This window comes from Canis lupus, chromosome 6 (genome assembly GCF_003254725.2).
Source record: "Canis lupus dingo isolate Sandy chromosome 6, ASM325472v2, whole genome shotgun sequence".
Taxonomy (NCBI): Eukaryota; Metazoa; Chordata; class Mammalia; order Carnivora; family Canidae; genus Canis; species Canis lupus.
Window position 1 is genome coordinate 68,051,659 of NC_064248.1, and position 72,089 is coordinate 68,123,747.

The 72,089-nt window shown below is 36.0% G+C and overlaps 1 long non-coding RNA gene, 1 other non-coding gene and 1 pseudogene across 3 annotated transcripts; 1 reads left to right on the top strand and 2 right to left on the bottom strand.

Annotated features, from left to right (window-relative positions):
* Window positions 1-4,460: 4,460 nt before the first annotated feature.
* Window positions 4,461-12,546, bottom strand: LOC112679183 (tigger transposable element-derived protein 1-like; annotated as a pseudogene).
* A 14,975-nt stretch (window positions 12,547-27,521) lies between these two features.
* LOC112641010 (uncharacterized) lies at window positions 27,522-58,370 on the top strand. 2 transcript variants are annotated; one of them, XR_003124422.2, is made up of 8 exons: window positions 27,522-27,691; window positions 28,628-28,662; window positions 29,253-29,392; window positions 33,706-33,843; window positions 51,966-52,075; window positions 53,701-53,762; window positions 55,286-55,322; window positions 55,943-58,369. It is a non-coding gene; the product is annotated as an uncharacterized LOC112641010 (long non-coding RNA). The 2 variants fall into 2 exon arrangements; XR_004816603.2 differs by lacking the exon at window positions 28,628-28,662 and having other exon boundaries at window positions 55,943-58,370.
* Window positions 53,103-53,209, bottom strand: LOC112641129 (U6 spliceosomal RNA). Its single transcript, XR_003124517.1, has one exon. It is a non-coding gene; the product is annotated as a U6 spliceosomal RNA (small nuclear RNA).
* Window positions 58,371-72,089: the final 13,719 nt, after the last annotated feature.

Below are 72,089 nucleotides of genomic sequence, written 5' to 3' on the forward strand. Positions count from 1 at the left end.
AAGTCCACACTCTTTGTCTCTTAAGATGGGGCCCTCTTAGAGCCTTCTTTTAGTCTTTCCAATATTCTGACATTGTCTGGATTATCCCTACTAGATAAGACTCTTTTCTTTTTATGCTAAACTTCAGTAGAGCTAAAGAAGTCAGGGTTCTAATCATTTCCTGTGCTCCATTGCAGAAGACTTCTTTGGTCTTTCATGTAAATTCCCAGTTCTGTACAGCAGGAAGTGCTTCCCAGGTTTAGTAGACAAGTTGTTCAAAGAAGGCTCTTGCCTATCATCATCTATGAACAGACCAATGGCATTGGCCCCATCCATTCACAGCAGCTTACCACATTTTGCTTTAAGATTTTCTTGGTCTGCCACTGTGACTTTTGTCCATCCTCACCATATTCCAAAATTCAAGATCTCAAACAACACAGGTATTTTGAGGTATTATGTTCAAATCTGTAATCAATGTTCATAAATTAGAGACCTTTTCCCTCCGGCTCTAAGCCTCCTGTATTTTCTTAAAATCTTTTTAAGTTCTTAATTGTTCTCAATTCATCTTCTTACATTCTGTTCTTCTTTATATCTGGGAACTAACAATATAAATAAATGTGCAAATTATCTTTCATAGCATTGTATGTTTATTCCAACCCAATAATGAAAAAAATGTAGATGACAACACTTTCAGGATGATTTTCAAAAAAATAACACCTATAGTTTTAAATATTTATCAGGAAGATAAATACGCCCCCAATAAATCTCAATATTATGGTTTCCTAAAGCTCAATCAGTGTTTCCAACACAATATTTGCTTAAGAGAAGGTTGGGATTCATATGTACCAGAGTGATCCTAATTCTAAATTAATTCTGAAATTTGTTCTCTGAAATTAGTTCTCTTCCAGCACATACATAGCTCTAAATCCTACAACCCTCTCTTCAAAACACAGGAAATTTGAAAGAAGTTAGTTTCTTGTTTGCTCTGGAAAAGAGGATAGAATCCAGCCTAATCCTTCTGAGCAGCAAATTCAGAAAAAAGTCGGAAGAAAGGGAGATGGCTCATTTAAAATTATCCCTTTCCTGGTTTCTTGGAGGGGAAAGTAGTTCTAAATTCTTTACCTGGGCTTCCTCACGATGATGTGGCAGGTTGACTAGTGTCCTGCCCAATTCAAGTCCAACTAAATATGAGAATGGGACCTCATCTGAAATAGTATCTTTGCAGATATAATGAAGTTAAAATGAAGTCATACTGGATTAGGGTCAGCCCTACATCCAATGACTGGTGTCTTTGTAAGAAGAGAAGGGGGTGCCCAGAAAGGCATACAAGGAAGACCGTGTGAAGACAGAGGCTGAGACTGGATTTATGCTGCCACAAATTTAAGAACACCTGAGGTCACCAGAAGCTGAAAGACAAGGAAATACTCTTTCCTAGAGCCTTCAGAGGAAACATGGTTCTCCTAACACGTTGAGTCCAGACTTCTAGTCTCCATAAATGTGAGAGAATAAATTCCTGTTGTTTAAGCCACCGAGTTGGTGCTATTTTGTTACAGCAGCATTAGGAAACACGACCGTATGAGAATGCCCATTTGCTCATTTCACTCTGCTGACTTGGGCCCTCCAGAATACAAGTTTGAAGAGACTTGGATGAGTCATTGCTGTACCTGGAGTTTTTACTGGTAAGAGGCAAAGACTCTGGTGCCAAGTTGCCTGGTAGATTATTTTTTGCTCAGGCTGACATAACAAAGTACGATAGCCTGGGTGGCTGAACAGAAATATCTTTCTCTTTTTTCTGGAGGTGAGAAGTCTAAGATAGAGGTGCAAGCCAATTGGCTCTTGGAGAGAGCTCTTTTGCTGGATTTCAGATACCTACCTCCTAGCTATACCTTCACCTGGCAGAGAGACAGAGGACACAAGTAATCTCTGGTATCTCCCCCTCCTCTTATAAGGACATCATAAATCCCATCAGATTAGGGCACCACCCTATCACCTCATTCAACCTTAATTACTTCCTAAAGTCCCTATCTCCAAATACAGTCACACTGGGGATTAGGGCTCTAACGTTATGTTAAAATTCTAATCCCCTGTGTGGATACAATTCAATCCATAGCACGGAGGTTTAGCACATATTTTCCACATTTTAGCCATGTAATCCAATGCATGTTATTTAACTTCTCTGGCTGTCAGTTTCCTCCTCTGTCAATAGGAATACCAATACCACCTACCTCATAGGGTTGTCCTTAAGAATGACATGTACTGGGACACCTGGGTGGCTCAGTCAGGTAAGTGTCTGCCTTTGGCTCAGGTCATGATCTTGGGATCAGGGACCAAGCCCTGTGTCAGGCTTCCTGCTCAGTGAGAAGCCTGCTTCTCTGTCTCCCTCTGTCACTTCCCTTGCTAATGCTCATTGTCTCTTTCTGTCTCTATCAAATAAATAAAAAATCCTTTAAAAAAAAGAATGATGTGTATTAATATATCTAAATTATTTTCAACAGTGCCTGACACACACTAAACAGCATAAAAGGATTAGCTATAATTATAGTTATCAGGATGTTCATAAATCATGATCTGACTTATTTTTCACTATCAGTTCTGCGGAAGAAAATAGTCCTTTTCATAATTATGGCATTATAGGAGAATATGATATTCAATGATAGTCATACTTTCAGATCCTTAGAATTAAGTTTCTTTGGCGTTATTCATAGACTTGTCCTATATCCCAAACTCTCACATTGGCAAATATTTGTAACATCTGTACAGTGACGCTGCTTTTATTGCTGTATATCAACATTGGCCATCTTCCAGGGGGCTTATAAAGATATCACTGACCACATGGAACCAGGAAGAAAAATCTGCTGGAGATTTCTCTAAAAAGCTACTGTCTACTTTACACATTAGTGTTTTTCTTTTCTTAAGAAGACTACATACAAGATAATGATTTAGTGCTGGTAATCACAAAATGCTCATTTACATGTCACTCTGTTAAGTGTGGCTTTTCTTTTAAATCACAAGTTCCTTGTAAATTATTTACTTCTCTTGTGTATGTATGAAGAGCAGAATGATGGCTGCAAAAGAATTTTACCAACAGGTAAAAGATTCTATTTTCATATCTGTGCTGTCTGAGGCTTCAGAAAAGTTTAGCTCTAATAATGATTTGAACTTTTCATATAATTTATGGGTAAAAATAAACTTCTTCAAAGTCAATTCTTTCAAATGTCAAATAACTAGCATTCCTGCAGAAATATTTTGTTAATTCAGTTAGAAAGTCTGGCATTGCAGTGATGAAACAAATACAAATGTTGAGGGACAGCATTATTATACTAATGTTCTTACTAAGTTGAAAATATAAAAAGATATTCTTAAGTACAGTGCACACATAATTTTCATTGCAAACAGCAGTGTTCTGAAAATAAAAATAAGAGCTCTAATTATCAAATTTATAAACACATACATATATGCATATGTTAATTTCCCACACAACTTTCCTGATTAAGTTAATGTTAAATACTTCATATACAAAGAGATATAGATAGATATTTCTACATGAGAGCATGTAACTTCTTCTTTTGCTGCCCATATCAGTAATATTTTGGAAATGTTTGACTCTTTGAACAACTGCTTTGTCAATAAAGCTAAAGGTCCTACAATGATATTGAACATTTAAAAAAAATCCTCTAGATGTTGATATTTTCTTTTCAAAATAAGAAATTAAAAATATTTAAAGAATTCAACAAATGGAGCGCCTTCCAAAATTTTAGGTCTAAAAATTTTGGCAGCTCAAAATTATTGACAGTTTGCAAACAAGAACACATTGAAAGTATCATCACTTTCAAATTAATCATACAATGCATCTTCAAGGAATATTTGAAAAAATATTTAAAAAATAAAATTAATTAAGCCATGGTAAATTTTTGTACTTAAAAATACCAGTGACCTAGTATTAGACATAGTTACAGCTAAGCCATGATAAAATATGTGAAAGTGTATAAGAATAATTATGGGCTATGATAATTTTTAATAAGATATTTTGTTTTTAAATGTTGCTTTAACAACCACTGATTGGGGAGAAAATTTTAGTTGTGAAAATATTTCTTTAATATAATTCTTTGACATCTACAAATATAGTTAATCCAATTTGCCCATTCATAAGGGTGGATTTCAAAATCCTATGCTCTAAATCATTTTTATTGTCTTCCACTCTTCAAAGTGTTCTGGCTTAGAGGATAAATGTATGCTCACCTTATAAGCTTGAAAGACTTTGGCTTTTATAGGCATACCTTGGTATTGCAGGTTTCTTTCCAGAACATCTCAATAAAGTGAATCAAATTAATTTTTTTGGTTTCCAAGTACATAGAAAAACTATGTTTCCAGTATACTATAGCCCATTAAATGTGCAATAGCATTACGTCTAAAACAACAGTGTACATCTCCTAATTAGAAAAAGCTTTATTGCTAAAAATTGCTAACCATCATCTGAGCTCTCAGCAAGTCAATAATCTGGTGGAGTCTTGCCTAGATGTTGACAGCTGCTGACTGATCAGGGTAGTGGCTACTGCAAGTTGGGGTGACTGCAGCAATTTCTTAAAATAAGACAACAATGAAGTTTGCCACATAGATTGGCTTTTCCTTTCACAAGTGATTTCTCTGTAGCATGCACTGTTATTTGATAGCACTTTACCCGCAGTAGAACTTCTTTCAGAATTGGAGTTAATCCTCTGAAACCCTACCGCTGCTTTATCAACTAAGTTTATGTAATATTCTAAATCCTCTGCTGTCATTTCAACAATCTTCACAGGATCTGTACCCGGAGTAGTTTCCATCTCAGGAAATCACTTTCTTTGCTCATCCATAAGAAGCAACTTCTCGTCCACTTAAGCCTAAAATGAGATTGCAGCAGTTCAGTCACATCTTCAGGCTTTACTTCTAATTCTAGTAGTCTTGATATTTTTACCACATCTTCAATTAGTTCCTACACAAAGTCTTGCACCCCTGAAAGTCATCTCTGAGGGTTAGAATCAACTTCTTCCAAACTCCTGTTAATGTTCGTATTTTGTCCTCTTCTCATGAATCATGTTCTTAATGGCATCTAGAATGGTAATTCCTTTCCAGAAGGTTTTTGACTTGCTTTGCCTAGATCCATCAGAGCAATCACTATGTATGGAGGCAAGAGCTTTCTGAAACCTATTTCTTAAATAAGAAGACTCAAAAGTCAAAATTACTCCTTGATCCAGAGGCTACAGAATAGATGTGTTAGTAGGCATGAAAACAATGTTAATCTTGTTGTATATCTCCATCAGAGCTCCATACATGCAGTAACATTTTAAAAAGAAACTTTTCCCTTGACCAATAGGTCTCAAAAGCAGGCTTAAATAATTCAGTAAACCATATTACAAACAGATGTGCTGTCATCCAGGCTTTATTGGTAAATTTGTAGAGCACAAGCACAGTAAATTCAGCCTATTTCTTAAGGGCCCTAGGATTTTTTTATAATGGTAATGAGCATTGGCTTTGACCTCAAGTCATCAGCTGTAGTAACCCCTAACAAGAGAGAGTCAGGAGTCCTATGAAGTTTTGAAGCCAGGCATTGACTTCTCCTCTCTAGCTATGTAAGCCCTGGATGGCAATCTTCTTCTAATAAGAAGAATTAATAGAGTGTAGCCATCTCTATTAATTATATTAGCTGGATCTTCTGGATAACTTTCTGTGGCTTCTCTATTAGCACTTGCTGCTTCATCTTGCAATTCTGTGTTATGGAAATAGCTTCTTTCCTTAAAATCCATGAACCCACCTCTGATATCTTCAAACTTTTCTTCTGCAGCTTCCTCACCTCCTTCAGCCTTCATGAAACTTAAGAGAGTTAAAGCCTTTTTCTGAATTAAACTTTGGCTTAAGGGAATGTTGTGGCTGGTTTGATCTTCTATCTGGATCGTTAAAGCTTTCTCCATATCAGCAATAAAACTGTTTCACTTTCTTGTCACTAGTGTGTTCACTAAAGTAGCACTTATAATTTCCTTTAAGAACTTTTCCTTTGCATTTACAACTAACTTAACTATTTGGTGCAAGAGGACCAGTTTTCAACTTGTCACAACTTTTGACATGGTTTCTTATTAGGCTTAATCATTTCTAGCTTTTGATTTAAAAAGAGAAACATGCAATTCTTTCTTTCACTTGAATACCTAGAGGCCCTTGTAGAGGTATCAACTGACCTAACTGCATTCGATAAGATTGTGTTTCAGTGAATAAAGAAGCCTGAGGAGAGAGAGTGAAATGAGGGAATGGCTGGTCAGTGGAGCAGTCAGCAAACATACAACGTGTGAGTTTACCATCATACATAGGCCTCTTTTGTGGCTTCCCAAAACAATCACAATAGTAGCATCAAAGATTGCTGATCACGAATCATTATAACAACTATAATAACATTTAAAAAGTTTGAAATATTTCCACTATTACCAAATGTGACCCAAAGCCACAATGTGAGCAACTGGTGTTTGAAAAATCTGCCTATACACTTGCTTAACACAGGGCTGCCATAAACCTTCAATTTGGAAAACGAAAAACAAAAACAACAAAACAAAGAAAAGCACTATCTATGAAGCAAAATAAAGCAAAGTACAGTAAAATAAGTTATGCCTATACTCTGATGAAAATAAAAATCATTTAGAGCTAAAAAAATGACATGATGTGGCTTATAGACTATATATACATAGGACATACATATTCTTCTATATTCTAGGATTACTTTATCTCTATAGAGGAACATGATAAGCCAAATATGGAGACCAGACCAGGTAAATGGCTATTATAATAATGCCATTAGAAATGATAATGTGGTAACAATGTAGCTGAGTATTGTTCGGATTTGAGATCTAACTCAAAAGTAGAACCAAAAGCATTAGGTGACAGATTGGATGTTGGATATGGAAGAAAAACAATAATTTTGATGGCCTGAGAAACTATGCAAGTGAAGATGCTATTTTCAAAGATTAGGAAGTATTAAAGGATGATATTGCTGACAAGAGGTGAAAAGATTGTAAATATAATTTGGGACAAAGTTGGGATGACTATTAGACATCTTAGGGATACTGACAAGAAAAATAGTTGAACATATGAGTCAGATTTAGAACAGAACCAGTCTGGAGATATAACAGGAAAATCATTAGATATTTAAGCAGCACTTAAATTCAGACTGGACTAGATTACTCAGGAAGAAATCAAGGCAAAGAACAAAAGAGGTCCAGAAACTAAATTTCAAGGCCTTCATTTAGAGAGAGGCCAGAAAGTGAAACTGCAGAGGAGTGTCCAGTGTAACAGGAGGAAAGCCAGAGAAACAGAATACACTGGAAGGCATGTGAAGGAAATGGTTCCAACAAGACAAGTGATCAGCGTTATAAAATGGTGATAAGCCAAGTATGAGGAGAACTGAGAACTGACCACTGGACTTAGCAAAGTAGAGGTCATAGTTGACCTTGACAAAAGTCATTATGGTGAAGTGAGTAGAGAAGTTAAACATGCTTTTATATATTTAAGCTAAAAGAGAGAGAGAGAAAAGGGGTGGATATGTAGATAGTAGGGCAAATAATTATCAAATCTGGGTGACAGGAATATAAGATTTCATTATCCATTATCTAATTTTGTGTATGTTTGAGTTTTTCTAAACAAAAACTTTAAAACGGGAGAGTCAAAGCAGAAAACTGGAGAAGCAATTACACGTAACTTTTCTTGGTAGCTTAGTTATAAAAGGGAGATGAGAAATGAGGCTGAGGGATGCTAGTTGGAGAGGAAGTAGGATCCAGAGAGACCTGTTTTCAAGTGTATGAAAAAGCATTATTTATTTGTACAATGATAGTAATAAAGAGGTAAAATTGATGATGCATAAAAGAGAAAGGGAAGACATGCTCAAAAGATAATTGAGCAAATAAAATGGAGGGGTTATCCAACAAAGGTTTCACTTTAGCTAAGAGCATGACATGGGTGTAGGAGTGATGTAGGGACTGTACACACAGTTGGAAGTTTCCTGGGTGTTGTGATGGAGAAAGTATGTGGCATTTTATTCCTATTGTTTCTCTGTCTTTAGTGAAATAAGCAAGGTCATAAGCTGAGAGTAAAGATGGATAAGAGAGTTTTAAATGTAAGAAGAAAGCAGGAAATAGTTACCTATGAGAGCAGTAGAGTGGGGGGATTCTGAGTTCTAGTGGGCCAGCCATCATGGTTGTGAGCTTTCCTTATCCAATGCAGGCAAGAGTACCAGTGTAAATGATGAGTACAAAGAGTTGGATTCATTTAGGGTACAGATTTTTCAGACTTTTACAAAAAAAGCAAGACAATGAAGGTTATAGGCAAGGTAAAAAGAGGAGAGAAAGAGGTTATAGATTGAAGTCTGTAGGTCTCAGTGGGTCATACAGAATTTAATAGGGATAAGAATCTAGGTGATGAGTTTATTTGTATGTTGACTGAATTAAAATATAAAATTATTTTCATTAAGATACACTACAAAAGTGGAAAGAGAGCCTAAAAAATATTTAATTTTTATATTTGTGTATATTTATGTATAGTATACTATACAGATAGCTATAATATGTTTTTAACTGCTAAACACGTAAAAAGCAAGATGCATAGGCAATTCAAAAAAGAGGCAAATAAACATATGAAATGATGATGCTCTATTTTATTAGTAATTAAGAAAAAATATATTAAGGTCACAATGAAATCCCATTTCATAATAATCGAGTTGGCAAACATTTTAAGAGTTGCTTGATATCAAATGTTGGCAAAGCAGAGAAACATCAGGAATATTTATACATAGCTGGTGGGACTGGGCATTGGTACAATCACTTGGGAGAATGTATAAAAATAACATCATAAAAAAATGGAGAAAGAAAGAAAAAACATTTAAATGTTTATAGCAGGAGAATGAATAAATAAATGCTGGTATATTCATACCATAGGCAAAAAGAATGAATATAAATAAATCTCACAAACACCATGTTGGATGAAAAAAATTGAAGTTACACATTGAAACCAATTATATAAAGATTTAAATATTCAAGACAAAATTATGTATTACTTAGGAATTTTTGCATATATAGAAAACTATAAAGAAATTCATGACAGTGCTAAATAAGAATGTCGGGCTACTTCTAGAGGAGACATTGGCTGTGCCAAGGAAAGATTTGTGAAGATTTAGCTGAATCAAGCTATTTTCTTGAGCCAGTTGGTAAGTATGTAGGTACTTGATACAATATTTCTTACATCTTTTTGGAAGTCTTAAGTACTAATAAACTTTAAACCTAAAAACCAGTAATATATTAACTAGCAACTTCAGAACTACTATAATGATGTCTCCCGTTTTTCTTTCTCTTTCCATTTTTTTTTTTGTTATCTTCATACCCCTTCATCTTTTTGTTTTTCTTGCTGCCTCAGTACACCATGTATTTACTTCCTCCCCCTTGGGTTCCAACAATGTACTTAAGAAAATATACACATTTCCTTGAGTGTACAGTCTTTTACTGGAGGTCTAAATTTTTTAAAAGGACTACACTGAGAAACATGTATATATGGATAGGTAATTTTCTTGATCCTAACCATTAAGAAGGGTAAAAATATTAGAGCAATTATTCTTTTCTTGAATTCATCTATTTCCATGAAATCTCATTAGTTAAAACCAATAGCCCTCTCACTCCCTGAGGCGAGGAAAACTCTTACCTAATTCATATTATGAAGTTTGACAGACAGACTAATTTTCCCAAAGTTTAAGATTTCCCATTAAAGTTTCTCTTCAGGTGTTTTTTTGTTTGTTTGTTTCTGGATGAGAAAATGTACCACTCCAGCTCACACATATTTGTTATATGGACCTTAAACTTTCCTTTTCTAATCTCATTTTACATCCTTCTGAATTATTAGCCAACACTTGGGCACTCTTTCTGCCCCTTCTCTGAGAACCTGGAGGTAATTTTAGCAACTATAATGGACAGTAACACCTAGTTTCTACAAATTTCATTTTCTCTACTCTCCTTTTGCTTAAATCATATGTAGGGATTTCTCTTCTCCACAGATCAAGTTCATGAATGAATATGCAGTTGTCATTTTGATTGCCGCTAGAAGCAGTGTTAAGGTTATAAATCACCCAAAATAAACCACCGAAAATACAATAGATTTCAGATTTTCAGAACTCCGTTTACTGTATATCCATAAAAAAATAAAAAAATAAAAAAATAAAGAAATTTACATAGCACATGCAGCACATTTCCTTACTGCTTTATATGCCTTTGTGGAAATTTAAAATGAAGAGTAATCATATTTACCAACTAATAAATATGCCTTTTTTGTCCATTTAGTCAGGGCAAGATATGAATGTAGCATCCGTGTAATGTCTACACATAAGTTTAAATGAATTAGCAAGTGAATACTCAGTGAGAGAAAGTGCTGAAGTTAAAATTGGATCTAATTTAAGCAAGGGAGATAGAAACATTTATTGAAGAAATACAAGTTTTTTTACAAAACGACAAAATTAGGCATGAGCTCTGTGCACAGTAGTCAGCTACAAAGTAATTTAAAACTTGATGCCATTGTGCTTCTGCACTGTATATCCCCCAGGAGTATCTTTTGGGAATATGATAGTAAATACTAATGACAGGGACATAAAGCTTCAAAATATTTTTAAATTTAAAATCCCCTTAGTAAAATGGAATGAGTAAAAGACTAGAAGTCTAGTTTCTAATTTCATATTTATTTATTTACGTATTCATCAATCATTAACTACACCAACTATATGCCAGGAGCTTGCGAGGCACTGAGGTGATCAAGATAAACAAAATATACTTGTGCTTAGAAATTGCTGACATTCAGGTTGAATAAATAAGGTTGTATGACTGCCCAAATCAATCTTTCAATGCCTTCTTTTGTAAAATGAAGAAAATGCAAATCCTAACCAATCTCACTGATGCCAAGGATCAAATGTGCATGTGAAAGTTCTACTTAAACTGCTAACCACAAACAGAAATATGCTGGAGAAGAGACTATGAGTTTTTGGAGGCCTCCCATATCCACAACTGCTAAGCAAAATGGCCTCGTGTATGTTAAGGAACAAAAGTAATTCTATGAGAAGGGTCACATGCTTTCCATGAGGATCAAGTCCCACTAGTTAAACCCAGATTAAAGACAACCAAGCCAAGTCTTTGGGTTTCCAGTGAAGCACATAAGAGGCTTGAAAGTTACCACTCCATCCTAATAACATGAAAAAGCGGACGGGCTATAAAATCAACAGTGCTTCTCAGATGTGTAAGAGAACTGAGAACACAGGGCAATTTGCTATCCATAAAGTTGGAGACATCAATAGACAAATACTGAAAATCACAACTTACCTCGGCAGAAATCCATAAACTGAAACCTCCATGAAAACAAGTGCGGGGGGCGGGGGGCGGGGGGGGACCATTTTGAAACACCCAAGAGCACTCTTTCCTTAACAAGGTCTGCCCATAGCAGAAACTATTTAACCAAATTGTAATCAGCTGGATTTTATCAGAGCCTAACTGACTTGGGAGAAGAGAAATACTCAACTCCAGCTAGATCTACTCTTCCACATGGATAAAAGGAAACATCCAAATCCAGTACCTCTGTCCATTCTGTCCCACATAAGGGAGTGAGGAGGAATGAGAAGCTTGTGTGATGTTCATGGTCCAGAGATACACAATCACTTAAAGACTGAGACCTAATCAGGGCACTACAGAATGCTTCATCTCCTCCCCCACCTCACCACCACATTACTAAAGGCCTATTCATGGCTGTTCCTTTTACCCAGTGCACCATATTCAGCTATCAAGAAAAACTTACAAGACATATTAAAAGGCAAAAACATAGTTTGTAGAGACAGAGAAAGCATGAAAAACAGACCCAGAAGTGACATGGATTTTGGAATTATCAGACTAGGAATTTAAAACATCTGGATTAATATTCTAAGGGCTCTAATGAATAAACAGCATGCAAAAACAGATATCCTAAGAATTAAAAAGAAATGCTAGAGAGCCCCCCCTCCAAAAAAAAACCTAACAGAAATGAAGAATGCTTTTGATGGTCTTATTAGTAGATTGGATACAGCTGGAGACAGAATCTTGAGGCTATCTCAAGAGAAACCACCAAAACTGAAAAGTAAAGAGAAAGAAGAGTGAAAAAATAAACAAGTGGAACAGAATTTCTAATAACTGGCACAACTACCAAAGGTGTAACATATGCATAATGGGAATAATACCAGAAGAAGACAGAAAAGCACTGTTGAACAGAATGCTGTGCACCAGTTACTAGTCCCAGGGAGGACTCCAACTATGTGAGGGATAGCAAAGATCATCCCTATGCCAACCACCAGCAGTAGAAGTTAAAGCACTTCTGCCCACTGCATCTTCATATCAGAGTCACCAAGAAAAACACACTTGACTTAGCACTGGATGGAACAATGCTTGGCTTACATAGAAACAAGCCAGAGAACAACCAGGCTCAATAGTGGATGCCCGCTTTCCACTGCCAGCCGGCCTCTCCTGTCAGCTGCTGTAGGGCCATTTGCTGATAAACACCCATCTTGTGTCTTGGTAGAAGGACCTCATCCACTCTCCACAAGGGACAGATATAGCAATGGAGTTGTCCAAGATCCATATGACTTACACACTTAAACAGGACAAAAGGGCATACACTGAACATGAAACAGGAAAATATATTACCACAGAAGATAATAAGTCCAGCACAGGCTGTGTGGGCTCTTTAACTATTGCAAAGTATTCCAGGAACAAGACACTGTCTTATGCAGCTAACTGGAATTTGAAAGATGGTGCACAGAACTGCCTTTCCCAACAGAAACAGAAGAAATATTTAAAACAATGACTGAGGGACACCCCGGTGGCTCAGCAGTTGAGCTTCTGCTTCAGCCCAGGGCATGCTCCTGGGGTCCTGGGATCAAGTCCCGTATTGGGCTCCCTGCATGGAGCCTGCTTTTCTCTCTGCCTGTGTCTCTGCCTCTCTCTGTGTGTCTCTCATGAATAAATAAATAAAATCTAAAAAAAAAAAAAGACTGAGAACTTCTCCAAGTTAGCATCAAACATGAAACCACAGATCCAGGAAACTCAGAGAACATCAAACAGCATGAATCCCAGAAACACTAAGCCAAGACGTGTCATTTTCAAACAACAGAAGGCCAACGATAAAGAAAAATGTTTTTAAATGTCAGAGGATTAAACCTTGACTATAGCAAAGCAAAGATAAAAATTATATCTTCTCAGAAACCATGCAAGCAAGAAGACAGTGGAAATACTTGAGGTGTTATAAGAAAAAAAAAAAACACTAACCTAGAATTCTATATGTTGTGAAGTTAGCTTTCAAAAATGAAGGGTGCCTTGGTGGCTCAGTTGATTAAGCATCTGCCTTTGGCTCAGGTTATGATCCAGGATCCTGTGATGGAGTCCCGCATCAGTCCCTGCTGAGTACGGAGCCTACTTCTCTCTCTGCTCTTCCCCAATGCTCATGATCTCACCCCCTCCTCTCCCAAATAAACAAATAAAATCTTAAAAAGAAAAAAGAAGAAAAGAAAATGAAAGAGAAATAATGGTGTTCTCAAATAAAAAAATAGGGAATTTATTGTTATTAGTTCTCGTAAAGAATGTTAAAAGTTCTTTAGAGAAAAGGAAAATTATATAGTTAAAAAACTCAGATCTGCCTAAAGATAAGAAGGAACAGATGAAGATAAAATAAAAACTTGTATTTTTCTTACTCTTAATTGATCTAACAGATAGATTTATTCAAAATAGTGGTAGCAGTGGTGTATCTGATTACGTTTGTGTGTGTGTGTATGTGTATGCTTATGCATGCTTATGAATAAGCAAAGTGAATGACAGCAAAAGGACAGAAGTGAATAATTAGGATTAGTTTTATTATAAAGTACTCACACTACCTGTGAAGCAGTAGAGTGTCATTTGAAAGTAGATGTGGGTCAGTTGTAAATATACATTGCAAATTCTAGGACAACCACTAAATGCATATATAAAAAGAAGTATAACTTACATGCTAAGAAAGTAGAGAAAATGAAATCCTATAAAATTGCAAAAAGCAGAAAAAGGTGAACAACAAAAATAGAAACAAGAAACAAGGACAAGTAGAAAACTGGAACTAATATGGTAGACAGTAATCCAACTGTATCAATAATGGTCTACATGCACCAATTAAAAAACTTAAATTCTCAGAGTGGATAAAAAAAAAACCACTATCTAACCATATGTTGCCTGTGAGAAACCCACTTTATATAAAGGCACAGATAGATTAAAAGTAACTGGGTGAGGAAAGATAGCATGCTGACACCTAAAAAACAACAAAAAAAGTAGGATTGGCTATATTACTTTCAGGCAAAGTAGACCTCAGAATGAAGAAAGCTACCAAGGATAAAGAGGGACATTACATGATGATAGAGGAGTCAATTCTCCACAAAGATGAAACAAACCTTACTGTGTATATACCTAACAACAGAGCATCAAAATAGGTGCGGCAAAAAAAATGATACATGTGCAAGGAGAAATAGATTAATCCACTGTTATAGTTGGAGACTTCAACATCCCTTTCCAAAATAGACAAATCCGGTGGGCAGAAAATCATTGTAAAGACATAGCTGAATTTAACAACACCGTTAATCAATTGGATAAAATGGACATCTATACATTACATCATCCAATAACAGCAGAATACACATTCTTCTCAAGCTCATGTGGAACATTCACCAAGGTAAAACACAACCTGGGACATAAAACATACCTTGATAAATTTAAAAGAATGTAAATCATACAATATCTGCTCTCAGACCACAATGGGATTGAACTAGAAATCAATAACAGAAAATAGCTGGAAAATCCTAACATATATGAAGATTAAACAACGCTCCTCTGAATAACACATGGGCTAAGAAAGAAATATGAATTAAAATAAAGGTGTTTTGAACTAAATGAAAATACAACTATCAGAATTTGTGAAATGCAGAGAAAAAAATCCAGCTCGACAACAAGTGTATGAAATGATGTTCGTCATTACCAGTCATCAGGAAATTGGAAATCACAACTCAATCAATATCTCCTCACACTACGATAACTATTATGAAGAAGAGGAAGAAGAAGAAGGAAGAGGAGGAGGAGGAGGAGGAGGAGGAGAAGAAAAAGAAGAAGAAGAAGAAGAAGAAGAAGAAGAAGAAGAAGAAGAAGAAGAAGAAGAAGAAGAAGAAGAAAGAAGAAGAAGAAGAAGAAGAAGAAGAAGAAAAAGAAGAAGAAGAGGAAGAAGAGGAAGAAGGAGGATGAAGATGAGGAAGAGAAGTGTTGCCTAGGGTGTAGAGAAATTAGACCCCTTATACACTGTTGATGGGAATGTAAAATGGTGCAGCCTCTATTGAAAACACACGGTTCCGCAACAAATTAAAAATAAAATTACCACGTGATCCAGCAATCCCCACTTATAAGTAGGATATATCCAAAAGAATTGAAATAAGATCTTGAAGATTCCTTGCAGCATTAGCCAGAATAGTCGAGGTAGGGTAATAATCTAATTGTCCATTGGTGGATAAATTGATAAAGAAAATATGGTATATACATAAAATGGAATATTATCTCATCTTTAGAAACAAGAAAATACTATCATCTGCAACCACCTGGATGAACCTGGAGGACATTATGCTAAGTGAAATAAACCAGTCACGGAAGGACAAATACTGCATGATTCCACTTATATGAGGACCCTAAAATAGTTAAACTTGGAAGCATTGAGTAGCATGGTGATTTCCAGGGACTGCAATAAGGGGGAAAAGGGGAGTTGTTCAACAGGTGTTAGGTTTCAGTTATGCAAAATGGCTAAGTTCTAGAGATGCGGTGTACCATGTAGTGCTTAGCTAGAGTTAACGATACTGTATTGCGCACCTAAAAACTGGTAAGAAGAAAGGTATTCAAAGTGCTCTTGCCACACACACACACACAAAAAGAAAAGAAAAAAGTTGAACAAAAAAATATAGATATGCAAGTCACTACAATGGTGGAAATATATCCAGTATTATTTTTCATAAGTAAAATAGATTAATAAACCCTGATATCTAGGATGATAGAAGCCAGACGTCAGGATAGTGATTATACTGGGAATGGATAGGAGTCCAAGTAGAGATAAGGGATTGAATGAAATAAGGGATTGAATTGAGTGGTGTTCAGATATTCTTTATCTTATTCAGGTGGTGGTCACTGCATGGCTTTTAAGAAATGTATCAAACTCTATACCTGTTTTTTTTTTTTTTCTTTTTTCTTTTTTTTTTTTCAGATAGGGAGAAGGGGTGGGGGCAGAGGGAGAGAGAGGATCTCAGCACAGAGCCTGATGCAAAACTGATCTCACAACCCCGAGATCAGAACCTAAGCCCAAACCAAGAGCTGTGCGCTTAACTGACTGAGTCACCTAGGAGCTTCTATACCTAAGATTTTACCTATAAAATTTTCAACTTTCCCGAATACATGTTGCGCTTCAAGAAAAAAAAAATGTTTTTTTTTTTAAAGTCATCTTATATATATACTGGTGACTACCACTGCACATGCTAAAATATGCCAGAAAATAGGAGTATCCCAAATGCCCTTTCTGAGGGAGGACATGCAATTCCCATACCTCCAACCAAATACAATAAATACAGAGCCTCAACTTCTGGATGGTTCACCCGATTGGCCCTACTTTGTTAGGATTATTTTATCATAAATGGATGCTGAATTTTGTTTTACACTATAGATTGTAGGATTTTTATCTGCAATCTGTTAACGAGAAAATTACATAGAATGCATAAAATTAAATCAGACACACTTTTCAGGTCATGACGTAATATGTTTTATATACTGCTATTTGATTATTTTTTAATGATTTCACCTGTTTTGTGAATATGATTTTCTTACTTCTTAATTTTGAATCAAGATTACAGTTGCTTCATGAATTAAGCTGGGGTGAATTCCTTCTATTTTTATTCTGTAAATAATTTGTTCAAGCTGAAACAGATTTCTTCCATATAAATGATAAGATTTGCTTGTAAAACCATCTGCGAGTAGCATTTAGTGGTATTATCTTTATGGAGATTGTTAATTGATGCAGTGTATTTAATGCCTGTAGGATTATTCCATGTTCCTATTTCTTTCTGAATTGGTTTGGTAAGTCACTTTCCTAGGAAGTTTTCCCACTCCATATGTTTCAGATATATTGGCATAGATTTGTTTATGATATTCTATTACTCTCTTTTAAATCTCAGCTATATCCTTAGTTCTGCCATTTTATTTTATTTTATTTTATTTTATTTTTTTTTTAAATTAAAAAAAAATTTTTTTTTTAAACTTTTATTTATCTATGATAGGCACACAGTGAGAGAGAGAGGCAGAGACACAGGCAGAGGGAGAAGCAGGCTCCATGCACCGGGAGCCCGACGTGGGATTCGATCCCGGGTCTCCAGGACCGCGCCCTGGGCCAAAGGCAGGCGCCAAACCGCTGCGCCACGCAGGGATCCCTCTGCTGCCATTTTAATTCTTGATGTTATTTGTATTTTCATTCTTGTTTTTCTATCCTTGTCAACCTGTAAAAGGTATGATGGTTTATCATCACTTTAATAATCCTTGTTTTAGCTTAGTGGTTCTTTTATTTTGCATATTTGCTTTATATCTCATTAATTTCTATTCATGTCTTTATGAGATTTGTCTTTCTAATGTATTTCGGTCTTTTCTCTTTGTTGTTTTTCCAACTAAAGTTGGATGCTGAACCCTTTTATTTTCAGTCTTCTTTATTTCTAATATGAGTGGTAAAGCCTGTACATTTTGATGTAATCAACTTGGTTGCATCTACCTAGTATTGATATGCCATATTTTGCTATCATACAGGAAATGTTTTTTACGTAATGTCCATTTTGATATTTTCATCCTGTAAATAATTAATTTTTTTAACTTCCTAATATAGAAATAAATTGTATTAAATATCATTTTATGACTGATTTCTAACTTATATTTGGATTTTTGGGGCATTTTTCCCCAGCTTTATTGATATATAATTGGCAAATAAAAAATTGTATATATTTAAGGATATAACATGATGGTTTGATATATATATATATATATATAATATGAAGTAATTACCACAATCCAACTAATTCTCACTTATTTCTAGGGTCATAGAATTGTGGTCAGTAAACTATCTGCATGATATCAATTTATTAAAAACTGTTGAGATTTTTTAATATGCTAGCATTCATTAAGACAAATTATATAAATATTTAATGAGTATTTGAGAAGGATTTATATTTTTTGAGTGTTGGCTTCAGGAAAAGATCTCTTATTAAATAAAGTTTGTTAAGCATACTTTTCAAATTCTACTTGTTTTAAATCAAAGTTTGCTGTATCTATTAGCTACATACAACTTCGAATTAGTATATCTTCCTGGTGAACTAAGCCTCTTACCATAATGTGGCGATTCCTTTGGTCTCAAATAACTTTTTTGTCTTTAAATCTATTTTTTCCTCTCTTAATAGCATATGTGCTATCTCTGGTATTCACCTTATATGACTTCTTCCATCCGTTTGTATGCAGCATTTTGGCATCCTCATATTTTTGGCTTATTGCTTATAAAGAACCTATAACTACAACTGGACCTTGCAAACTGCACTTGACAGTTTCTGTCTTATGAAGGAAACATTCAGTTTGCATAGAGTAGATCACTGATATATCAAATCTTCCTTACATCATTTTATTTGAAGCTTTCTATTATTCTTCTCTTATATGTTATTTTTCTTTGTTGCTTTTTATTTTGGAGGAATTTTCCAAGGATTTGCACCTGTTAATTTTTCATATTATTCCTTAAATCTACACATTTGAGTGCTATCATATCATTTCTATTCTTTTATGAGTTACACTTAAAATTGTATCATCAGTGCCTAATATAAACTCTCAATATAATCATCATGTTAATTCTCCTTTCAAATACCAAGAACTTTGAATGTTTTATATGCCCCAATGTATGTGATATTTTGTCTTTTTTACTTCCCCCAAATTATACATGAATATTATTTTATACAATTGACATACATGTGTTTTTATACTCATGTTTACAAGTTTATTTTCTCACCATTTTTTCTTACATCTCAAACGTTCTTCTAGGGTCATTTTCTTTCTTCCTAACATGCAAATGTAACTTGCAAGTTCTTTAGATAAGGATCTATTGATAGTAAACTCCATTCGGTTAAGTTGCCAATTTCTTTTTTTTTCACTTTATTTTTTTTTATTTTTTTTAATAAATTTATTTTTTATTGGTGTTCAACTTACCAACATACAGAATAACATCTAGTGCTCATCCCGTCAAGTGCCCCCCTCAGTGCCCGTCACCCATTCACCCCCACCCCCCGCCCTCCTCCCCTTCCACCACCCCTAGTTCGTTTCCCAGAGTTAGGAGTCTTTATGTTCTATCTTCCTTTCTGATATTTCCCACACATTTCTTCTCCCTTCCCTTATATTCCCTTTCACTAAATAGTTGCCAATTTCTTTTCTTTTCCCTCACTTGTAAAAAACAGTTTTGTGGGGTGTAGAAATCCTCTTTCCACTTTGAAGATATTTTCCATTATTGTCTAAATTACAGTATTACTCTTGAAACATCAGTTGTCAATATGACTATGGGTCATAAGAAGAGAATTTATGCCTTTTAAAAAACATTTGATGTAGGGATGCCTGGGTGCCTCAGCGGTTGAACGTCTGCCTTTGGCTTGGGGCGTGATCCCAGAGTCCTGGCATCCAGTCTCGCATTGGGCTCCCTACCAGCAGCCTGCTTCTCCTTCTTCCTATGTCTCTGCCTCTCTGTGTCTCTCATGAATAAATAAATAAAATCTTTAAAATATATATGCATATATATTTGGTGTAGCTTTTGTTTGTTTTTGTTTGGGCATGGTATAGCTATTTCACTACAAAGTATCAAGTATCAAAGTATTTCACTTCTTTCCATTTATACTATTAGTATTCATAATGGCTTTTGTGTCATATAAAATTATGTAAATTTTGAAAAACTTATCAACCATTCTCTTCTAACATTAATTTTTTTCTCATTATCTTATTCATTATTTCTGGAACTCTAATCATATCAATGTTGGAGCATATCCATCTATCCTATATATCTTTCACTTCTCATTCATGTTATACATCTCCTTTCCTCTCTACTAGAGATTAAATAATTTCTTAATAGCTCTTCTAGTTCATTAAGATTCTCTACAGATTTATTTAACCTGTTCGATTTTCTATTCACTTTAAATTTCTTTTCCTTAATTTTCAACTCTCTTTAATTAAAATCAAATCTTTCTGGTGTTTATAACTTCTTGTACATTGCTATTTTTATGCCATTGTTCTTTTAAAAATAGTTAATATATAATTATTTTATATTCTAAATCTGTTAATTCCGATATATGAAGTCCTTGGATATCTTTATCTATTGTGTTATTTCTGCTGGATCTCACACATAATGGCTCCTTTTCTGGTGTACTCAGAAATTTTAATCTGAATTAATGTTGTATAAAATTTAATCTGTTGGAATCCTGAGATTTTCCTGGGTCTGTTTTCTTCCTGAGAGGATTTATATGTCATCAGAAGAACTGCCTACTTGAGACCAATTTAAATTAATTTCTTGCCTTAACACTCTCAGTTGACATCGGTTGTAGAAATTTGAAATCCAGAGTCACCTGAGAGAAGCACAATGTTTCTAAATTATGAAATAAGACTATCATTTTGATGATTATAATTATTTTATATCAAAACTTTCACTTTTTTGAGATGCAATATTTTTGTATGTTCCTTCTGCTGAAAATTTTTGGTAACCTGCCCTTTCACTAATGTGTAGCTTTTTTATATTACCTCATATTATTGTAGTAGTGTGCTATTCATTGCTTTCTAATTTGGTGGCCTAATAAGAATGTCAAATTTCCTGCATACTATATCATTTACATTTAAAGTCTAGTAACTAATACATGCATTTGCCCTAAGGGACATCTCCTAGATTTTGCTTACTTAATGCATTGATTTGGTTTCAGCAAACTAGTCCTATTTTGGAACCCGTGGTAATGTTTCCTACTTCTTTATAAGCTCAGTCACTCATTTAAATATAAATAGATATTAAAATTTACCCAGGATCTAGTTGTGTTGGAGAAGAAAGGGGTTTTGTGCTTGTTTCTTTGTTTGTTTTTAGAATATCCAATCAATCATAAAATTGGAAGCACTGTTTCTGATGTGTAATGTGGCTCTTTCTTAGATTCTTTGATTTCAAATGATTTAAGAGAGGACAGCCTGAGGCCCAAAGCCAAGATTAGGGATGATCAGGATATGAAACCAAGTATTTTCTCAATATGATGTTATCTGTAACATCAACTTGTTTTTTTTCTTTTTTTTTTTTTAAGATGTATTTATTTATTTGAGAGAGAGAGAAAGAGGGGAGGGAGAGGGAAAGAAAATCTTAAACAGACTCCACCCCGTGTGGAACTCCATCTTACAACCCTGAAATCACAAACTGAGCCCAAACCAAGAGTCAGATGCTTAATTAACTGTACCACCAAGGCACCCCAACAGTAACATTTTTTATTCTTTTTTATCTCAAATCTTCATTTACAATTAAGAGGCATGTGATTTACTAAATTGTTATTCTAATATAATCTGATTTCAAAGGTCATTAGAATAAGTTAATTTTGGCTTTTCAAATGCATTTCTTCTGAGGCTCATTAATTAGAAATTGCTTCCAATCTTAAAATGATTAATAGTCATCAAAAATATGATTTAAAGATTTCTGAAAAACATTTAGACTTACTCTTGAGATAAGCCCATTAAACTTAACCCTGAGTGTGTAGTATATTTGGCAATGACACACTAGAATGCTGTGTTAGGGGATCACATAGGTTTCTTCACAGTCACTAAAGCCCCCTGTCTTGGACTGTACATATGCAGATATAATCTCTCATAGATCCAAAGAGAAACTATCCTGACTCTAATTCAATGTCGATAAAGGCAGAAGCAAATTGCTCTGCTATATAGAGAGTTGAGGTCATTGAAATCATTGCTCCATTGAATGATGTTTGAAACAAAAATGTGAACAGGGATCCCTGGGTGGCGCAGCGATTTGGGCTCCCGGTGCATGGAGCCTGCTTCTCCTTCTGCCTATGTCTCTGTCTCTCTCTCTCTCTCTGTGTGACTATCATAAATAAATAAAAATTAAAAAAAAATGTGAACAAAATTGAACAAAAATAGCAAAATATACAGACTCCATATTACATGAGCCAAAGAATACTTGAAAGTGTATAGAGTAACCAGTAAGTGGCATTTTTGTAATTATCAGATTAAAGAATATGTTTACTTCTAAGGACATTTTACTTTTAGATGATTGGGCGATTTTACATTTCCTAGAATAAAATCAAGTTCTCTATTTGAGTTGGCACAAAGGGGTCTGATTTAGCACAAAGATTCCTTTGGGTGTTAAATTACCTACCTCTCTTCTGACCTAGTGTCATTCTGACTATGTGTTACAATGACCCACAGATGACAAAAATAGGCATTGTATTCTACACAATCAAATCTAATAACTCATTTAACTGCTGACTTATGTATTGTCCTTATTTCCAGATGTTAAGTTTTACAAAATACTAATTCTAGATAGAAAAATAAAACACACCATCCAAAAACCAAATCTTTGTAACATAGCAAGTCCTTAAAAAAAAAACAAATTATGTATTTCTTATTAAAATATACTTCTATAGAAAAAATAATACTTTATTATTCTTGTTTTTTTTTAATTTTTTATTTATTTATGATAGTCACACAGGGAGAGAGAGAGAGGCAGAGACATAGGCAGAGGGAGAAGCAGGCTCCATGCACCAGGAGCCCGACGTGGGATTCGATCCCGGGTCTCCAGGATCCCACCCTAGGCTAAAGGCAGGCGCCAAACCGCTGCGCCACCCAGGGATCCCAATACTTTATTATTCTTTAACAAAAATATAACTTATAGGGTTATTGTAACTAAGCTTTAAGAAAGTAGCTTTGATTTCACTACATCAACAAAATTTTTATAAGATATCACTTTAAAATCACATGACAGGTAATACCAAATTTTGTGGTACAGTTTTTTTTAAGAAATTTCCTACATAAGCAAGTTCCTTGTTATAAAACTACAACATTTGAGAATTAACTAAATCTTATTGATGATCTTATCCAACTCCTTCACACTATAATTAGGAAAACTAAGGTCTGGAAGCGTTACTATGATTTGGGCATGGTAACAAACTTACAAAGTGGCAAAATCAGAACTAACATCTCAATCTTCTGGTTTCTCATGTCAAAATTTTTATGCAAAATTACTGGGAGAGAACTAAAAACTCACATATTCCCATAATAGTAAAAAAATATTGTGCAATATTACAATATTGCAAGAAAAAATTCTTTGGAATGTATGGTTCATTTTATTCGAGACTATATTTTGGCCTTTGACATTAAAACCTTGGCCTCAAGTTAAAATTATCTTTACCATGAGGGTGAAGTTCAATTATTCAGCAGTGCCCTCTAAAAGAAGCAACTAAGAGAACAGCCTGAGTTGATGAATTTCACAGGAGATTACAATTAGAAACATTCACTGTAGACAAGACATTTAAGCTAAAATACAAATTCCAAGTCAGCTGATTACTGTTACATTGGGTTCTGACCTGATGTTCAGCAATATGCTTTTCCTAAAAGCATATTTCCTCAAAAGTTAAATGGGGGGCACCTGGGTAGCTAATCAGTTAAGCGTCTGCCTTGTGCTCAGGTCATGATCTCAAGATCCTGGAACTGAGGCCCACATCAGGCTCCCTACTAAGCAGGAAATCTGCTTCTCCCTCTCCCTCTGCTCCTCCTCCCTGTTCATACTCTCTCTCTCTCTATCTCTCTCTCTTTCTCTCACAAATAATAAATAAATAAATAAATAAATATCTTTTTTAAAAGTTAAAACTGATAAAATGCATTCAAAGAATTAGTGCTACATTTTACCCTGAGTTGAAATTATTTTTCTACAATGAAATTATTTTCAGTCATGAAATTATTTTTTTACAATGTCAGCTGTCACTTTTAACTACAATTTCTGTTGCTGTGTGGTTTGGGAGATTTGAAAAAAATACGGAATCTGCAGAGAAAATGCTAAGTATAGAGATTAAAAATTTTGTTAACTTTTATCCGTATATAATGACACTTGAAATACTAGTCACTTCATGAATAAGTCTTTGACAGTGTGCCAATGTCATCAAATTACAAAATAGAAAATATCAAAAGTATTGATTTTGCTTAAGCTGTGGTATACTAACACAGAATATACTAATCTTAGGAAACATATCTCAGCAACAAAGGGTACTAAACAGAACATATATTTGGAGATATGACATAAAGTCATTTCCATTCTAATTATGTATTCGGAAGTTGAAGTAAATGCCAATGTCATCTACCATAGCTGGTTATTTGTTCCGGTAAAAATTTACTATGGTGGCTGAGAGCAATTTTCCTAATCCTGTTTTTATCCCTAAACAACATATGAAAGTGGTATCACTAAACCATAATTCAGTGTCATGAATATAGTAAGAGGAGTACCTACGAATATCAGCTGAATTTCAACAGTCATTAACATAACTCTGTTACCTAAAGAGAATATGTTTGTAACAACACCAACGTGAAAGGAGTATTTCTAAAGTGATAATTAAAATGCATTTTTAGGGCATTTTGCAATTCAAAACATCCTACATTCATTCTTCTACACTTATGCTCTGCTCACTCTTATTTTTACTCCCATCAACACTGCCAAGTACCAGATGCACATAAAAGTATTAAAATGGGCAATTCACAAATGTCAGTTTTCCTTACCGCTAAGGAGAAGAATCATATTTTCCCTCACAAGTGTTAAAATAACATTTTCCTCTAAATATCTCTCCTCGAGATCTTTTGTGTTTCTATAGAACATTATTCTTGGTTTTCTAGTGAGTTGCCTACTAAGGAACATTCTATTGGAAGGGATTAACTGATAGTCCATTTTTGTTTTTCTGGATATCACATATTGAAAAAAAAAAAAGAAAATATTTACAAAGGCATGCTTAATTTCTCAGAGTTTAAGGTGGAGAGAGCAGCATGTATAGTGTCAAAGATGAAAAAGCCACCTTTTTTTGTAGTCTGGAGTTTTATCCTGACACATATCAACAGGAGTCATGTGCTGGCTTTTCAAATACTGAAGTAGAATGTTAGATCAAATAGGTCCCTAATTAATCCTAGAGTCATTTACATAATGTTACACATACTACTCAATCAAAGATGTTTCAAATCAGCTCCCTGTAATCACCCTTAAGGTTTTATAAAACTGAAGAAATTAACGAGTCATTGTTTTCCTGGATATATAGAAAAGGAGAATAAAATGTGGCTCTGGTCTGGGAGTCTCCTATAACCCATCAATATATGGCAGGTGCAGTATTTGTTGCAAGCAAATCGTGGATTGCTGATATATTTTAGGGATATACCTTGTTAATCAAGAGAAATAAGGTAAGATTGAAGTATTCCAAATGAACCCAACATTGCTCTGCTTTTCTACTCAGCTTCCTACTTGCTGCCATATTTTGTGCTGAGGGTTAATAAGAACTAAATATTTTTAATGCCTAAAATTTGACATGTGTATCTAGCCTCAAAAATATGAGAATATATTAAATTCCACTAGAATTTACACTGTAAGAGTGTCAAGATATGAGTTGGCAGAGGTAGTGCAGGGGCAAATTGTGGAAGCCCTTCTAAGCCACATGTTATGGACTAGAAGTGCCCCCCCAAAACTCACATGTTGTGATCCTCATGTCCAATATAATTATATTAACAGGTATGGCCTTTGGGGGATGATTAAGTCATGAAGGTGAAGCCATCATGAGTGAGATCAGTGCCCTTACAACTATGACCCCAAAGAGCTCTCCTACTCCTTCTGCCAGCAGAAGACATAGAAAGACAACTGTGAACCAGGAAGTGGGCTCTCACAGACAGCAATTTTGCTGTATTCTTAATCTTGAACTTCGCGGCTTCCAAAACTGTAAGAAATAAATTTCTGTTGTTTGTATGCCACCTCGTCTAAGGTATTCTGTGGTAGCAGCCCAACCTGGCTGAGACACATGGTAACATGTTACACTTAGTTAGATTTAAAGATGGGGAATAATACTAGTTTGGCATTTAGGAAATCTACTCTAGTTTCGATGTAAGATAGAGATCTGCAGAAAGCAAAATTATTGGCATGGAGATCAGTTTAGCAAATATAATTAGAGGTAAGAGAGAGAGTGTTTGGGTAGAAGGTTAATGAATATTGTCAAGTGGTCAAGCAGTTCCTGAGCAGCAGGGTGATGGTGGTAGCTACTAGGTTGGCTTGCCACATTTCTATAGATTCGGTCAGCAAAAGACAATGAATCTGAATGGATTTAGATAGTTTATTATTTACCTAAAGGAAAGCAAAAGCAATTATCAGCATGGTTTCAGCTCCCTGTGACCCTAATCCCATAGAATGACACAGGACTTGACCTGAGGGACCAAATGGCAGCACAATTTGTACATTGCTCTGCTATGGATGAGCCATCTCTGGACTGCAGTTAACTGGTGTTTTAGAGCTTACACCTCCACCCTCCGTGGAGGACTCGGTGGGAAGTCCCATAGCTCACCACACCCAGGGAGGTGAATGAGAAACCGCCTCATGGCAGCCCCCTCTAGGGGTGGATGAGAAACAGTCCTGCGACAGTTCCTCAGGACACTGCCTTTCTTGCTATATTACAGGGAGAATCACAAGACATTCACTAATACTTGGGTTAGACTAAAAACAAACAGTCCAACTAGAAAACGTGCAAAAAATATGACAGACATGTCACCAGAAACGACATACAGACACATGAGAAGATGGTCAACATGATTAGTCGTTAGAAAAATAGAAATTAAAGCCACAATGTGATATGACTACACACATCACACGTGATACCTATCGGAATCGCTAATTTTTTTTAAAAAACTGATTTGTTATAAAGGTATATCAATTATAAATGTACATGTACCTAACAATGGTTTTATAATAGATAAAGCAGAATTGTATAGAAATGGAAAAATAAAAAAAAATTAAAAAAAAGAAATGGAAAAATAAATGTAACCACGTTTAATAGATATGAGAGTTATTCTGATTGAGCCTTATTTTCTATCTCTGTAAGCTTGAAAGTTTATTTCTCTCCTGCATACAGTAGACACCCCCTTATTGCAGGGGCTATTTGAAAGCTCCCAGTGGGGTCACTTCAGGTGTTCCATTTATAGAATTTGTGTTTACTCTTTTGCCATATTAGAGATCCTGATTTCCCGGGAGGGAATACATTTATTTCAAGACCAGATTGGTGTGGTATAATCAAAATTGTATAGGAGTTGGAGTTGGAAATCTCTGCACTGTGTCCTAATTGTGACCTAATGCCTGCCATTATGATCTGATGCCTCCTTGCTGAGAGAATTTGCCCAAGTAACACTTCATCTTTCAAGTGGACACAGTAATCGTGCCTTTCATTTTTATTGCTTTGCCTGCAAACTTAATCATATTTGTTAACTTCTATGTGCCTCAGTCTCAACATCTGTGAGTTGGGGATAATAATCACCACGTTGTTGAAAGAATTGATGAGAAAAAGCAGGTGAACTCTTGGCATAGAGCCTGGAAGAAAGCAAGTGTTGATATGTGCTGCTGTGTTTGTTTTATTACCTATTACCCCCCCCCCCCCAGGATTTCTGGAAGAATCAAATTAGTCAGTGGGCTAGAAATCATCTAAACAAATTTTGTTACTATTTCAATGGCCCCTCGATTTCCACAATTTTTTGCTAGGTTATTATACAACCTTAATTTATGTAAAACCACTATTGGAATAAAAGTATAATTTTCTTGTTTTTTTAGTCTCTAAGATATACTAATAATTGCAGAATCAGATCACTGAGACTGGAAATTTGTTCAAAAATACAAATATTATAGATATATTTACTATTCAGATAATAATGGAAGTAATTTGGCTAAAGCCAAGCAACATCTGCTTTCCCTGCAATTGTAGATCTATATTGACTCTAAAAATATCTATATTGACTCTAAAAATTTATTACAGTTAAGTTCCAAAATGGTTTTGGCTAAATATTCCTTTTTAAGGTGAATTTAGAGTATTTACAGTGAACTTCACATTAAAATAAGGTAGTCTGTTTTTTTTCTTTTTTTTCTTCTCTAGGGTTTGTAAGTAAATTTTAATTTGTTATCATCAGTTTCTTGAGAAGTACATGATGGATAATACATTAGACAGACTATTGGTTTGGGGAACATTCATAAACATAAAAGCTTCAGAACCTTAGCATGAAAAACTAATAGATCTTTAGGAAATTCTTCATAGTATTAATAATCATGAAATAAGAAGCTAGTTTGATTTGCTCCTGAAAATGGAGAGTATCAATTAAAGGAAGACAGAATTGACAAAATAGATGTATTACAAAAAAAAAAAAAAAAAAAAAAAAAAAAAAACACCTGATATTGCCACGTAGTGGAAGGTCATTCTTTTAAATCTTACCTAACTGCAATATTTTCTACTTTTCAGGGGTGTTTGTGGAAACAAAAACTGCATTAGAGGAGGTACTATTTTACCTCATTAATTATTGGATCTCATTATATTAGCATATGTGATACATAGTGTTTTCATAATTGAATCTACAATATAGAGTATTTAGGCATTTTAATGTAAGTATGGCTTTCACATTTGCATGTGTTCTTCAGGGAAACAAAAGCACATCCATTATTTAGACCTATTCTTCATATTTCATTAAGTAGAATTGAACATGCTTATAATTGTGGAGTCGTATTTTATTTTTTAGAACTTAACTTCAGAAAGGGACGATTTATAGTTCTAAATAAGAAAGGATATTTCTGATGGACAGCCACAATCATGCTTGGAAAAACTGGGATGTGGGTGAAAAGTAAAGTAGAAATCACTGGCCCTGATCTAAAACCCAGTCTCATTAGGTTAAGAAAATATATCCAATTTGAAAGCTGAAATTACCTTCTTTCTACAACTTTTTCAAGTTTTGGAGAAATAAGTGAGTTTCATCATATGTTTTCTTACTCATTCAGAATGTAACTAAGACCGGTTTTTGTGGGGGGGAGGGGGTTTGTTGTTGTTGTTTTACGTAGTAGCCTACCTAAATTCCATTTCATACTTTTGCCAGATAATTCTCAGCTCAAGCCAGGCTTGGACTGGAGGGATCTCTTCAGCTCTGCACTCAAGGGAGATAAAAGAGCATAATTTTAAATGCACAGCAGTTCATCTCAAGATCTATTCAACTGTATGAAAACCATATAACCTCAGGTTAGTTAATCAACTCATTTCATATGCAGAAAACAAACAGATACAAAAGCAAACACTTCACTGCTACTTGATATTTAACATAATTAGTACCATTTCCTGGTTTTGCATTTCAAGAATTCATACTACATTTATGTTGAATGGAGAATTATATTCTAATTACGCGGTGATATTAATGTTTCCCATCTTACATAAGAAAATATCTTCACTCTAAATCTGTGGACAAGTGTATAAAAATAACCCCCTCAATTTCTTCATCATAAAAGCATTAGTTGACTTGGGTAAATATGGAGGATCACAGATTAATAATGCTTTATGAAAAGAATATGTTTTGTATCTCTGTCTGTACCTATATCTATATACAGATATATCTCTACCAGGATAGATCCTTCAAAAGATATTTGAAGGTTAAGTGTTCAGAGTTTAAAGGTTCAATATTTCTATATCAGCCATAAGTCCTCCTCATGAAATGGGTCAGACCAAGTGTGGTTCTTTGAAAAGTACCTCTCGGGTTAATATTCTCCTTCAGGGACACCTGGGTGGCTCAGTGATTGAGCGTCTGCCTTTGGCCCAGGGCGTGATCCTGGAGACCAGGGATCAAGTCCCACATCAGGCTCCCTGCATGGAACCTGCTTCTCCCTCTGCCTGTGTCTCTGCCTCTCTCTCTCTGTATCTTTCATGAATAAAAAAAAAAAAAAAAAATCTCCTTCATTGGATCGCTTTTACTTCTCTTACATCATCACTATAAGATGTACTGAAATTGTTCAATGAGTTCATAGTCAAACTGCTCAGTTAGAACCTCAAAGGCCACTTAAAATGGACATTTGGGCCTTTTTCATAATTTGACTACTGGTGATAATGCTGCTATAAACATCAGAGTGCATGTATCCCTTGAATAAGTATTTTTGCATCCTTTGGATAAATACATAGTAGTGCAACTGCTGGGTGGCGGGGTAGCTCTATTTTTAACTTTTTGAGGAACCTCCATACTGTTTTCCAAAGCAGCTGCACCAGTTTGCATTCCCACCAACAGTGTAATAAGGTTCTCCTTCTTCCGTATCCTCACCAACACCTGTTGTTTCCTGAGTTAATTTTAATTTTAGCCATTTTGACAGGCGTCAGAGGTGATATCTCATTGTAGTTTTGATTTCTGCTTCCCTGATGGTGAGTGATGGTGAGCATTGTTTCATGTGTCTGTTAGCCATCTGGATGTCTTTGGAGAAATATCTGTTCATGGCTTCTGCACCTTTTTTAACTGGATTTTTTTTGGTTTTGGCGTGTTGAGTTTGATAAGTTCCTTATACATTTTAGGCACTAGCTCTTTATCAGATATGCCATTTGCAAATATCTTCTCCCATTCCAAAGGTAGCCTTTTGGTTTTTTTGTTCATTGTTTCCTTTGCTGTGCAGAAGTTCTTTATCTTGATGGAGTCCTAATAGTTCATTTTTGCTTTTGTCTCCTTTGCCTCTGGAGATGTAGAAGTTGCTATAGATGATGTCAAAGAGATTGCTGCCTATGTTCTCCTTTGGGATTTTGATTGATTCCTGTCTCATACTTAGGTCTTTCATCCATTTTGAGTCTATTTTTGTGAATGGTGTGAGGAAATGGCCGTTTCATTCTTCCTCATGTGGCTGTCGAATTTTCCTAACACAATTTGTTGAAGAAACTGTCATTTTCCATTGGATATTCTTTCCTGCTCTGTCAAAGATTGGTTGACCATAGCGTTGCGGGTTTATTTCTAGGTTCTCTATTCGGTTCCATTGATCTATGTGTCTGTTTCCGTGCCAGTACCACACTGTCTTGATCACTACAGCTTTATAATACAGCTTGAAGTCCAGAATTGTGATGTCTCCAGCAAAGCTGCTTTAGCTGTTCAGAATCTTTTGTGGTTCCATATAAATTTTAGGATTGTTTGTTCCAGCTCTGTGAAAAATGTTGGTGTTATTTTGATAGGGATTGCACTGAATGTATAGATTGTTCTGGGTAGTATATACATTTTAACAATGTTTGTTCTAATCCATGAGCATGGAATTTCTATTTTCAATTGTCTCAATTCTATTCAATTCAATTTCTATCTTTAATTTTTTTCATCTGTGTTTTATAGTTTTCATAGTAAAGATCTTTTACCTTTGGGTCAGGTTTATTCCTAGGTATCTTATGGTTTTTGGTGCAATTGTAAGTGGGATCAATTCCTTGATTTCTCTTTCTGCTGCTTCATTATTGGTGTACAGAAATGCCATAGACTTCTGTGAGTTGGTTTTATATCCTATAACATTACTGAATTCCTGTATCAATTGTAGCATTTTTTTGTGGAGTCTTTCAGGCAGTCACAATTTATTTTACTTTTTCAAAGGACTATTTCTGGAATACATTTAGCACTCTCCTCTTTTTTCTGTTTTCTAATTTATTAATTTTTGTTTTTTTCCTTTTGTGATTTCCTTTGCTCTCTCTGGACTAATTTCAGCTTTCTTTGTCTTGAGTTGATAATTTATTTTTAGTCAAGTTAGGTATTTAAACCTGTGAAATATCTCTGAAAATAGATTTAGCCATTAAAGAGAAATGGGGGGTAGAGATAAGAAATAGAGGCAGAGATAGAAATAGAAACAGAGATAGATGTATATATTTCAAGATGCTTATTATTTCTCATGCACTTAAATGTCAACTTGAATGTATATAAGATTTTTTTTAAGATCTTATTTATTCATGAGAGACACAGAGAGAGAGGCAGAGGGAGAAGTAGGCTCCCTGCTGGGAGCCCAATGTGGGACTTGATCCCAGGACCCCAGGATCACACCCTGAGCCAAAGGCCGGCGCTCAACCACTGAGCCACCCAGGTGCCCCTGTGTATAAGATTTTTGAGTCACTTTTTCCTTTCTCTATATTTTATTTTAACTTTTTCATTGAAGCATAATATTCACACTACATAAAGTATGCAAACATTAAGTGTACAGATCAATAAACGTTTATTAGTTGAATACAACTTCCTAGCCACCACCCAGACCAAGACACACATATCACCATGTCGCGTTATTCAAAGCTCCTTCTTGCTGTTGCATAAAACTATAAAATGGGTGGGACAGAAATGTGTTTGGGAAATCTCACATCCCCCAACTCCCTGTTGATTACCTACCCAAATTCCTATCATGGTATACTTGTCACTGTTCTCAAAGTCTATCTGAATGATATTTCACAATAGGTAGCCTGTCGTGTCTGACTTTTTTCATTTTGACCGTGAGAAACAACCCAATTGTAGCATGTAGTATTAATTCAATTTTTATCAATGCTGTATTCAATTATGTAAATATAACAGGATTCATTTATCTCTTCTACTAATGATAAACATTTGGGTATTACAAATAATTTGGTTTTTTTTAGTTACTATCTGAAAGATGTGAAAAAGCAGCTACACTTGTGAATTCATGAGATGATGACTTATTTTTTTTTAAGTGTGAAAAAGAGCATCTTTGTGGGACTGAAAGGCAAAGAAATTTATGGCTACCCAGAGTCAGAAAAATTTTTAAACACTTCTCATCTAGTGTTTTAGTATAAATAAATACCATATATTAAACATGTCTTTTTTAAAAGATTTTATTTATGTATTTGACAGAAAGAGCATAAGCAGGGGGAGGGGTAGAGGGAGAGAGAGAAGTAGTCTCCCTGCTGAGCAAGGAGCCTGATAAAACAAAATTATGTATTGATCAAAACGTTGACAAAAAATGTTGGGATCAGAGGCTGTCAAAGACATAACCCTGTAACTCCTCAGTTAACAATGACTCAGTATTCACTAATTCATGTTCACAATAACTTTACGGAACATAACTACCCTGAATCAACTGTATACCTACTACATATCAAGTACTTCTCTGATTCTAGGGATTCAGCAATGAATAAATTAGACTTAGTCCTTTCTTCAAAATGTTTGCATTTCAGTGGTTGGGAGTAGGGGAGAGCAAAAACCAAATAAGTATATAACATGTTGGGAGGTAAAAATACTACTAAAAAAATCTGGGTGGGGCAATAGTGTTATGAATGGGTTGTATTTTTATACAGACTAGTCAGGGAAATTTTCTCTGATGGAATGACCTTAAAACAGGAAGTGGAAAAAAGTGCCAAGCAGAGGAGGGAACAGAAGCAGAAGGTTCAAAAAAGAAGTATACTTTTTTAGTGGGGAAAAAAGGATGCAGGATGCAGGCCAGTGTTCACAAGGAAAATATTGTTAGGTAGAATAAGTAGAAAAATAGGTAGAAAGGAGTAGGGCAACTCCAGGACAGCTTTATAAGGCCTCATAAATTGGATACTTTATATTTGTTCCTCAGATATATTCCCCAATCTTCTACACCCTTATCTGTGCCCTTTTATGGACCACATCAATGGGCTGCCTTGCCCTTTGGCTTCTGGTAGGATTTAGCCAATAAAAGGTATGAAGAGGAAATTAGAGGAGAAAAGAAATAAAGGTAAGGTTTTTAATCCTCCAGCTCTCTCTGTGTTTCACTGCCTTGGTCTGGCTTTGCCCCTGAAGCCATGGCTCCTGACGGGTCACCCTCTGTCTCCGAGTTCTGGTAATGGCTTTGTAAACAGACCCTTGATTATTTCCAAAAATTGTGAATTTGAATATGCCATTTGTTTCCTGTTGTGACTACATTGAACAAGGGAAGGATTTGATGTTAATATGGGTGGGCGCCCATGGAGTCCCTGGAGAGTTTTGAGTATTTAAATAGTATCACTTTGGTTGCTGTGTGAATAAAATAACCAAGGTTAGTAGCAGAGAGATCATCTCAGAGGGTATTTTAACAATCCAGGTAAGATAATGTTGGCCTACATAAAGTGATAGAACTAGAGGTATCAGGAAGCAGGTTGAATTGTACATACATTTCAAACAAATCTGTTAGGATATGCTAATGAATTGAGTTTAGTAAACAAGGGAAAGAGAGAACCCCCCTGCCCAAAAAATTAGAGCTTTTAGTCCAAACAGAAGATTGGAGGGAAGTGCCTTTCACCAAAATAAGGAACAGTAGATTTTATGAGGAAATTAAAAATCTGTATTTGGAAAAATTTAATTTATAATATCAACCAGGCAGTCTGGCAGAGAAATAGAAATCTGGAATTCAAAGATGTGTATTAATGTAAGAATCATCAATATAGAGATGGCACTTCCTGTAAGAGAGTGGGTAAGAGCACTAATATTGTGTGTATATAGAGGGGGAGGAGAGAGCACTAAGTCTTGGGGCAATGATGTCTAGAAGATAGGAAGGGGGCGCCCGGGGTGGCTCAGTCGGTTAAGCATCTTCCTTCAGCTCAGGTCATGATCCCAGGGTCCTGGAATCAAGCCTCTTGTCTGGCTCCCTGCTCAGTGGAGAGTTGGCTTCTTCCTCTCCCTCTCCCTCTGCCCCTCCCCCTGAATCATTCCCTCTCCTCACTCTTGTTCTCTCTCTCTCTCTCATAAATAAATAAAATCTTAAAAAAAAAATAAGATGGGAAGAGAAATAAATTCTGGAAAAGGACAAAGAAGATCAGAAGTCAGTGAAGTAAGAGAATAATCAACAGGTTTCAAGACAGTAAGAAAGGTCTTCAAGAGAGAGGAAATGACTAATTCTTACAAGTGCTTTTTACAAGGCAAGTTAGAATTGACCAATAAATTGGGTGAGAAACGGGTTTGACTGTCCTTAACAAGAACATTCTTATTAAAACACCTAGTTACAGAATGGAAGAAGTAGAAGCACAGATAGTAAATGTAGATAACTCCTTCAGATACTCATCAGGGTCAACAAGATGGAAGGAAAACAGAGAACGGGGAAACTGGATGGTGGCTGAAAGAAGATACATATTTGGTGTTGGAAGAATGTGACATTTTTCCTATGCATTTCTGTATCCTCATTTTGAAACAAAAAGGAAGGTTTTCAACTGAGGGGAAAGAGGGTTAAACTTTGGAGACAGAGACGAATGTATGTCATAGCCCCCTAAAACAGAGATCAGCAAAGTTTTGTTAACAAAGAATCAGATATTAAGTACTGTGGGTTCTGTGGATGATTCAGTCTCCGTACAGCTACTCAACTCAACGTCTGTGTTGTAGTGTAAAGACAGCCACGGACAATACATAACCAAATACGCATGGCTGTGTTTCAGGAAAATCTTATTTTCAAAATCACACAGAGCTGGGCTTTGCTCACAGGAGATAGTTTGCAGATCCCTGATCCAGGAGAGTGAAAAACTGATGCCCAGAGAAATGCAGTTGAGTTTGCAGGAAGCTAAAGGCTGACTTGAGGTTATAGCCATAAATATAAAGTTGGACCAGTCAGGATGGGGTGGTTTGTCTCTAGCCATGTTTTAGGTGCTTGGGGGCCGAAGTTGCAGCTGGTCCAACGACAATACTGAACAAGACAGGCATCTTTTATCCTCAGCTTCCGCCAAGAGCTGAGCTGCTCTGGTCATTTACCCTGCCCTCCGCTTTCATTCCTATAATCCTGTGCTTGCTTTTGCGTGTTTGGACATGATTCTCCATGTAGCAGCCTGAATGGTTTTCTGAATTCCTCCGTTAGACAGGCAGGTTCCTGCTTTCTACCCTTCACTGTCTCCCAGTGTATTGTGCATCACATTGGAAACATGACTGCCTAGGCCTTGCAGGGTCTGGCTCCCCACCTCCTTCCAGACTCATCTCCCAGCTCTTTGCTCTCTTGTTGTCACATGCTCCACACACACTTTCTGTCTCTGTTTCTCAAATGTATCAAGGTTTATTCTGTCCTCAGACTTGAAATACTCTTTCTCTGAAACTTCCCTGAATTCCCACTCTTTTTTCAGACTCTATTTTTTTTTAAGATTTTATTTATTTATTTGAGAGAGAGCACAGAGGGAGAGGGAGAAGCAGACTCCCCACACTGAGCAGAGAGCCCGATGTGGGTCTCCATCCCAGGACCCTGGGATCGTGATCCGAGCCGAAGGCAGACACTTAACCAACTGAGCCACCCAGCTGCCCCTTCAAGCTCTATTTTAAATGCCCCTTCTTCTTTAAGATGTCCCCTCAGCCCTGCGAATACTCCTCATCACCACCCCCCATGCGCCCACCCTTTCCCATCCACACAGCTACCCATTATTTCTGTCCTAGGACTCTCCCCTTCCCCTTCACTGGATTCAGTGTATTCTATAATGATGAATTTATAGCTGATACCATGGGCTTAAGGTCTACATGGCCCATCAGATAATACATCTCACGAGGGCAGGATGTTTGTATGTTCCACCAACACACACCCTAGCCTAACCCTTGGTATAGTAGATTCATAATCAGTATTGTTGATGAATGAATTAAGGAATTCAACTCACTTCGGGGTTGAAGGTAAGAAAAGACTTCGTTTGCTGCTTTCTAACCGTTAATTCCTTGTATTAGTCTATCCGGGTTGGTATACTAAAACATCACACACTGGGTGGCTTAGACAACAGAAATTTTGTTTTCTCACAGTTCTGGAATGTGGAGTTCCAAGAACAAGGTGCCAGCAGAGTTTGCTTTTAGGGAGCAATCTCCCCTCAGTATGTAGACGGTATCTTCTTGCTGTGTCCTCACATGACCTTTTCTCTGCACACACTCCCAGAGGGAGAGCTAGCTCTGGTATCTCTTCCTCTTCTTGTAGGAAAATCAGTCCTATAGATTAGGGCCCCAGCCTTAGACCTTACTTCATCTTACATCCTTAAAAGCTCTATCTCCAGTTATAGTCCCATTGGAGATTAGGGTTTCAACATATGAATTTAGAGGGGGACACCTTCAGCCCCAACCCACTCCCCATCCCATGCCCCTGCCTCCTAGACTGGGTCAGGTTCTCCTTCATTTGTTCCCCCGGTGCCCTGAACTTCTATTACACACTGCATATTAACTTCTGATTTCATGTCTTTATTTCCCGCAAAACACTTAACTTCAGAAGAGCAGTAATTGTATCTGTTTTGTTCAACATTCTTTCCTAGTTACATTGCACACTACCTGGCACATGGCACCCAAAACTGCCTTTTAAATAAATGAACGGGGGACACCTGTGTGACTCAGGGTTTGGGGTGTCTGCCTTGGCTCAGGTCGTGATCCTGGGTCCCAGGGATCAAGTCCCACATCGGGCTCCTGCAAGAAGCTACTTCTCTCTCTGCCTATGTCTCTGCCTCTCTCTCTCGCTCTCTCTCCCTCTCTCTCTGTCAGGAATAAATAAATACATCTTTTATAAATAAATAATAAATAAATAAATAAATAAATAAATAAATAAATAAATAGCTTTAGCTTACAAAAAATCCTAATATTTTGTGTTCCCAGTGATTACATACTTCTTGTGGAAAAAATAATCCTTAGAAGATTTTTACTTACTTTCTATACAGAGAGACAATTTGAAGACAGAAAAAAAAATTCATTCAATTTAATGTAATGTAATTTTAAAATGAAAAAACTGAAAGGAAAAGAGGTTATAGTCCATGAAGCCTATGAGGTAGACACCAAATACAACCTGTAAAACCTGTTTTGATATCTCTTTGGTTTGGGGGGAGGTTTTTTGTTTTTTGTTTTTTTTTGTATTGTTTTGTTTTTTTTGAAAGATTTTATTTATTTATTCATGAGAGACAGAGAGAGAGAGAGAGAGAGAGAGAGACAGAGAGACAGAGACACAGGCAGAGGGAGAAGCAGGCTCCATGCAGGGAGCCTGGTGTAGGACTCGACCCCAGGACTCCAGAATCAGGCCCCAGGCCAAAGGCAGGTGCTAAATTGTTGAGGCACCCAGGCATCCCTTGATATCTCTTTGAACAAAAATTCAAACAGATTATTTGGGGAAAATATGAAAAATATAAATACAGATTGGATATTGGAGGACATAAATAATTTTTAATTGTGTTGGTTCATGATAATGGCACCGCCATTGTTTTTTTTTTTTTTTTTTTTTTTTTTTTTTTTTTTTTTTTAAGTCCTTTACTAGGATTTGTTTAAAATACTCCAGGAAGAAAGAAAAAAGTAGAGGAGAGAGATAAAATGAGATAGTAAAATGAAATTCTTGAAGTTTGGTGATAGTACTTGGGGATTCATCATACTTTTCTTTCTATTTTTTATGTTTAAAATTTCCATGAGAAAAATTTTTTAAAGGAACACATGAAATGTAAAGAAGTGCTATGTACAAAGTTACTGCTTTTAAAATTTTTTCCACTCAAAATCAAAACTATGATCCTTTTTGGGGATTAATTCAGTTATAGTGATGGAGTAAAGTGGCAACTGGCCAAAAAAATAACTTCGTTCTTTCATTTAAACTCACCAAGTCTCTGGGAACACAGCTTCTCATACCTGTCAATTTTCAGTATCCTGGGGGCCAAAGTGGAAGAATTTACATCTCATATCAGAAATCAAATCGTGTTCTGAATATATAGAAAGGCAACTCAGAAATTTTTGAAAATACCATCAAGAGTAGATATGTATAGTTTGAAAAATTATAGTGCTGTATTTCAATTGTCAAAATTGCATGAAAGGCAGGAAAATCACCCCATTCATTCTTGAAACATGAGCTGTCTGAAATCTGTCGTAAAATAGAGGCCCTGTGGAATGACTGAGGTAATTGTAGTAGTAATATTAAGATAGCAAGATATCCCCTTATGATGTCATATTAAGGCATTTTATATTATCATTATTTATATTTTATAGATATGCTATAAAATCATCATAAATGCACTGCCCACACGGCTCTTTCATTGCACTATAAGCACAATTATTAAAAAATAAACTAATAACCTAAAAGATGGAATAAAGGGAAAATAACTTTTATGGAATATCTACTTTTTAATATTAACTATGCAAGGTGGTATCCATGCTTTCATTTAGCCTATAAATAACTTATTTACATTATAATCTATCAAGTAGAAATCATTCTATGGCTAAATTGAGAACCAGAGTGTTTTCAGCAATTTTCTCCAGGTAGCACAGTTAATAGAGGAGCTCTGATTAAAGCCCAGATGTATGGGATTCCAAACCTACTTGCCTCACCACTAATGTACATTGTGTTACTACATTTATAAAACATCCATTGAGCATGGAAGAAGTTATATAAGCTTGGCTGAAGGTTGCAGTTCAAGGTTTTAAAATAGAAATTTGATCTAGAAATCTGGTTGTTTATGTAGGCAGAAAGTCCTAGTTTGGGGGGACTGCTGTAACAAAAATACCACAGGCTGGTGGCTTTAACAATAAATATTTATTTTTCCCAGTTCTGGAGGCTGGGAAGTCCAGGATCAAAGCACCAATATGTCTGATGTGTTGTGAGGATCTGCTTTCTGGTTTGTAGATGGCAACTTACCTGACGTGTTGTCTCATAGAGAGAGCTCCGAGATCTCTTGTTAAGGACACTAATCCCATTCATGATGGCTCCACACTAATGGCCTCATCACCTCCTATTTCCTAATACTGTCCTACTGGACATTAAAATTTCAACATGCATGGTGCAGGGGACAGCATGATTCAAGGACCTGCTACAATGACCACAGGGTCAGTATCAATTAGTCCTAGATTAGGAATTAACTAAAAGATTTCTGACACACAATATTACCCAATACTGATTACCATAGCTTTAAGTAATATGAACAGGGAATCAGAACACAAGCAAACAATAGTTGTTTCAAGATGTCTCATCACATATAAGGCACAGTTTCCAGATCCTCCTTCCCACCACCACTCCATTGCAAAAGATAAGGTCAAAGAGAGGCAAGACCATTTCAATCTTCAATACGGAAAGATACCCTGTCAGGTCCCTGTCTTGCACTGGTCCTATACTCCTCACAAGATCCCTCTAAGAGTACATGGTACCTTTAATGAAAGAATATCTAACTATTTAGAAGATACTGTCACAACCTCTGGATGACTTCCAAAGTTGTGTTTACACTGAACTACATCTACACTGAACTACATCCAGAGTAATCAAAACACTGTCCAGTCTTTGTTACAATTTTATAATGAGAGGACAATTTTAAAATTTTTTGGATATCGTGTGAATAAAGATGTGTATGTGAATATACCTATGTTAAATATACCTGTTTAGGAAAATGTTTGCCCTGTTATAATGCAAACCATAGACCTTGGCTGATAATGTGTCAGCATAGCTTGGACGACTGTAATAAATGTACCATATGGGGCAGGATATAAATAGTGGGGGAGATTGTGGGTATGAGGACAGGAGAAGTATGTGGAGCTCTCTGTTCCTTCCACTCAACCTTGCTGTGAACCTAAAACTATTCTAAAAACAGAAATAGAGGGGTGCTTGAGTGGCTCAGTTGGTTAAGTGTCTGCCCTCGGCTTAGGTCATGATCCTGGGGTCCTGGGATTGAGCCCCACATCAGGCCCCCTGCTCAGGACTCTCCCTCTCCCTCTACCCTTCCCCCTGCTTATGCACTTTCTCTATCAAATAAATAAATACAATATTTTAAGAAAATAAAAAGATAAAAACATAAATAGCTTATTAATTTAAAAACTTCATCAAGTTTTATCCCTAAAACATAAATATTCAATTGCTTAATTGATTTAATTTGATTTAAGTAACTATTTCAGATATGTAAATTAAACATCTTTATAGTAAAACATATTATTTCATTATCTTTTATTGGTAATATTTTGTTTCAGAGATAAAAACTAATTTATTGTTCTTTCTAGCACAAAGAAACCAATGAAGGAAATCTTTTTGCAGTATTTTCAGCTTTCCTGTTTCTTCCAAAGATTCTATCCATATGAATCTGTGTAATTCAAGGAAACCAATTATTCCAGTCTTTTCATATGCTTAGATTTTAGAATCAGATCAGTGAACTGAACTGGTTATTGGGTAAATTCAACAAGAGATCAAAGTTTCTAATAGATTTTCTAGTGAAGAAAATTTCCAGCAGGGTAGACTAAAGGCTAGATTGAATGTAATTCTATGAAAAAATAAAATAAAATACAACTACAGTCAATTTCAATAATAATTTGCATCTATTAAGGTATAATACATTAGAATGTAGTTATATTTCAGGCTCCTTGTGGATTACTTAAAGGAAATAAAATCTTATTTAAGCCACTTTGTGGTTTTCAGGAATATGAGCGTTTATTGAGACTTTTAAAACATGGAAATTTTAAATGGGTAGTCCTAATAGGAACTCCTCTCCAGTTCCAAAATTTGCTATTTTTGTAGCCATTAGTTTTTGGGTTTTTTGGTTTTTTTGAACCAATGTCTTGAGGTCTGTTTGCCATAACCCCTCACCCCCATGGGAATTATTGACCTGGTGGAACAGGGCAAGAGGTCATATCAGGGAAGGGAATAGAAGCAAAATACTTGATTAATTTCTTCCCAGGCCATGCTTTCTTCCCATTCCTGTGGTAGATGAAAGCAAGAATTGTGACTTTGTGTCTAAGCAGAAACTAAATTTCAAATAGGTCATGTCTCTTGTGATTTTCAGAGCGACATCAGAAACTACAAAGAATATGAGTAAGTGCCGAGATTCCTGTTGCTGTGCTCAAACACCAAAATCTGACTATTAGTAAGACCTAAAAAAAAAGAATCCTGGAAGATCTGATATATACAATGTTTCAGTTATCTGTTAAAATTTTAAAATACATTATTTGTACCTTTATATTTTTCCCAAGCCAGATAACCTATTGATTTTCAGAATCATTGTTCTTTCTAAGATGCACAATTTTAAAAATTTTCAATAGATATTTAATTTCACAGGTAAAACATTTTACTTTTCTTATATCTCTTAAGATCTGTGTATACATTGAACAATTGAACATTATGATTATTATTCTTTATCCTTTTAAAGTACCATTCTGGGGAATGAACACATGAACTTCCTAAATTATTTTCCTTATCAATAGAACTAGCCCCAACTTGTTCTTCAATCTCACAGTAATTTAACAGCTGAGCTGGCAGCAAGGCATGGGCCAGAGCTACATGAAAGTGAGACACAAAGTCTTTTTAGTGAAGGCTAAAATGCTGTTTTTGTGTCTCCCAGTGGTTTTGCAGCTGCCATTGATCTAATCTCAGAAGGATGCCTGTGACCAATTCAGCAATTTTCTATTTTTATACACAATCGGCCCCTTTTATAAACTAAATGAGACTTTCCAAAAAAAAAAAAAAAACCAATAATTTAATCTTTCACTAATGGCTCACCCATCACCTCTATGTGTTAATCAGAACTAGGCAAAGTTCTTCTAGAACTTAAATAATAATTATTGTCTTAACAAGCTAAAACAAGCATAAAGTAGTTGTGGAGGATGCAAACCATCAGAGATCTTAGGTTGTCAAGTTTTACTCTTTCCTCCACATATCCAGTATACTCTTGTTTATCTGTTTTTCAAACTGACTTTAGAACATTAAATCCACAAAGCAGGTATTTTCTAATATTGGTATGTTGTCCACAACACATTGCTAGAAGAGATCCTCAAAACCAAGTTAAGTCCGATGGCATCTGATGTGGCCACCTCTTGGTACATTAAATTGCTTTCAAGTAGAAAACTGCTCAGAATCTCTTAAAACACAATAATTTCAAATAAACAGTTTAGAGAGCAATGCTGATTCCAGAGTAAATATCCACCTGCAAGTGTATGCATTTATTCTGTCCCCAAACATTTCAGGTAAGCCATTAGACATGTTTTCCCATGTGATTTAGTTTTAAGATTATAAAAAGGTTGTATCATTGGACTTTATACGTTACATTAGTTATCTTTTGCTGCATAACCAATTATGGATATCAAAAGTCCACGTTATGCCACTTTGCTTTTATGAAAGACTTGCATTACTACCTGTTTTTGCTAACCAAAATAAATCCAAAGAGGATTTTTGCTTTTATGGAAAAAAAAAAAAATTGAAAGTAGCATTCAGTGTGTGTCTTGCTGTGGGCTATTACAGAGGGAGTGTGCACTTGGAGCAGCACAGCAGCCCCACCAAGCTCCTCCCCCAGGAACTACACTCAGCATCTCAGCATCAAGACTCAGTAGCCTTGAACTGGGTCTGTGAACATTTGTGCTTCATCTCAATTGATTTTATGAATTCACTAAGAAGATGTGTCTTAAGGTATCAGGAAAATCTACTTGCTAAAGGTATCAGAGAGGTTGTCTTTTAGGTCTGGAAATGCCTAAAAATGTTTCCATATAAACGAACGGTAATTACTTCTTTGTTTCATGCCACTTCAGCTTACCAAAGTTCTTATAAAAATGCTCTATTTTTGGATAGCTGGGGAAACCCAGATGGTAAAACTTAGTAACTTAAAACATAAGACATTTATAGTCAATTTTCTTTATCTGTAGTAAGCGTGTCCTATAAAGTCACTGCAAAAATGGAGCAATTGAATTCTGAGCAATGGCTTGTAGAGGCAACACAGGCTTAGGCTCCTGTGAGCTTCAGGTCACAACCTTTTCAACCAACGATCAATACATAACTTTGCTTTATGTGTGTTACTGCTTAAAAGCACTTACGTAGTTGATATATGTAGTTGATTCATTAATACTAAACTCATAGCCAATAGCACTATAACTCATGCCTGAACAAAGCTTACCTAACACTTGTATTTTCTCCCTAAGGCATAGCACAGCCTTCTTGTGTTCAGAAACACTAGAAAGCCCTTCAACATCATGCTTGGGGCTATTTTAAACAGTGAAACCACCACCAAAAAAAGCACAAAAATGCAGAAAATAGAGCACCAAATAGGCCATGAAAAAAGATACTTGCTTACACCAGGGGAGCTGATGCAGGATGGCAGAGCTGGGAACAGGGACATGGACGTTGGGCCACTCAAATCATTCATTGCTCTGTGCATATCTGTAAATGACTGTAAAAATGTCACAAATATTGATTTGGGGATTACAAATATATTTTAGCAAGTAGGCAAATTTGCAAATACAGCATCTGTGACTAATGATAGATTGCATTTTTGCAGTCTCTGAAAGGCAGCAATCTGGGAACAGATTACCTAACTCTTACTTATTCCTCAGAATTTAGTTTATGGTATCTCCCCTTAGAATCACCTTCTTTTACGTTCTTTTTGCCGATTTTTATCACATTGCTTATTAGAGTAAACCATAATGTCATAGTAACTTGTCCTTCCCAGTACTCAATTGTATGCTCTTTTAGGGCAGGAACTGTGCCTTATTCATTATTATATTTCCAAAAAGAGTTGCCTTAATGGGCAATAATTCCTAATGGCTCAATAAATTACTTAATCTAGTTTTACCTGATGGTGCAAGTAATGTCAACATGGACCCACCAAAGTACCTCTCAGCTGCAAAGAAATACTGTATATTTAAATTTCAGTTATTAATGAAATTAGCACTTACGAAGCTTCTTCAAGTATTAGCTCTGAAGACTAATTTGCACCAAGAAATTGAAAAATACTGTACAAGTATTAATGGATTGAGATAGCTGGCAAATGAAAAAAGCTGGTAATATAGCAAATGACTATTGTTAATTTAAAATTAGTCAAATTTGGGGCTGCTGAAAAATTTACTCAAGTTACTGTCAAAGGCTGGAAGGACTTCTACCCTTCTTGAAAACTAACAAGTTAGCCCGCTGTATTTCATGGAGAGAGAACACAAATTAACAATAGCAGGAATGAAAAGGAGGAAGTAATTAGAAATACTGAAATTATTAAAATGATTATGAGAATATTTTTAGTAACTTTATGCCAGTGATTTGACAACTTAGATGAAATGGACAATTTCAACTTACACAAAAAGAAATAGAAATGCAAGAGATCCATACCTATTAAGGAAATTAATATTATATTTTTCCCACAAAGAACTGTAGGCTCAGCTTCACTATTAAGTTCTACCAAGCATTTAAGAAAGAAAAAATAGCTATCATACACAAACTTTCAGAAATTAGTAAAAGAGAGAGCATTTTCCAATCCATCTTATAAACCAGAATAAGCTTATGGTTAAAATATTACAAGAAAAAATATAGGCCAATATCTCTAATAAGCACAGATGACAGAATCCATAACAAAATATTAGTGAATCCAATCCAGTCATACATAAAAAGGATACTATGTTATAGCCAAATACAGTTTAACCCAGAAATTTAGGTTAATGTATCATTCAAAAATAAATAGAACTCAATCCACTATCAGAATAAGAGAGGAAAGATGAAGCGACATGAATTTCTCAAGAAACATAAAAAGCATTTGGCAAAATTCTACACTCATTCATGATTAAAAAAAAACTACTCAGATTAAGAATAGAAGAAAATTTCCTTCACCCAATAAGGGGCATTTATGAAAAGCCTAATATTAACATCACATTTTCTAATGAAATACTAAGCCCTTTCCTCCAAGATAGGGAATAGACGGAGATACTGTCTCACCACTTCTATTCAGCATTGTAGTGGATGTCCTAGTCAGTGCAGTACAGGTAAAAATGTCTAAGAATAAATAAAAGACAAAAAAAAACCCTAGAAATAAGTAAACCATATTTATTTGAAAGTTTCATGATTTATGTATATGTGAAATTCTAGAGTCTACCAAAAAAATGACTAGAACTAATAAACGAATTGATCAAGCTCATAGGATTCAAAATAAAAATATAAAAATGATTTACATTCCTATCTACTAGCAATAAACAATACCATTAAAGCAACATAAAAAGTATTACAACTAAATCAGGTGAAAGATATACACAACCTGCGTACTGAAAAATAGAAAACACTGTTTAAAGAAATTAATGGTGGCATAAAGGGAGAGATTTGCCATTTTATGAATTGGAAGGCTCAATGTTTTAGAGATGTCCATGTCTCTAAATTGTTCTGTGGATTCAACAAAATCCCAACAGGATTTCTCATAGAAATTGGTGAGAAGATTCTAAAACTCATACATAAATGTAAAAAATCTAGAAAACCCTCCTGAAAAAAAATGAAAGAGTTAAAGGAATTATACAAACTGATTTTAAAACTTATAATAACTGGGACAGTATGATATTCGTGTAAGATCCATGCACAGGATAGTCCAAAAATAGACTCAAATATCTGGCCAATTGGGGGAAAAAAAGGTTGTTTGTTTTTGTTTTTGACAAATGTTGATCAAAATACCTGCGTGAAATATAATCATTCATAATCATACAAATTAAAATGAAAACCACAGACATCTGTTCACATCTACTAGAATGGCAAATAAACAAGATACACTAAATACAGGACAGAATGTGGAACAGTGTAAACTCTCATACAGTACTGTTGAGAGTATAAAATGGAAAACATTTTGGAGAACTGTTTGCCAGTTTCTTATTAAAATTAAGCATACATCTAGTCTACAATCCAGCAATACCATTCTTTGATAGTAACTTAAAATACAAATGGCTTCAAGAAGCTTTGTATAAGAATATAGCAATTTTACCCATAATAGTCCAAACCAGAAACCATCCAAGAGCCTGACAATAGGAAAATGGACAAATTGGGATAGTTTCATACAATGGAATACTATTCAGCAATGTAAAAGAATGAGCTACACACAATGTTCTCAAAAATATTTTGTTAAAATGAAAAGCCCATCACAGAAAATGCATTCAGCGTGATACCATTTATCCACAGTATGAGGATTCACAAAACCAATCGATGATAATAGAATTCATAAAAGCACTGCCTAGAAGAGAGGTGAAATCAACTTGAAAGGGACATGAGGGAATTTTCTGAGGTAATGAAAATGTTCCACACATTATTTTGTGCTGTGATTTTTTTTAAAAAAATATTTTATCTATTTATTTATTTGACAGAGGTAGAAAAAATGAGCGCAAGCAGGGAGAGTGGCAGGCAGAAAGAGAAGCAGATGCCCTACAGAGCAGGGAGCCCGACTCAGGACTCCATCCCAGGACCCCAGGGTCATGAGCTGAGCCGAAGGTAGACACTTAACCCACTGAACCACCCAGGCACCTCTATATTATGCTATGATTGAACTAGTGCGGGAAATAGTAAAAACATGTCAAAATGAACATTTAGTATCTGTCCACTTCATTGCATGCCAATTATGAATCAATTTTAAAAACATTGAATTTACTTTATCCCTAAGTCTGATTTTACTCTATTGTTTTCTTTTGTGTTGAATGAGAGCACAAACAGGTGAAAAATCTGGAAATTTTCTTTGAACCTACCTGCTACAACCTATTTTCTGTCATCAGATCTTCTTGAATCTATCATAAATACTTCTCCAACCCAGTTACACCTTTCCATCAGATTGCCAGCACCTTTTCCCAAATTATCATCACACTGAATTTGGACTAACTGGGTCCTACGCCTACGCTTTTGCCTTGCAATCTACTTGCTACAATTTATATAGGATAATATTTCATAAATACAAATGTATTGAAACATTTAAAATTTTCACGTTGCTCTTATAAAAACTAACAAATATTTACCACTGAGCAAATTTCCTACAAAGCCATACATAGCTAGAGACTAAATCTGTAATCTCTAATACTTTATGAGGAACAAGCAATGACTTATATCCTCACAGATGTGTAACCAAAAACGATACTAACAACTTATTGACTCTCAAAGTTTTGTCAGGTCTTGTACTAGGTGGTTATAGACATAATCTCTAATTTCATCAACCTCCAATGAAGAAACAGAAGTTTAGACAAGTTAGTGACTTCCAGAAGATTAAGTTTATGTGTGGTGAACCTGGAATTTAAATTCAGGTTTGTCTGGCTCCAAAGTCTGTCTGCTGAATTTCAATGATATTACTGGGAATTGTGTTCGTGGATCTTTGGCTGCATATAGCTGTGATTTAAATGGCTGAGTATGATAATTACAGGAGCTGGGTCAATACCAACTATTTTTCTTATAATTCCTAGTGATCCGCTCCCAATAAATAACATTTGCACGAGAACCCCACAATAATGGGGTCTCCATGTGCATCAATTTATGTGTTCCCTTTTGTAAATCAGCATAACAATAGACGTAATATGGGAAGATTGCCAAAAGGCAGAGGAGTCCATGTAATTTATTAGATGACCACAAAGGAGTATTTTCTAAAGTCAAGAAAGTAACTCTGAAAATCATTCTAATGGTCAGTTTCTGGGAAAACAATGGGAAGGAAAGTCCTTCAACTATTTTCAAAACCTTCAATGAGAATGCTGCCTTTCGAGATCATTGGCAGACATGCTATGTGACTCTTCAATTCCACATACTGTGCAACAGCATTTAACCCCACTTCAACAAAAAGAAATAGAAAACAGACCACAAAAAAAAAAAAGAAAAAATAGAAAGAAAAAAGAAAACAGACCACAGAAACAACAGTAATGTAGTGATACCCATACTAGGAACCTGAGAGACATTTGGAAAGACATGCCTAAGGAAAAAACAATCACCACCGAACGCTAAAAGTATAAAGAACATTTCTATTTTTTCTCAAGTTTTTTAAGTCCAGGATAATTAACATACAGTGTTATATTAGTTTCAGGCGTACATTATAGTGATTCAACAATTCCATACATTACTCAATGCTCCTCATGGTAAGTGTGTTCCTCATGGTAATCCCCTTTACCTCTTTCACCCATCCCTCCCCCCTCACCACACCCCCTGCTCTGGTAACCAAAAGCTTGTTCCCTATAGTTAAAACTGTTCCTTGGTTTGTCTCTCTCTCTCTCTCTTTTTTTTTCCTTTTGTTCAATTTATTTTCTTTCTTAAATTCCACATATAAGTGAAATCATATGGCATTTGTCTTTCTCTGGCTGACTTGTTTCACTTCATATTGTACTCTCCAGCCCATCCATGTCATTGCAAATGGCAAAACTTCATTCTTTTCTATGCTGGAGTAATATTCTAATATTCCATTTCATATAGATATATATATATATATCACTTCACATCTTCTTTCTCCATTTATCTAAAAACGGACACTTGCACTGCTTCTGTGATTTGACTATTGGGTAAATACTCAGTAGTGCAATTACTGGATCATAGGGTAGTTCTATTTTTAATTTTTTGAGCAACCTCCATACTGGTTTCCACAGTGGCGGTGCCAATCTGCATTCTCACCAACAAGGCATAAGAGTTCCTTTTTCTCCACATTCTTGCCAACATTTGTTTCTTGTGTTTTTGATTTTAGCCATTTCACAGGTGTGAGGTATTTCCCTGATGGTGAGTGATGTTGAGCATCTTTTCATGTGCCTGTTGGTCACCTGTACGTCTTCTTTGGAGAAATATCGGTTCATATCTTGTGCTCATTTATTAGTTTGTGTTTTGAAAGTTTAGTTGTGTAAGTTCTTTATATATATTTTGGATACTAACCCTTTATTAGATGCCATTTGCAAATATCTTCTTCCTTTTAATAGGTTGTCTTTTAGTTTTGTTGTTTCCTTCACTGTACAGAAGCTTCTTATTTTGATGTAGTCCTAAAAAATTACTTTTGCTTTAATTTCCCTTGCCTCAGGAGACATGTCAAGAAAATACTGATGTGATAGATGTCAGAGAAATTACTGCTTGTACCCTCTTCTAGGCTTTTTATGATTTCAGATCTAACATTTAGGTCTTCAATCCATTTTGAGTTTATTTTATTTTATTTTTTAAAGATTTTATTTATTCATGAGAGACACACAGAGATAGAGAGAGAGGCAGAGACACAGGCAGAGGGAGAAGCAGGCTCCATGCATGGAGCCTGATGTGGGACTCGATCCCGGGACCCCAGGATCATGAAGGCAGGCGCTAAACTGCTGAGCCACCCCATTTTGAGTTTATTTTGTGTCTGGTATGAGACAGTGGTACAGTTTTCCCAAAACCATTTGTTGAAGTGACTCTTTTTTCCCACTGCTTGTTCTTGCCTCCTTTGTCGAAGATTAATTGACCATATAATCATGGATTTGTTTCTGGGCTTTCTGTCCTGTTGCCTTGATCTATGTGTCTATTTTTGTGCCATTACTATACTGTTTTAATTACTTCAGCTTTGTAGTATAACTTGAAATCTGTAACTGTAATACCTCCAACTTTGTTTTTCTTTTTCAAGATTGTTTTGGCTATTCAGGGTTTCTTTGTGGCTCCATACAAATCTTATGAGTATTTGTTCTAGTTCTGTGAAAAATGATGATGGTACTTTGTTAGGGATTGCGTTAAATCTGTAGATTACTTAAAATGTATGGACATTTTAGAAATATTTGTTTTTCCAAATCATGAGGATGGACTCTTTCCATTTGTGCCATCTCAAATTTCTTTTATCAATGTTTTATGGTTTTCAGAGTACAGGTCCCTCACCTTCCTTGGTATTTTATTATTTTTGGTACAATAGTAAATGGGGTTGCTTTCTTGATTTCTCTTTATGTTGCTTCATTATTAGTGCATAGAAATGCAGTGGATTTCTGTATATTGATTGTTTTTATCCCATGATCTTACTGAATTCATTTATCAGCTCTACTAGTTTCATGGTGGAGTCTTCTGAGTTTTCTATATATAGTATCATGTCACCTGCAAAGAGTGAAAGTTTTACTTCTAAAGAACATTCTTACTTTTTTAGAATGTACCAAGAGTAAGCAATTTTATAGTAATAATCAAATACATCTCAGTCATCAGCCTGATGCGGGACTTGATCCCCAGCAGCCCCCCAAACCCCGGGGCTCACTTCTTTTTCTCATTTCTGCTTGGATATAAATCTTGGGCAAGGTGACAGTGTAAGAAAGAAGAAGGTTGGTGTGACTTGACTTTAGTTGAATCATTGCACTTCATGTCATAGCCAAGAGAAAATAATAAACCGGAAGACACTAAAGTGTATCAGATATTGTTAACCAAGTGATGATTCAGTGGGTTCATGTACAAACCTTGGAGAGAAATTTTAAATGTAACATATGAGTGAAAATATATCAGTTGATACAATCTCACTTTGGCAGACATATAGCCTATAATAACTGCATTTCTATAGGACCTGAATAGTAGATATTGTGGAGGATACAATCACAATGAATCAATAGATTTCAACTGGAACTTAGTAACTAACTTCTTACTTTTATAATACGATAAGCTGTTATTAGAGTCTCATTTTGATTATCAGTAAAAATCAAAGGGTTTTGTCACAGAAATGGAAAAATGTAAACTTTTTTTCAGGACAGGTGCAATGTAAGTGAATATTATACTTTCACTCCAATGTAAGGGTCTGATTTCAAACTAATGAGACAATAGATCAGAATTCACCAATTGCACTGCACTATGGAAACATATTTCATTAACAGAATATAAATATGTCTTATATTTGCACTAAAGTTGGTTTCATGAAGCTAGAGTCAGTTTCTCTATAAGGTGTAACTGTGCTAGTATAAGCAAATATTATTCAGATTGAATAATTCATTCTCTAGTTTGTAACAAAATGCTTATACGCAGAGTCAAAAGTTTTCATCAGAGTTGAATTATATGGTCTGTTATGAGCTGAATGCTTGTATCCCCCTAAAATTCATATGTTGAAGCCCTAACCTCCAACATGGCTATATCTAGAGACAGGGTTTCTAAGGAAATAATTAAGGTTAAATGAGGGCATAAGAGTGAGTCCCTGATTTCATAGGATTTATAACAATAGACACCAGAGTTCGCTCACACTCTCTTTCTCTCCCTCCCTTTGTCTCTGTCTTTGTCTCTTCCTCTACCTTTCCTTGCACTCCAAGGAAGGCCACGTGAGAACATAGTGAGAGGGAGCTGTCTATAAGCCAGGACACCTTCACTAGACACCGAATTTGCTGACACCTTGATCTTGGACTTTCCAGCCTCCAGGATGGTGAGAAAATAAATTTCTGTTCTTTAAACCAACCAGTCTGTGTTTTGTTATAGCAGCCCTAACTAACTAATATATGGTCTCTTCCATTTCAAGGTACTACAGCATTACATATGCAAAAGAAACATACATATCTTTTTCTCTAAAAAAGTCATAAAAAATTGTTTAGTGATGTTGTCTTTGAAAAGTATTTATCTATTGTTTATACTTAGTCAAAGTAATTATGAATATAAGAACTTCCTTAAAAGAATTTTAAATAATTGCAGTTGAGCATGAAACCATCACCTCAAAATCCATGCCTGCAAATGTAGTCTTCCTGAATTTAATAGCCAGAATGCATCATTTCTCTATATCAACACGTTCTCCATCATGCATAAATACTTGGTACTAATGAAGGCTAAGGGACTGGCATGAAAGCCTAAATATATCTATGTCTGAGTAAGGTTATTGGTGAAAACCAATTTTTTTTAAAAAGGCACTACCTTCTGGCAATAACCAGAATTGATTATTGTTTACATACAAATCTTGGAAGTACCTTATAATTATACAATAGTTTTCCATAAGAACCTCAGAAAACTACACACAATATATTTAACTTGGATAACAAGAACTTTTCTCATTAAAGTACCTCTAAGACACGGTAGAGGCATATTTGAAATGAACTGAGTTGATTTGAATTAAATTCAACATTTTTTTTCTTCCCAAAAAATGTAAGATGTAGTGAGAGTTATTTATCCTATATGATAATTATGTAGTGCTTGTCATCCAATAAATACCCACCATAAACCAAATATTTATTTTTAAAATATTTTTTTATTTTAGCATAACACATTTTCAAAACCAGGAAGCTGAAGTTCATATAATACTATTAACTCTGGTACAGATCACATTTGGATTTGATCAACTTTTATAACAAGTACTGATTTTTTTATAGCTTTATTAAAGTATAATTGATACACAAACACCTGCACATATTTAATGTATACAATGTGATGAGTTTGGACATACGTCTGCACCTGTGATACCATCAAAAAATATGGAACACTTCACAAATTTGCATGTCATCCTTGCTCAGGGGCCAGGCTAATCTTCTCTGTGTTGTCCCAATTTTAGTATATGTGCTGCTGAAGTGAGCACTATAAACCAAATATTTAGTTTTTATCCCCAAAACTAAGGCATACTCACCTTAAGAAGTACAAGAAATTAGAAGAGAGATCAATTACAAATAATCTAATTTGCCATCATTTTCTTCAATTTCTACCTGCTTTTGTAATGTGACTCGCCCAATATGAGACTGGTCTTTGAAAACCTTTCTGTCTGGGTCACTTGAGTGGCTCAGGCAGTTGAGCAACCAACTCTTGGTTTCAGCAGGTCACGATCTCAGGGTCCTTGGACAGAGCCCCACACATCAGGTTCTGTGCTCAGCAGGGAGTCTGCTTGAGGTTCTCTCTCCCCTGTCCCTACCTCCACCCATGTGCTCTCTCTCTCTCACACACACACAAAAATAAATAAATCTTTATAAAAATTCATTTGTCTATCAAAAAAGAAATCAAAGAACTACAAACATATGTAGAATAAAGAAATGTTGAAATAAACTTGCAAATGACCTAATACTGGCTTTTTCACAGGAGTATTTGGGGAGTGGGGAGTGAGAAAAATCAACTGAGTCTCCACCTGACACAATTTATTGGTGTGTATAATGACAATAATTATTTCTCATTGCTAATAGTTATCTATAACTTGCAAAGTTGTTTTCATAAATTTTTTAGTTTTTTTGTTTTTGTTTTTTTTTTTTTTAAGTAGTAAGAACACATTCAGAACTGTTAAAACAGGAGGAAAGAGACCTCAGTATAGAACTGAGTTCAATTCTAAATACAGCATGGGCAGGAGAAATTCATAGCCAAGTGGTAGGGTGGTGGTGAATGGATAGAAAGGTACTGATAGGAAACTTCAAGGATAAGGGGAGAGTCTGGCTAAATCGACTTGATAGGATCCTTGCCGAGGTCAGGCTAGGGTGATCAGACACTAAGGAGTGGGGAGAGGGAATGTGACCAGAGATCAAGGGTGATCAGATATCAAGATGAGGAATTCTTGCTACAGCAGGACAATGTGGGTGCCATGAGGACAGACACTGAAGGTAGAGGCCTAGGAAGGAATGAGAGGCTCTGGCTGGAAGTAGGGTGAGAAGAGAGTTTGTATCCACAAAGAAGCCTCTCATTTTTCTCTTTCAATGGGATCCAATGGAATAGAATTAGGCGAAGATGAAGGGGTTGGTGTGGGTAGGATTTTCTCCAAATGGCACTCCTATGTTCTTATTAAATGAATGAATTTCAAGTAAACAATTCACAGAGTTGACAGAGAGAAGAGGGTTCTAAATGCATCCCAGAAAGCCAAAAAAGTCTTTCCATAAAACTCCAGTGAAGAGTTACTCACTCTAACATGTATAAGCCTGCATCTGCCACATAATCCCCCTAGAGAATAGTTTTTAAGTGACAGAGTAGGATACTGGCAAATTCTACTTCTACTGACAAACCTAATGGAACCAGCTATTAGTCTAATTCAAGGCACAATGACTACATGAAAAGCCATATCCCCTTCCCCAGTTCTGCCAGAGCAAAAATGAGTAAGTTCAAAGAAGAATGCTCAAACCTAGAATGGGCAAATGTTTTTGAGGTTACATGTCATTTTATTGCTTTCTCACTTTTAATGTTTTAGCAGGTATTACTGAACATATCAAACTACCGCACTGTAATTTAGTCTCTGATAAAACACTTTACCATCTGGCCAGCTTCCTTCCAACACTTTCATCAGTTTTCCCAAACTGATAGCAAAAGAGAGTCATTTGTTTCATCTCCTGATCTCCTTTTTCACATCACAATGAGTGATTCCCATTTAATACATCTCATGAGCTGATACTACAGAATGGGAAGGAATGCAAATGATGTGACTGGTACAATTGGAAAAAATTTTATAATTGCCATGAAATGAACAAGGGGTCTCTAATTATACACATTAACAGGACAAAGATGCACAGTGTTCTGCCCATGACGGTTTAATGACATCAGTTTTATGGCTGGGATTTCTAGCATTTCTCTCATTATGCTGTATGTCATATTAGGCAAGTAGTAAATTGGTTCAAACTGCATGGGTGGTTTTAAAAGCCAACCCATATGCTGATATGTGTTTCCTTTTCTTTACATTCTCTTATGACAGGTAATGCCCTTGAAGAGTACTCCAGTAAATAAGACAGGTAAAACTTTTCCCCTACTAATATCTTCAAACTCAAGTATGTCTCCTCAGATGCACCTGGATTTAACATGTGGATTTAATCTTTTTGTTGTCATCTATCCTCTAAAATAAAGATGCACATTTAATAAAATCTAGAAAAGCTTATGGAAATGCATCCAATCAGATGTGACACTTATAGGGGACATAAGGGCAATAATATCTGAGAAATAGTAGGAAAGAAAAGTAAAGTAGGAAAATTACTTTTCATACTTCAAGTGAGAGAAATGTTATTCTATTGCTATACTCAAAAGCAATATCCACAATATGACTGAAAAGCAGCAACTCCAAATAATTTCACAATTATATATGCCAAAGTTATTTTGACAAAAACTTTTCTTTAATGTATCTGATAAATATTTGTCCCAAATGGAATAGAAAATTGAAAAAAAATGCAGTAGTTTTTTTACTATCTCTTTTTAGATACTTTGACTCATGGCATAAGTTCTCTTTATGATTTTTTTTCAAATAAAATTGTTTCATCTGCATAACCTAGCGATTTTATGACCCCTGGAAGCATTTTCTCCAGGTGCAGTTTCTAATATGATTTTAGTATTTCAAATTTTTCTTCTTTTATAATTTCAGGCATTTGGAGAACCAGAGGGAAATCTTGACAGTCAAGAAGGTCATTAGGAGTCGGCAGTACAATTTTATAGTTCAGTGATGTAAACCATTACTCTTTTCAAGCATTCGAAAGATCATGCCAGCCTCCATTGGACTGCCATTGAAAAGGATCTTCTGTTACATTTCTTTAAATTGGACACCAAGAGCAGAGGTTACGTGATTATATCCTTTAAGTGCAGAATTTAAAGCAATGAATCACTGTGATTACTTTATCATGGATGAAGCCAAGAAAAGTACTGGGCTAAGCACTGTGATGGATACAATGAATAGGGAGCGCACATTTAATTTGGAAGATTGCAGATGAAAAGATAAATAACAAGTAACAAGACTTGAAATGGGTTGGTGCTCTACCACGAGCAGTGTGACACTGGCCAAACACTGAACATTGATGAACCCGAACTTACCAGGTTAAGTGACTTAACTAGCGACACACACACACAAGACTTGTTAAGATACACTGGTGCCATATAAAGTGGGGTGTAATCTGGAGATACATCTTTGTTTTTGTTTGTTTTTAGTACTGATATTTAAGAAAAAGATGGAAAGAGAGAAAGAAAGACTGAAGAAAAGAAAACGAAGCTTGAGGCAGACATAGACATGTTTGTAAGAGGACAGAGAGTTAATAAAGAAAGGTCATGTTGGTGGCTCATACTCTTCTCTCTTAGAAATAAAAGTCAAGATTATCTCTAAGTGTGCAGGAGAACAAAGTAAAGTGCATGACAGATGGAAAGATCAGGATAGTTGTTGAAATAAATCAGAGAGCAGCTGTTAAAGTGTAATTGCCTCCGATTTTAAACTCTAACAGGTGTAAGAAAGTAGAAGGCAATTTTTAATGGTTTTTGATTTGCAGAGAGATTTTTAAGGGATGACGTACAAAGCCAGGGAAGCAAAGGACCTGAGGCTATTAGCTAAAGGACACCTGAAGTGAAAAGAATGTTGAGAAAAGGAAGGAATACCTTAAAGTAAGTCCAGGAATAGAAGATGAAGTTGGATGTCAAGGGACTGAAGGCCCAACAAGATCAAAGAACAAGAGTGTAGGGAATGCTGGTAAGGTTTTCTGAAAAGAAATGATGCTTCTAATCCATTTCAGGTGAGGGCAATGTTCAGGATTGGGCTGTGGAGGTAAGTCCCTGGACAAATATGAGGAGAGACGTCGACATAGAGGAATAAGAAGCCACGAGAGTTGAAATATTTGGGGTGATTGATATAGTGACATCACATAGGAAAATAGAAGGTGAAAGGATGGATGACTCTAACATAGGAATGGTTGTCCTCAATAAATGCCTGAAATGTGAATGAAAATTTCCATGTTTATACTTATGTAAATGTATGTAACTTTACATAAATGTAAATGAAAAGTAAATGATAGAAAGGATACAGACTGCATAGCAAATGGTTCTACTCTCATGTTGAAAAGTTTCTGTGTGAGTTTGAAAGTCTTGGAGAATGACAAGACTCCCAGTGTTGAAAAAAAGTGAGAAGCCCCGGGGAATGAGGCTTACCACTGAGCTGACCTACAAAGGAAATAATATTCCCAGGAAATAACCAGATTTCTGATTATTCCCGGAAACAATCATGCTTCTATGATAAAATACAGATAATATAAACTTCTATACAGTAATATACTCAAAGGTACAATTTATAATTCTGAAAATGTTGTTTCTGGTCATAGACAATAAAAAATTACAGAACCTGGTATACAACTTGTTAGCTCAGGAGTTCAAATAAGTATTGAATTATGCTGAATCATCCTGCCTAAACATTAATTACATTAACTTAATGACATTAACATTTGCCTCTTTTTATTCCCCCCTTTGTCTAATTGAGACATTTGTTACATGAACTAAATTAATTCTTGATATAATAGGTTTCTTTGCATCATGGTCTTTGTCAAACAATTTTGCCTTCTATTGTCCATCAAGTTTTTACATCTGGATTTGAAATGTACATTAGTATGATAAAATGGTTTCCCTGTCATTTTCCCATGAGCTGTTTCTCATTTAGTTAAATACCTCTTCAGGGGGCCGAGACTCCATTGATTTCAAAGTGAGATCAGCATGCTGATGAGATTTTTAGACCATATTGAATAACGAGAAAATGGACTCTTCATTGGTCTTCCCCCAAGAGGAATTCAGCAGAGCTACAGAAAGAAAACACCAATGAAAAAATATAGAGACCAAGGGACAGCAGGTAGAAGAATTAGTCATGGTTGCTCTAAAGTATAAAATTTTACTTCCAATATACTGCCAAAAATACTGAATGATTTAATAGAACATGTTAGTCTAGCTTTTACAAAGAATGGATTTCTGAGATTTTCTTTCTTTCATGGCCCTGTGTTTTCTTGACCTTTTTTACCTGGTTCCAGTTTCCTTAGATACTTGCTGGGGATAGCATTTTGGAGCATTTTGCCAAGACTTATTCACATGAGTCCTATTGACCTTGATCAAGGTCACAAGGCAAACTCTCCAGTCCTTAACTTTGAAAATAAACTTGATATTTCCAGTCATATTTTCATCTGGTTTTGTTATTCCACATATGAGAATTATTTCTCTGAGAGGTTTGATTTACTTCTATTAATTATTATTCAAAAATATACCCTGTGAAACAATTGCAACCAAATACCAAACGAATGAAAACAGATGGCAGTGTAATCTTGAGAAAGAATTTTGCCCCCCTAGGGAGGACAGTAGGAGGATATACTAGAGACAGAATTTTCTTAAATTGTCCTTAGAAAGTTAACATTAAAAGTGACTAAAATAAGGTTTGCTGGTATCTCTCTCAATTTTAAACATTTATGTTTCTAAGGTAAAGCATTTATAAAAATAATTCAGAACTTACACAGAAAAAGTAAATTACTTTGTTTTGTGGTCTCACAATTACAACATTTGGGTCCGTGCCAAACCAAAGAAAAAATGTACCCAATGAATTTAGAAAATATGACATCAGAATGATAAAAGTAAGTTTGAGAACTGAACAAAATTTGAAGAACTCATCAAAAATTTCCCTCAGTTATTAGGATGTGTCTGACTTTTATTTTTCTGGCTTTATCTTTGTAGATTTTACCCATTCAAGATCAAAACAGTTGGTCAATTTCATTAGCTCCTTTAAAAGTGCATGTAGAAGGGCTCCTGGGTGGCTCAGTTGGTTAAGCATCTAACTTTTGATCTCAGCTCAGGTCTTGATCTCAGGATCATGAGTTCAAGCTCCGTGTTGGGTTCCACGCTGGGCACAGGGCTTCTTAAAAATAAGTAAATAATAAAATAAAACCATATGTGGCTAAATCTTAAAAAATGCATCTAGAGAGTGAAAGGAGTTTAAATATCTGAGGGCAATCCCTTTCACCATGTTAGAAGGGGGCCCTTTGGTCTCATTATCATACACTAAAAAGGTAGTGAAGTTAGATCCTACCCAAAAAAGCAGGTCTCCAGGGCACAGAATGAAGACCAAAGTCAGATTCACCAGATATTAATCGGTTAAAAGTGCCTCTGCCTAAAAAGCCTAGTCCAAGATCCCCATGAGGCAATGTACTTAACACCTCCCAAACTCCCTTTTCAGCACAGATTACCCACTACACTTAGGGTACCAGATGGAATCTTGAAAAAGTGTTGCAATGCAATCAGGCATCAAAGTTAAAATGAATTTTACAAACAGCATTAAGGCTAACTACATTTCCAAACCACTCTTGGCATATTTCTTGGGTCTCCTCCATTCATTTTGCCAGCAGTGGTTGATTTAAAAGGTTATGTGAATGTGTGTATTTTTTCCTAATGTAACATTTACAGAGAAAGCACTTATGTAAATAAACCTTTGGAAAATGAGGCTGTTAGGATTAAAGCACAAATGCGGGCATATGCTATGGAAAACACTGTTCTTTTTCTTTAATACTATGCTAAGGAAAATTTATTTAAGTAAATTTCAAGTAAACATTTTATACGTACAATTGCTATGAAAGACACTCAATTTTCCACAATATTGCAAAAAAAAAAAAAGTATGAGTGCTTTTAGACTGGAAATATCGATCACACCTTTCCTGGTACAAAGATCATAGAGAACACACATGTTCTCATAGCTTTATACTACATTTTTTTAATGTTAAAACACCAGAGCCAATGCTGGCTGCCTATTTTTATAATTCCATAGGTATTGACATATGTCACCTGTGATGCAGCCACATTTGGCCAACTCTCTGCACTCACCAGGGAAGAATCGATCCTCAGCTTTCATTAGATGGTAGAAATAGACCATTGGCAGAAAAAAAAATATTTTTAAAAATAAATAAGAGAATTTGCTGCCTGGGGATGACACCACTACCGTTCTCCAGTGATTTGAATTATTGAATGGGCTAAATAAAAGCTGTTTCTATTCTCTTTTTGCCCAGACTAACCACCTGAAATGCAAGTTGACTTTTTAAAAATTCTTTTATCCCTTCAGGTTGGTAGGATTTATCCTTGAATGTTCTGTTCTGCACACTCTGTGTGGAGTGCTGACATGTATTTATCTAACAATCTCTAAAAAAATAGAGAGCTTTAAAGAAAATAAAGACTACAAAGCCCATAGTATTTGCCAAACTATTAGCCATGATGTGCAATTGTGAGATCGCTCAACAAACTTCACAAAAAGCTGAAACTTTTCATTTCTATAAAGTCTTTTCTGATCAGTAGCGTCAAAGGTGTTCTCACTGGGTCCGCATGGTAGGAGAACATGTAAATGACAAACAGGGCAATGAATGGAAACGATTTTAATCTGATTAAATTCGGCCAATGTTTGCTAAGCACCTACTACATGCGGGAACACAGTGCTGTGGCACTATGGATTATAACATCCATTTCTTCGCCAATCATTTCAATGCCAGGCTTTCAGCTCTATATCAAGAACTTAAGAAGTTTTTCTTGTCTTTCACCTCCCCAATCACCAGCTAGTTTCAGTTTGAACTCCTGGTTTTCCCATATTTGCACCTTATTGTCATTGTCCTGACCCCACTGCTATTGTAATTATTTGTTATAATTACTCTAAAAGCTTTTTCTTGTGCTCAAGAACTCTAATTCCATGTCCTGCAGAGACTTGCGCAATGACAGAGTTGAAGGAATAAATGAATTCATTCATTCAGTTGAATAAGTAAATGAGTGAATTAAGAGACAGCCAAGAAGCTGATAATCTCCCAATGCAGATACGTGCAAATATTACAAAAATACAAGGTAAAATTTAATAAATAGCTGAAAAGAGTTAAAGTGTTATAGAGAAGTTTAGAATAGCAGAAGGGGGACATTGTGTGTATGGTCAATAAGAAAAGGTGCCTTTTGAGAACAACCTTCAAAGATGAACAGGAATTCAATAAAAAGAAAAAGTTTTAATGGTGGAAGAAAGCATTGTAAGGAGGAACGAGAACACAAGGTCAGAAGCTGAAGAGCAGGCAAGAAGGAGGCATAACATTGCGATTACACCTGCACGCCCTGGGACCAGCCAGCTGAGGTTCACCTGCTGACAATGCCAACCTCTAGTTCCATGACCTTGGGCAAGTTGCCCAACATCTTCATGCTTTGCCCTTTTATCCCCTTTCTTTTTTTTTCAGGTTATAAAGTAAGGGTAATAGTAGTAACTACCTTGTAGAATTATTGTCAGGCTTAAATGATTTCATGCTTGTAAAATACCTGACACGTGATGAGCACTCGAAAAACTGGCTAATATTAGTTTTAACTAATTACAAAGAGCTCCATCAAACTATGGTGGAATCTATACACAGGACAAACAATGGTCCAAAAACTTTGAAAGAGGGTGTGCTCATTCTATGGAGTATAAAATTCCAGATGAGGAATTTGCACTTTGCAACACAATAGACAGACACATGGTTGTACAGTGTCTCACTTTAATGCAGCTAAATGTACACCTGATTCTTTCACCAAAAACCCATTTTTTAAATAAATAGGAAAGCTCTGAAGACACAGACTATACTGTGCACTATGTTGCATGGCACACAGAATTCATTAAATGTCAAATAAATTCTTGGTAATCTATTCATGGACCAAAAAGATACCTTTAGACTTCTACTCTGGAGAGCTAAAGAGCTGATGAAAAGTTTCTTTCCATCCCTTATTCAGAAGTCTGAACAAAAAACATTCAGACTCTTGGACTTTTTTTTGCACTGGGAATTGACCAATGTGACTGCTAGAATCAAATGTGCTTTCTGCTCAATAATATTCTTTACAGACAAGTTTATTCCCAGCCAAAGTGATATATATTAGAGAGATAATAAGCTTCTATATTAACATATAAGGAGTATTATTCAACTGCAAATGGTTTTGCACAATCCATGATACCTATAAACCCTATCCTAACAGGTAATTTGCCCTAAGTATTTTAGTCTATCATATATTAAACCATTGAGAGCAGAGAAAAATCATTATAAAAAATGAAAAAAATCCACAAAATATCAAAAAAAGTAATTACACATATAAAAAACATATATTCTTGAATTAAGAAATGACAGATCCAATTCAAGTTAATTTTCAGAAAACACAAGTTTATTTTTTTTTTTAAAACACAAGTTTAGAAAGTGAATCATTTGCTGTTTATTGGCAACAGTGCTCTTTAGTTAGTATTAACATTAATGCCAGAGGGCTTAAGAATATTCTACTACTCAAAATATGGAAGCTTCACTGACAAACATGACTAATTATTGAAACTGGACTGATATTCAGCTTCCTGAGCAGTCTTCTATTTCTAAGTAAAGGCACACTAGTAAGAGATAATATTAAAGTTTTTTATTCATAAATAAATATTTGACAACTTGGCATTTTATCTTAACTTTTTTTGGAATTTAATGTAAACATACATTAAAATGGGAAATTTGATATTGATGAGTTTTGCATATCATGTTGGTTTGACCTTTCACTTTGCCTTGATTTTCATAAATGAGAGTTAAACTCAAGGTGGCGAGTTGTATTGGAAGCCAGGGGGCTTTTACCAAATTATAGTAAAAAACCTACTTAATCACTAAAACTTAGTAAGAATTTCCTTCCTCTCTGCTCAAATTACATTATTACCTGCAGTATTTAACTCTATGAGATAATTTGCACACTTAGCTATGGCCATTTAAAAAGCCACATAAGTCATTATGTGACTTCTCTATTTGGTTTAATGCAAATTCCCAAAATGGCTTTCAAGTTATTTGGAATTTTTCTTCTCAGCCTAATTGCAATTTTATTTATAGAAATGGGAATTATTTCTGCTTGGAAAATAAACTTCTCAGAAACTGAAAATTTATCGACAGAAAGAGCATTTAACAGTATTTCCTCTTTAACATAATCCCGGGGAGGGGGGGAGGAGCAAGATGGCGGAAGAGTCGGGTCTCCAAATCACCTGTCTCCACCAAACTACCTAGAAAACCTTCAAATTATCCTGAAAATCTATGAATTCGGCCTGAGATTTAAAGAGAGAACAGCTGGAATGCGACAGTGAGAAGAGTTCGCGCTTCTATCAAGGTAGGAAGACGGGGAGAAAGAAATAAAGAAACAAAGGCCTCCAAGGGGGAGGGGCCCGCGAGGAGCCGGGCTGAGGCCGGGGCGAGTGTCCCCAGCACAGGAGAGCCCCGTCCCGGAGGAGCAGGAGCTGCACCGACCTTCCCGGGGGAAAGGGGCTCGCGGGGAGTTGGAGCAGGACCCAGGAGGGCGAGGATGCCCTCGGGCTCCCTGGGACAGTAACAGAGCAACTGCGCGCCCAGGAGAGTGCGCCGAGCTCCCTAAGGGCTGCAGCGCGCACGGCGGGACCCGGAGCAGCTGGAGGGGCTCGGGCGGCGGCTCCGCAGAGGGGGCTGCGCGGCCCCGGGAGCAGCTCGGAGGGGCTCGGGCAGAGGAAGAGGCTCCGTGCGGAGGGGGCTGCGCGGTTCCAGGAGCAGCTCGGAGGGGCTCGGGCGGCGGCTCCGCGGAGGGGGCTGCGCGGCCCGGGAGCGCGAATCCAACAGCGCAGGCTCCGGAGCACAGGGCGCCGGGACACAGCCCAGGATCCGGCCTCCTCCGGGACAGGCAGAGGCCGGGAGGGCCCAGGACAGCGAGGACGCTCCTGCCCCAGCTGAGCAGAGCAGCGGCCCCGCCCCGGAGCCTCCAGGCCCTGCAGACGGAGTTCCTGCCGGAGCTGAACCCAGGTTTCCAGAGCTGCCCCGCCACTGGGGCTGTTCCTCCTGCGGCCTCACGGGGTAAACAACCCCCACTGAGCCCTGCACCAGGCAGGGGCACAGCAGCTCCCCCAACTGCTAACACCTGAAAATCAGCACAACAGGCCCCTCCCCCAGAAGATCAGCTAGACGGACAACTTCCAGGAGAAGCCAAGGGACTTAAAGAACACAGAATCAGAAGATACTCCCCTGTGGTTCTTTTTGTTTTTGTTTTTGTTTTTGTTTTGTTTTGCTTTTTGATTTGTTTCCTTCCCCCACCCCCTTTTTTTCTCCTTTCTTTTTCGTTCTCTTTTTCTTCTTTTTTTTTTTCTTTTTTCTCGTTTTTTTTTCTTTTCTTCCCCTTTTTTTTTTCTCTTTCTCTTTTCTTTCCTTCTTTCTCTCCTCTCTTTTTCTCTTTTTCCCAATACAATTTGCTTTTGGCCACTCTGCACTGAGCAAAATGACTAGAAGGAAAACCTCACCTCAAAAGAAAGAATCAGAAACAGTCCTCTCTCCCACAGAGTTACAAAATCTGGATTACAATTCAATGTCAGAAAGCCAATTCAGAAGCACTATTATACAGCTACTGGTGGCTCTAGAAAAAAGTATAAAGGACTCAAGAGACTTCATGACTGCAGAATTTAGAGCTAATCAGGCAGAAATTAAAAATCAATTGAATGAGATGCAATCCAAACTAGAAGTCCTAACGACGAGGGTTAACGAGGTGGAAGAACGAGTGAGTGACATAGAAGACAAGTTGATAGCAAAGAGGGAAACTGAGGAAAAAAGAGACAAACAATTAAAAGACCATGAAGATAGATTAAGGGAAATAAACGACAGTCTGAGGAAGAAAAACCTACGTTTAATTGGGGTTCCCGAGGGCGCCGAAAGGGACAGAGGGCCAGAATATGTATTTGAACAAATTCTAGCTGAAAACTTTCCTAATCTGGGAAGGGAAACAGGCATTCAGATCCAGGAAATAGAGAGATCCCCCCCTAAAATCAATAAAAACCGTTCAACACCTCGACATTTAATTGTGAAGCTTGCAAATTCCAAAGATAAGGAGAAGATCCTTAAAGCAGCAAGAGACAAGAAATCCCTGACTTTTATGGGGAGGAGTATTAGGGTAACAGCAGACCTCTCCACAGAGACCTGGCAGGCCAGAAAGGGCTGGCAGGATATATTCAGGGTCCTAAATGAGAAGAACATGCAACCAAGAATACTTTATCCAGCAAGGCTCTCATTCAAAATGGAAGGAGAGATAAAGAGCTTCCAAGACAGGCAGCAACTAAAAGAATATGTGACCTCCAAACCAGCTCTGCAAGAAATTTTAAGGGGGACTCTTAAAATTCCCCTTTAAGAAGAAGTTCAGTGGAACAGTCCACAAAAACAAAGACTGAATAGATATCATGATGACACTAAACTCATATCTCTCAATAGTAACTCTGAATGTGAACGGGCTTAATGACCCCATCAAAAGGCGCAGGGTTTCAGACTGGATAAAAAAGCAGGACCCATCTATTTGCTGTCTACAAGAGACTCATTTTAGACAGAAGGACACCTACAGCCTGAAAATAAAAGGTTGGAGAACCATTTACCATTCGAATGGTCCTCAAAAGAAAGCAGGGGTAGCCATCCTTATATCAGATAAACTAAAATTTACCCCAAAGACTGTAGTGAGAGATGAAGAGGGACACTATATCATACTTAAAGGATCTATTCAACAAGAGGACTTAACAATCCTCAATATATATGCTCCGAATGTGGGAGCTGCCAAATATATAAATCAATTATTAACCAAAGTGAAGAAATACTTAGATAATAATACACTTATACTTGGTGACTTCAATCTAGCTCTTTCTATACTCGATAGGTCTTCTAAGCAAAACATCTCCAAAGAAACGAGAGCTTTAAATGATACACTGGAACAGATGGATTTCACAGATATCTACAGAACTTTACATCCAAACTCAACTGAATACACATTCTTCTCAAGTGCACATGGAACTTTCTCCAGAATAGACCACATATTGGGTCACAAATCGGGTCTGAACCGATACCAAAAGATTGGGATTGTCCCCTGCATATTCTCGGACCATAATGCCTTGAAATCAGAACTAAATCACAACAAGAAGTTTGGAAGGACCTCAAACACGTGGAGGTTAAGGACCATCCTGCTAAAAGATAAAAGGGTCAACCAGGAAATTAAGGAAGAATTAAAAAGATTCATGGAAACTAATGAGAATGAAGATACAACCGTTCAAAATCTTTGGGATGCAGCAAAAGCAGTCCTAAGGGGGAAATACATCGCAATACAAGCATCCATTCAAAAACTGGAAAGAACTCAAATACAAAAGCTAACCTTACACATAAAGGAGCTAGAGAAAAAACAGCAAATAGATCCTACACCCAAGAGAAGAAGGGAGTTAATAAAGATTCGAGCAGAACTCAACGAAATCGAGACCAGAAGAACTGTGGAACAGATCAACAGAACCAGGAGTTGGTTCTTTGAAAGAATTAATAAGATAGATAAACCATTAGCCACCCTTATTAAAAAGAAGAGAGAGAAGACTCAAATTAATAAAATCATGAATGAGAAAGGAGAGATCACTACCACCACCAAGGAAATACAAACGATTTTAAAAACATATTATGAACAGCTATACGCCAATAAATTAAGCAATCTAGAAGAAATGGACGCATTCCTGGAAAGCCACAAACTACCAAAACTGGAACAGGAAGAAATAGAAAACCTGAACAGGCCAATAACCAGGGAGGAAATTGAAGCAGTCATCAAAAACCTCCCAAGACACAAGAGTCCAGGGCCAGATGGCTTCCCAGGAGAATTTTATCAAACGTTTAAAGAAGAAATCATACCTATTCTCCTAAAGCTGTTTGGAAAGATAGAAAGAGATGGAGTACTTCCAAATTCGTTCTATGAAGCCAGCATCACCTTAATTCCAAAGCCAGACAAAGACCCCGCCAAAAAGGAGAATTACAGACCAATATCCCTGATGAACATGGATGCAAAAATTCTCAACAAGATACTGGCCAATAGGATCCAACAGTACATTAAGAAAATTATTCACCATGACCAAGTAGGATTTATCCCTGGGACACAAGGCTGGTTCAACACCCGTAAAACAATCAATGTGATTCATCATATCAGCAAGAGAAAAACCAAGAACCATATGATCCTCTCATTGGATGCAGAGAAAGCATTTGACAAAATACAGCATCCATTCCTGATCAAAACTCTTCAGAGTATAGGGATAGAGGGAACATTCCTCGACATCTTAAAAGCCATCTACGAAAAGCCCACAGCAAATATCATTCTCAATGGGGAAGCACTGGGAGCCTTTCCCCTAAGATCAGGAACAAGACAGGGATGTCCACTCTCACCACTGCTATTCAACATAGTACTGGAAGTCCTAGCCTCAGCAATCAGACAACAAAAAGACATTAAAGGCATTCAAATTGGCAAAGAAGAAGTCAAACTCTCCCTCTTCGCCGATGACATGATACTCTACATAGAAAACCCAAAAGTCTCCACCCCAAGATTGCTAGAACTCATACAGCAATTCGGTAGCATTGCAGGATACAAAATCAATGCCCAGAAGTCAGTGGCATTTCTATACACTAACAATGAGACTGAAGAAAGAGAAATTAAGGAGTCAATCCCATTTACAATTGCACCCAAAAGCATAAGATACCTAGGAATAAACCTCACCAAAGATGTAAAGGATCTATACCCTCAAAACTATAGAACACTTCTGAAAGAAATTGAGGAAGACACAAAGAGATGGAAAAATATTCCATGCTCATGGATTGGCAGAATTAATATTGTGAAAATGTCAATGTTACCCAGGGCAATATACACGTTTAATGCAATCCCTATCAAAATACCATGGACTTTCTTCAGAGAGTTAGAACAAATTATTTTAAGATTTGTGTGGAATCAGAAAAGACCCCGAATAGCCAGGGGAATTTTAAAAAAGAAAACCATATCTGGGGGCATCACAATGCCAGATTTCAGGTTGTACTACAAAGCTGTGGTCATCAAGACAGTGTGGTACTGGCACAAAAACAGACACATAGATCAGTGGAACAGAATAGAGAATCCAGAAGTGGACCCTGAACTTTATGGGCAACTAATATTCGATAAAGGAGGAAAGACTATCCATTGGAAGAAAGACAGTCTCTTCAATAAATGGTGCTGGGAACATTGGACATCCACATGCAGAAGAATGAAACTAGACCACTCTCTTTCACCATACACAAAGATAAACTCAAAATGGATGAAAGATCTAAATGTGAGACAAGAGTCCATCAAAATCCTAGAGGAGAACACAGGCAACACCCTTTTTGAACTCGGCCATAGTAACTTCTTGCAAGATACATCCACGAAGGCAAAAGAAACAAAAGCAAAAATGAACTATTGGGACTTCATCAAGATAAGAAGCTTTTGCACAGCAAAGGATACAGTCAACAAAACTCAAAGACAACCTACAGAATGGGAGAAGATATTTGCAAATGACATATCAGATAAAGGGCTAGTTTCCAAGATCTATAAAGAACTTATTAAACTCAACACCAAAGAAACAAACAATCCAATCATGAAATGGGCAAAAGACATGAACAGAAATCTCACAGAGGAAGACATAGACATGGCCAACATGCACATGAGAAAATGCTCTGCATCACTTGCCATCAGGGAAATACAAATGAAAACTACAATGAGATACCACCTCACACCAGTGAGAATGGGGAAAATTAACAAGGCAGGAAACAACAAATGTTGGAGAGGATGCGGAGAAAAGGGAACCCTCTTACACTGTTGGTGGGAATGTGAACTGGTGCAGCCACTCTGGAAAACTGTGTGGAGGTTCCTCAAACAGTTAAAAATAGACCTGCCCTACGACCCAGCAATTGCACTGTTGGGGATTTACCCCAAAGATACAAATGCAATGAAACGCCGGGACACCTGCACCCCGATGTTTCTAGCAGCAATGGCCACGATAGCCAAACTGTGGAAGGAGCCTCGGTGTCCAACGAAAGATGAATGGATAAAGAAGATGTGGTTTATGTATACAATGGAATATTACTCAGCTATTAGAAATGACAAATACCCACCATTTGCTTCAACGTGGATGGAACTGGAGGGTATTATGCTGAGTGAAGTAAGTCAGTCGGAGAAGGACAAACATTATATGTTCTCATTCATTTGGGGAATATAAATAATAGTGAAAGGGAAAATAAGGGAAGGGAGAAGAAATGTGTGGGAAATATCAGAAAGGGAGACAGAACGTAAAGACTGCTAACTCTGGGAAACGAACTAGGGGTGGTAGAAGGGGAGGAGGGCGGGGGGTGGGAGTGAATGGGTGACGGGCACTGGGTGTTATTCTGTATGTTAGTAAATTGAACACCAATAAAAAAAAATAAAATAAAATAAAAAATAAAATAAAATAAAATAATCCCGGGATTTCTCATCAGATTGTAGAATGGGCAGTTAAAGGCAGCAGGTCTTGCCTGGTGAATAGAGAGACTAGTTGAAAATATCAGTTATTTCACTTACTTTTTCTTTTCTTTTTTTTTTTTTTTTTTTTTTTTTATTTCGCTTACTTTTTAACCAAACTATTCTCTGGCCTTGGACCCATAAGTCAATTTTCCAAGTAACTGTGTTTCAGAGTTTTGCGCTCTTCCTTCATTTACATCCATCTCTAATACATCCGTGAATGTCCAGGCATCTTGAGCTAGTTGCTCAAAGTGACCCTAGACCCGACTACTGAAAGAAGTCTTCACCCCCAGCCATTGTCAGGAGAGAATGTAGCAACTCCTTTTTCCCTCACTTGTTCTTATTGTCCTACATATTTCCATCTCACATGTAAAAGACCGCATACCAAGAACTGCCTAAAATTCTATTTAAATGTGTAGAAAGGATGTACACCAACTCTCCCAATTGACTTGCTTTCTTATTTTTGAATAACCAGAACAGATGTTAACCATTTGAAGTGATTACATGATAGACTTAGTCAGATGAGCTGGGTGCTACTTTAAAATTATACACTGTGTTTATGAAAACTTATTTTTCTTTTTAATTCCCCAAGGGAGAGGGTTGCCAGATTCAGCAAACAAAACTGTAAGACATCCAGGTACAACTGAATAAATTGAAAAATTCAAAAAGTAAAATTTGAATAAACACCAAATATTTATTTGTATATGTCCCAAATATTCTATGTCTTGCATTTATATCTGGTAATCCTACACAAGGAGTTCATCGTGTTGTCAAATAAATACATCTCTGGAGTTTTCAAACCACTACCATTGTATAACACAAATGCTTAATTCCATAACACTGTGAAGAAAAAATATAATCCATTTAAACAACTTCTTGATATTATTAAGCTGTTAGTTTAAATTTTCTTCTAAGTTGTTGTTTTTAAGTATTCAGTTCTAATCAATCTATTTATTTAACAACTTCTGTAGTCTGGTGAAATCTAGAAGTGACACCAACTTAAAGAGACTTACAGCTTGAAAAGATCTCTGACCTTTGAGTGAATTAGTCAAATCACTATTAATAAGACTCAGTTAACTTGAAAATGTTAGGTAATCTAAAAGCAGGCAGACACAATAACAGGAGCCGTGGTGGCTAGGGCAGAGATCTGGGAACTAATACACACACAAAACTTTTGAAAAAAAAAATGCATGTATAATAAAATAGTAGACACTTTACATAGTGATTCTGATTTAACATTCATATGTTCAAAACTTCACACTCCTGTAGGAATTGGTTTGCAACACCTTAGCCCCATAGCATAATCATTCTTGTGTTGTTTACCCATCAACATAAGTTAATCATCCCTTATGAATTACAAAAGCACAACGGACATAATACATATTGACTGAGTGTTGATTTCATTAGCTAAGGCAAACATGTGTTACCGTAAAATATCCATGTGGCCTAACACAAATCTTTGAATTGTGTCAATATGTAGGAAATCCACATATTAAGTATTGGTAAGTAAGATATTAAAGGTATGTAGTGATTAAGTAAAGATATTAGTAAGTATGATATTAGTGAACAGGACTAAGGTATTAAAATATCCTTTACCACTTTCGTGTGTACAAATTCTGTACAGTGGATTTGAAACCTGAGAAATAGAAGTACTGGTATCACTTATAAACTAGACAAGAACAGTTTTCACAAGGAAAATCATAGCTTTATCTCATTTATGAATATCAAAAATTTAAACAATAGATTTACAAACTCAATCCAGAATAGCATAAAAAACACACATGACCAAGTTTGACTTATCTTAGGAGTACAAATATATTTTCACATTGCAAATCTATTAAACTACATAAACATATTTAAAGGGAAAAACACAAGATCATCTAAGAGATGTAGGAATTTTATAAAATTCAGCATCTCTTCAGACAGAGAGCCAAGAAAACTAAGAATAGAAGGGAGCTTCTTATCCTGATAAAAGATATATACCAAAAGTCTACTACAAATATCCTTAGTGGTAAAATATGAAATGTATTCCCCTCATAATCCGGAACAAGCCAAGAATGCCCATATCGCTAAATTTTATTCCAATTTTATTGAGGATCTTTTTCAGTACAATAAGAGAAGCAAAATAAATTACGAGCATAAATATTTAAAGAATACTTAAAGAAAGAAAACATGATTTATAGATGATATTATTGACCACATAAAATACCTGGAATTATCTATAGACAAATTGCTAGAATTAATAAGAATTCAGCAGGGTTTTACCCATGTTATGCAGACACTATACAAAAATAAATGGTATCTTACACAAGTAACAATCTGAAAGTGTTGAAAGGAGGGAGAGCAAGAGTGAGAAGTGGCAGGAGGGGTGCTCTTTATGGTAATAACAGAAACAAAAAATGTACAGATATGTATGTAGAAAATTTAACATTGGTGAGAGGCATTAT